The following is a 72,089-nucleotide window of genomic DNA, read 5'->3' as shown; positions in this document are numbered from 1 at the left end:
GAGATTTGTAAAACGTTTTTATTTGGGCTGTTTTATGTGTAAAACGTTTAACAATTTGGAGATTTTTAAAAAATTATTCTTTAACCATGATTGCTAGAACCTGAAATTATTTGCCGACGATGCAGTGGTTTACCGTGATATCCGTGATGCTGAGGACACAGCAGCTTACTCAGACGACCTTAATGCTATACAACGCCGTTGTGCGACTTGGTAATCAGAATTACACTTAAAAAAAGTGCGTAGAAATACATTTTTGGAAAAAAAGGAATTCCCTCCCGAACGTCTACTGCATCGGAACAGCGAAATGAAATATGTGGACTCAATTAAATACATAGGCGTTACCCTCACTCACTATCTCTCCAGGTTGAAACATACGGGGCATATGTGGAAAAGCTAACAAAAAATTAGGATTTATCAGAAGAGTATTGGGTAAATGTGAGGAAAAGGTCAAAGAGAAATGTTATCTTTCACTGGTTAGGCCTCATTTAGAATATTCAGCCACACACCCTAGTGGTGGCTTGCAGGGCACTAAAATAACAAACTAACTAAAATATGCTGCCAATCTAAATGCTATACTACCTTGATCAAAAAGTTCCCGGAATAACCACCGTGTGGCGCTCCCATCGTTCCGATTTGAGTTCTGTTTTTTTTTGTTAAATTGGTACATCTGTTGTTGATATTCCCTTTAAATCTTAGTGTCATAACTTGACATTTGCAAAAGTTACGTAGCCAAGAGTACATCTATCTCTGTGTGTGTTGGCGATTTTTTACAATTTCAGAAATGGATTTAAATTTGCAACAACGAACTTGTATTAAATTTTGCGTAAAAAACGGATTTAGTGGCGCACGGACGTTGGAAATGTTGGAAAAGTGTTTCGGCAACGATTCTCTAAAAAAAAACGGTCGTTTACCAGTGGCACGAGCGGTTCAGAAGTGGTCGTGAGTCAATCGAAGATGATGAACGCAGTGGCAGACCATCGACATCGAAAGTCGGTGAAAAAATTGATAAAGTAAAAGAAATGTTGGTCAATAACCGCAAATTAACCATCAGAGAAATAGCGGAGGACTTGAACATTGCCTATGGATCCGCCCAAGACATTGTGGTTAATGATTTGGGTTTCCGTCGTGTAGCATGCCAAAAGACCTCAATTTCATGCAAAAAAGAGACCGTGTTGACGTCGCAAAAGACATGATTTGCGAGGCTGAATCCGATCCCACATTCATCAAAAGGATCATTACTGGAGACGAGACGTGGGTTTATGAGTACGACACGCAATCCAGACATCAGGCAATTGAATGGCGTTCACCAAATGAGCCGAGACCAAAAAAACCACGTCGTTTTCAGTCAAAAAAGAAGGCAATGCTGACGGTTTTCATGGATTACAACGGTGTAGTGCATCATGAATTTTTGCCAGAAGGCCAGACAGTAAACAAAGAGTATTATTTGGGCGTTATGAGACGTTTGCGTGAAGCAATTCGCCGAAAGAGACCAGAAATGTGGGCAGAAAACTCGCGGATTTTGCACCATGATAACGCACCGTCGCACAGTGCTATCATTATTCGTAATGTTTTGACGAAAAATGCAACAAATACCATCCAACAGCCACCGAATTCACCTGATTTGGCCCCCTGTGACTTCTTTCTGTTCAATCGAGTTAAAAAACCATTACGGGGAACGCGTTTTAGCAGCCGAGAGGAAGTAATGGAAAAATCGCAGGAAGCACTGATGGACATACCGAAAACCGAATATAAAAAATGTTTCGAGGATTTGATCAAGCGCTGGCATAAGTGTGTTGCAGTCGATGGGGATTACTTTGAAGGGGACAATATAGATTTAGATGAATGAACTTGTATTTTTAATTTTCTGAATAAATTCCGGGAAATTTTTGATCAAGGTAGTAGATCCCATTTCCTTGCCTCCTTTGGATTTCTTCCAACAACCTCATACTTTCTCATTAGTTTTCCTTTCCAATCGTTTTACTTACTCCTATTGTTCAGGGTGTCGATAAGAACTTGGAGTTTTTCTCAGAAGCGTGCAGGGATAGAATGAGGAAATAGGAGCGGCTCTATTACACTTATTTTATTTGTATAGTAACCTTAAATCCACCGCTAGGGTGCGTGTAGCTCCTATTTTTTCTATTCAAACCTGGTATGAAGGCCTACATAAACCCTACTTTGTCCGGGTAGGTTACCGTTGGAGTAAGGGAGTTCGCTTCTACATCTCTTTCCGATTTCGTTGGTTACCTTCAGAGGACAACCATGCGTATATGTGAAATGTTAAATGAATATTTTACTGTCAGAATTCTGTTGAATGATTTTTAATAATGCCTTCGCATTTCTATTTATTTTCCCACGAGATATGGATTACATAATTGTCAGAGAGGAGCGGACTTCGCGTCTCCAGACCTACGCCCTTCTCTTTCTGGGTTACCTACAGATGGCGCTTGGGTTTAACGGCGTTTGTGGGGAGATCTAAGTATGGTATGGTGGTGCCAAATTCGTTACCCGTAGACGGAATCTTACTGAGCGAGTCGTTGTAATCGGCCAGGAAAAAGTTGTCGGGAATATATATGGATAGAATTTTATGCTAGTGTGTTAGAGTAAGTAGGGCAGAGCTAAATAATTATAACTGACCAAAAAAGAAAATGCATGAGAGTTTTTGGTGCATTAATTAATGAGAAATTTACGTGACTTGTGCTTTAACTACGAAATATTTGCAGAGAATTCCACACCGAAATCCTAGCCTGGTTCCGAAAGTTTGCCTATTATTAGGAAAAGTAGACACTTGCGGTATATCTTCAGCGTCCCATAGATATTCGGCCCCACTGGAATTAAATTAATTAAATTGAAAGTCATGCAAAGTTCTGTTTCTCCAACGGAAACATCGATTTCCCTGCCTTTGGAATTTCCTTATTCAAATCGCGAATGAGAAAAAACTATCTATTTTTAAAACTTTTCTACTATTCCACGACTTTATAAATGATCTGATTTTGAATATTTTACATTACATTTGGGAAACTTGTAATCTAGTGGGTTGAGCGTCCGGCAACTGACACCTTAGGATGTCAGATCCCAATACACACAATATGATGTCCTTGAGAAACCTCAAACAAACGCATAAAGTATGATTTCGTGGGCACTATGACTTCTGGAAAACAATAGGGCAATCGATCTTATATACATGGCACCCTACAAGTCACCGCTAGGATGTGGGCCAGGGGGTGATTATGCACCAGACTACTCTTGACCCAAAATCCCCCCTAGCGCGCTCGGATAACATTATTCTGATCCTTTATTGCCCACGGGGAAAATTACATCTTAAATCTATCTGCTCTACATCTAATCTCTCAAATTTTATTGATATGATCTGGCACACTGTAGTACGATGGGGTGATAATAAATTTTCAACATCATTACTAAGGAGAATTCTACCAATTTATGCAAGAGATATAATCTGTAGCTTAGCCTTTGCTTAGCGAATGATTCCCAACCAAGGTTCTCTAATAATTTTGATTCGCTAAGAAGTTTATCATAACAAATTTTACAAATATAGCTCCTCTACGCTGCACTCGATCCAATTTGGCAATCAATCCAACTTCATGAGGATCCTATACACTAGCAGCTTATTCTAAATGAGGCCTAATTTTCGAAAGATAAAATTGCTCTTTAACCCTCTGCTAACTCCTAAATTTTTGTCTTGTCCATAGCTTGTCCATTTATTCCTCGTATATGCCTCACCCAGGAGAGGCCGTGAGTGAGGGTAGCACCTAAGTCTTTTGATCGAGTCTACACTTTCTACTTCGTTACTCCTGATGCAGTGGGTATTCGGGAGGGAACTGCTCCTATTCCAAAAATTCATTCGACCCATGTCGAGTTGTGCACGTCTTAAGATATAGTTCAGAATGAACTCTACGGTTATCTATGAAACTGATTTTTTTATTGAGACACCCGCTATTATTGTATGTCTTGTAATTTGATTTGCCCTTTCTGGGTTACTCGAAGAAATATGGCATCAGTAATAATATGTGTTTTTCAAGTCAAATCTTATGTCAATGTCATTAATGTTTACTCGTTTCCTGAAACTATCACTTATTAGAACGAAACACATGCAAACGTTTGTCGGGAAGAACAAAATTTTAGTAATCTTCAATTCAGCGGAAATAGGTTCCTTAGACAGTGTAATTTAGACCAGACAGTTGAAATAGCTGTTTCCTGTTCACATTATATTTAATGCGTTTTTCACGACCTTGGATCGAAATAAGTGATAGTGCAAAAAGACCTCCTTATAATGCGTAGCTCCCAAATGGTAGAGAGAATCCAATTTATTTGCTTCCGCCGGATGTTTCAGCAAATGATTTTTCTCTATCTTTTCACCTGAATACCTTCTCAGAAAATCCTTAGAATTGTATTTGTATAAGAAATGAAAATATTTTCAGATCTAATTATGAAATTGGCATTTGCTACTCAGCAAAAATTATTAAATCGAAACTTCTTGATTTACACCTTATCATTTTTGGTGCTTGTTGTTTAAATAGTTGGGTGGACATTAAGCCTTCGAGGCTCATTAGGAACTATCATCAGGATTGCACTCAAGTCGAAGTAAGATTATCCTTCATCCCCTTTAATAATCAGATATTTTCATCCCTTTAGTAACAATCACCATTGCGTTAATAAGATTGATAGTCAATATGTGTTAGCTTACTTTATGAATGTGCATTGTAACTTCTATTAATGAATTTGGCATGTGCAAATAAATATATCAATTTATATGTTGCATTTTATTTTTCTTAATTTTCAATTTTTTCTTACTTTATTTCATTAATAATAAGTTTGATTAATTTTTAGCTCTTGTTTTTAGCGATATTTATTTACATTTTAATCACAATGATAATCTCAATCTTTTCTTCCTAATTTTATTTTCTTTTATTTTTATATTTATATGTTTTATCATTTCTAACTATTTATAATTATTTTTTATTAATTTATTTTCTTTAAGTGTGATACGTTTTCTATGCGTGTACTCAGCGATTTATTTGAAATGCAATGTATAATTTTTCGTAGTGTTCTCATTATGTGTATCACCCTTTCACTGCTATGGAGTATCCGCACATTATTTGTATCTCAGTAGGTTTCGCAGATTTTACACACCCCCTTGCCTGCTTGGTTGTTTTCCTGCTGTAATTTTTTTTCGTTCAGAATATAAGTCTGCAATTCTTACGCTCTAATCACAAATTTTTTCGTTCTTTACCTAATTCTTGTCCATGTTTTTAATTTTATTTCTTTATTTTACTTTGCATTTTTGTTATAATCACTGTCAACATTTCCACCCTCTTTATTGCAATGACTGTTGACTTATGAACGACGAAGGGTTCGGTGAAAGAAGGGACTATCTAATCTCAATCTCGTCCCAATAGAGACGTTTTATTTTTATTATTATTTATATTTTTTCCTAGTTATCCTCAAATTTTCACCTATTTTAGACAAGAATGATTAGTCAGAAGTCTCAAACCAATAGCTTTTTCCAATCAATTGCTCTTGCTCATTTTTATCAAAAATATTTAAATCCTGAATTTTTTGGAATAGTAGACAAAAAGTAAAACAATTGAGGAAGTGCTAGGTATGGTGGTGAGGAGAGAGAGGAATCCTAAGGAGACCGGAAAATGGATGTAAATCATATTGATTGGCAATGGGATGTTGAAGAATGTGATTGAGGAGAGAAGGTTAGGTAAACGAGGAAGGGGCTGAAATAGGATATAGATGTTGGTCGGAATGAAGAGAGGAAGGAAGTACACGAAGATGAAGAGGGGTTTAATGTAGAGCAGGATGTTGGGTTGTGTTTTGTTTAGAGAGACAAGATATATGGTAGTTGTGTCCATCCAAAACCTGCCTTAAACGGTGGATTACCTATACACATTTTTGTTTTCGAAATGGTGGGTATGCTTCGAGCAGGCACCGCTGGATTTCAGAGGAATGTTCTGCGTATGCAACTTTCTTGTATGGTCCATATTCCTCGCATGGTCCTTTATTCTCATTGGATAACTACGCTCTAAGTAGTAATCTTCTAACTATTCTTGATGGATGTTGCTCGGAATCTTAGCAAACAATAGGCTAACACTCGTCACATCTACGGGAATGTCTAGCAATTAACGCACTTGAGTGTATCACACTAGTTGATGAGTAAAATATCTTATTTAATATTAACCCGTTAAATAAATGAACTAAAACCAATAATCATTCCATTTCATTAAGTACATATGAAGGTAAAATTAAAATCATCAACATTACAGGTGATCCATCTATTAAAGGTTGTTTTTGGACGGTTACTAATAACTACTACGCACGTTTCACAACTAACATTCTTTAAAACTTGAGCAGTTTCCTCTTCACCCAAATGAATGAACGCGGAGAGAGATCAGAGACTTTTGTCATGGTGTCATATTTGATTAGTTAGATAACCGATTAGGAGTACATTTTGGGAGACCATTGAAAGCTATTTGAAGCAATTTGGCAACTACATTAAAACGCCTTTCACCCTGTCCTATTTGATACTCAAGCATCCTGTGATTTCAGCCCTTCTTCATATCATCCAAAAATTATAAATTTCCTCTCTCTTCTCCATGCTCACCTCCGTCTTAAAAGCCTCGACCGTACCTATTCTGATCTTATTTCCTTGAACACCGGGTTCCAGACGCGAATAACACTAACATAAAATAGCTTAGGTTCCTTTAGTGATTTTTCCAATCTCCGGTCGTCGATGCACTTCTACTTGTAATTATTTATTTGGTGATAAAGCTCTTCAAATCTCGTCATAATAATTACAACTTTGGCCTTCGTTAATTCCTAAAATATGAATTGATAGATCAAATTTCCTTTTTGAGTTAGTATGGCAATCATAATTATTTCAGGGTCAACTCTTAAATCAATCAAGATATTTTAACCAGAAGGTTTTTCAGACCATTAAATTCGAAGTGAAAAAGGGTCAAAGCCCTTCGTGAGCAGCGAGTTGTTACAGCTCGCTGATTGAGATAACTTGCTCAAGGGATGAGACCTAATTTTTAGGAAATAATAATATTAAGAAATCTATCCAGAATTCGATGGCAATAATCTCCAATCACGAAAATATTGACGTTTTTATGCAATTTCTGCGAAAGCGTTCTCTACGGTTCATTCAAGACTGGCCGCAGCGCATGAAGCCGGCCGTCCTCCCCTCCCGTAGTTGGCGGCGTTTCTCTTTCCACTCACGTATGCTTCTGCTCCGCTGTCCTTCTGTGAGGGCGGCGAGTGCGAAGAGGCAGAGGAGCGGCAGCAGCAAACGCCACACCTTCGTCATCTTGCCGGCGATTTGACCACCACTGTAGGAGGGACGAGGGGAGTCCGGTGAAGCTCCTGGCACTTGGCTCTGTAACAAAAGAGAGAGGGATGCGTCAGGGAGATTAAGCATTTTTTGACGGCGAATTCTCGCACGACGCACTTTCACAAAGTTCAGACTTCTCCAAATATTATCTCTCACTAAAAGTTTTACCTTCAAATAATTTATTAATTTGAAAGCAACATTAGAAACTTTAAACCTTGACTATCTATATAACATTTGCCAAACCCAGAAGTCTTATGATTTCACTGATTATTTTTGCGATCATGGTGGAAAATTAGGGTTTTTTTCCGTGTGAAGTCGGACTTATTGTAACTCTACCCATCATCGCCATCTTTGGCTGATCTCCAGTTTAACTTGGGAAAATTTGTGTAATTTTACGTATATAATCTGTTAACAGATTCAAAATCATAGCAGTCGAAATTTCTAAGATATGTTCGTCTAGGAATACTTGGCAATTATTCCATTCTTCCTCTATTGTCCATGTATGAGAAGCACTTAAAAAATAGATCGAAGTGATTAAAGCATATCTATGCGAATTTTTGAAATAAATTGATAAAATATTTTACTGTCGAAGAGCATCAAATAAGTTATAGTTACAAGTGAGTGATTAACAGAGGTTAGCGCGAAGTGCTACCCAAACACCCAAACGAACAAACAAACGCTTGCATTAACTTTTCGTAAATATAAAAACCAAACGGTTTCCAAGTGGGAATCATTCAAAATTTCCGGTCCATATGAAATACCGCCAATTTGGACCAACTATTTCAATTAAATTTCCTAAATCATTGTAACCACTCCGAAATCATTGCAAAGTAAGGTCCACACAAAATTGGAATAGATTGACGTGTTCATGCAACATTTTTTCGAGAAGGGCATTTTCAAATCTCGGTAATTGCGAAAAATATTAATTATTTATAATTAATATGCCATAGAAACTATTGTAAATCTCCAATTACTAATTTCAAATGGTTAAGTCAAAAAAATATGATTTACTTAACTTTATTGTTCTGTTACAAATAGATTTCCCAAAATTCAAATATGCAAGAAGTCATCGTTGAAAAAATACGTGTAGTTCTCGAGGTGTTTAACAGGGCTTACTAAAATCTAGAGTTTAGGTATCCTTTGGACAAATTTAGAAAACTTATCTTCTCCTAGTCCTGGCTGTTCATTTTTTAAATAGACTTCCCTGGTTATTATGCGTGACCATAGAAAGAAAACTTTAGCTACTTAATTTAAATCGAATATGTAGTGTGCTATTGCCGCTCCAGTTAAGATGCAGCAAGTTCGTGGGGAAAGCATCACTCTATATCACGTGAAGAACTGTATTTACTACTTCCTTTCAAGCAAATAGCTGAGAATAAGTATGAAATTGGAGGAGAAACACTTTTAATATATGTATTTTACTTTCTGCTTTCAATGGATCGGAATCTGTGTGTTCTTGGAAATCCATTAAAACATCTCGCACTTTTGAAACGATATTAAGAATGGGTTATTTGTCTGGGAGACACTTGTTGATTGTTTTCAGCTGATTTCATTACTTTATCTCAATTATTCATTCGTTACTCATTTTCAGAATGACATTTTTCTTAAATTTCTCGTGATAACATCAAATATACATTTATAAGCCTTTACCATCAACATTCATGAAAAAAATTAAAAAAGGGTTTTTCAATTGACTTTCAGAAGACTTCTAAGTTTATAAATTAGACGCCTTTATGAAGCCTTCATCCTTTGCTTGCACCAATGCCAACAAGGAAAAGGAACGTTCCGATACATGAGATAATCAAAAGGCTGAGCACGTAATATCATGTCATAAGAGTCCTCGACAACTTTTACGGTGGAATAAAAACTGTTCGCGTTAGAATTCGTAGAATAAATTAATAGGTGCAGTGGATGTCTCCATATAAAAAAAAGCTGTCATTTGCATTTTCGATTGCTCATCATTTAATTATTTAATGCGTGTATTTAAGTGATGTCAAATTACCTTCGTTATTACGCTGAATGTAAAAATACGTGTTAAATGTACAGCTTAATTATTTCGACTGTTTTCCCTGATATAATTAAATGATAAGCACACATACTATCAATTTTCCCTCGGTTACGGTCGATGTCTTGCATCTTAAATGGAATGAGAATTTTTCTCGCCGTCAAAATCTATTGATAGCCGTTTATTGGATGTTAATTTGTTCTCAGGGTGAACTTTTTAAATATCTATATTTAAATGTTTTCACTGTGAATATTTTGTGAAATCAGTGTTCATGAGGATGAAAGATGGCCTTGTGTATCCTATCGTGTATAGATGCAAGGGCATTTTCCTATCGCCTATTTAGCGGTTACTGAACGCATTTGGCTTATACGGCCTAAATTATAATTCATCTTAATTAAGGTTGCCTAACCTCCAGAAATGGCATTTACCGTTCTAATTCGCGAGAATATTCATGTCGTCAGGAAATTATAAAAAGGGAGACCACGAAGGAAAAGGTCCTCAATCAGAGAGATACTTTTCTCAAATTGATAAATTTTAAGGTTTTTTTTCCAAATAGCAAAACAGATTTAACTTTTTTTTAGAAGTGCATGTAATAAATGAATGTGCCAATGAATGAACACTATTTTCTATGGATAAATTTTGTAAATTTAATGATATTTTAATAAAATAAATATTTAATAAAATTTACTTAAATTATTAATAGAATAAAATTAATATTTATATTACTTTGAAGCATAATAAATAATTTAACTTTCGTGAAGAATTGTTTTTCTTGAAAAGATACCAATGTAACAAACATAATCAAATTTAACGTGAATATCGTGCATTTGAATTAAATAAAATAACCTTAGCGAATTTCCTTTTGGATAGAATTGGTAAAAACTCGTCCCAGAAAAAGTATATTTTGTTTGTTCCTGGTAAATGAAACTTCTATTCAGCAGTATATGATAGGACTATTTTATCTCTATACTTTCCAGTTGTTTTTATCTGAAAAATATTTGAAATTCTAAGACGATTGATATTTTTAGACTAATCCTGTACAGTTTATCATGCTGTATTGTGTATGATGATGTATTCAAGGTGTTTCTATCATGCAAAATGAACAAGTACATTTGGTATCGCCGAAAATACATACTTTTCATCAATATATCATAATTAGTATTTCAATTTTAGGATTGGTTTACTGCAGCCCTCCATTATACTATATTTAATGGCCATTCCCTCAATCCCTGATACCTTCTCTGCTTTACGTCCTTTTTAATTTGTCCTATGCACATGGATATATGAGGATTATATTGAAGTCAAATATTTTTAAAACGAAAGAAACCGGTGATATATAACACTAAGTGCGAAACACACGCCACAGTTGACCCCTCAATCCATGAATAAATATATTTCATGGTAGAAAGAAGAATAATATTTAATGCTTTCACCAAAAATGTCAATTTACTTTTGTTTATGCAAGATTTGGCGATAAGAAACATTGCCGACAAATGCGATAATTCAGAAGAGAGTCCCCATAGTGGCGAGTGACTGAAGATATTATGAGGAAATTTCGCAAAAGGCAGCTCTCCGATGAAGGCATTCAGCATGGTGAAAGGCATTGCATACCACAAAACCCACACTAATCACCACCAAAGTTTGCTGTGACACATGTGGATACATCTCACCCCGAAATAAGTTCTTAGTCATTTGAAATCCGCATGCTTAGGAGCGAAGGATGGTTCCTTTCTCTTTAAAACCTTTGGCTTCTCACAAAGTTCTAGTTGGAGAAATTCGCACCACTAATATTTTCAAAAAGGGTTTCACACCCAGGAAAGCCTATTCTCTCTAGTCCAAGTTCTCTTTATCGGCAGGGCCATTATGACCTTATTGGCAACCAATATACCTTGAATAAGAATCGACCCATGCTCAGCCGAGGAACAAATTGCGAGAAAATCCTTTGTTTTTATGGGTTAGGTAGTCGAAGTTGTGCGTGGTGGTGTGATAAATCGGTAGGGGATTTTTACTCTCCGTTCCGCTAAATGAAGTCAACTCTTGCTCACCAAAAATTTCTTAATTTGATGTTATTTTGATAGAGCCAGGACGGATTCGGTTTACAAACGGAAGTTCTCATACTCGCGACGTTTCTGATACCAAAATATATCTTTCCTCAAACTATGCCTCCAGTTTTCTGATACCAGATACTCCCATTATAAAAGGACTGTTCCCTGCCATGGCATAAACTTTCCCCCACCATTGGACCAAGTACTAGTTGTGATCTACCCTTACATATCAAATAAATCTTGGGATTATTCATTGCAACTTGCCTTCAATGAGAATGAGCGATGGTCCTATTGGATCCTAACGTTTGGCAGGAGGGATGCTTGGTAAGATCGCCGATGGATTTAGAGTGTTAAGCCTGATATGTGAGCAGGAATGCCACCTCTTATCTGATCTGATTGGTCCTCACCTTGATCGGTGGAGGCAGGAAGGGCGGCCGGCAGCAGCGGATCGTCTCTTCCTCCGCGCCGAAACTCCCACGGGCCACACGCGGCTCTCTCGAAATCGCTCTCCTCCTCTGGCCCGCGACGTCCTTCCAGTCGGATTCCCTTCGCTGCAGTGCCGTTTCTCCCACGAGGGATGCGAAGTGCCTTATAGGACTCATCGGAAGCCCCCGAGAGCGCTCCCCCCCTTCCTCCCTCTCCGCCCGCCCCCGCCTTCACCCCTCCTCCTACCCCACCATTGTCTCGTCGCCAATGTCTCCCGTCTCATCTTCTTCCATCCGGCCTTACCCTTCACCTCTTTCTCCTCCCCTCCCCGCCCCTTCCTTACTCCTCTAAGGACTTGCCAAGCACATGGAGGGTGGGGTCCTGAAAAATTTATTTTTCTCCGCTCCTGATCTATCCTGGAGGAATGGTTAATGATATACGTCTATGGAGACCTTGCTGTTAGTTTTAACCGAGGGGAAAAATCGACATTACGCTTTCGGTGCGGTGGAGCGGTATTGGCAGTGAAAAGAGAGGATTATGCAAAGCACTGTTGGGGAGAGACTAACTAATGGGACACTTTATGAAACGAGAATCTATTAGAAATCAGGGCTGGAAGGACTACGGTGCTACCCTTACCAGGGAACATAACCACGAGCCATATAAAATCATTTTCCAACTTTCGCTTAATGAAAACTACCGTTGATATTGAAATTGTAACGCAATTCGTTTTTTATAGAAGATGGGAATAAAATTTAAATTCAACGTCGTTGCCTGTTTAAGCCGTACCGTAGCACATTTAAAAGTGTCGATATAATGTGAGGAAGCCGACTTTAAATGATTATTTATAATTCTAATTTATTTCACAACCAGCCGTCATGAGTTTATAAATAGTAAACTCAGGAACTCTACGTTGGTACGTGTGCGCGTCACGTTCCTGATTCCTAAGTCTTATCCCAGGGAGGAAGGCAACTTGCTTCGCGACATGGCAGTAATTCTATCTGCGGATTGATAGTAAAGTGATAGATTCAAGTCCTCGTTGCACCCAAAAAACTAGGCTAAGGATTAGTAAGTTTTATAAGTTTAAATAAAAAAAATGTGAAATTTTCTTTGGAAAAATGCCCATACATAAGTAAATATCTAATATAATTTTATGGTTTTATTTCTTCCAGCTTATAGTTGTCTCATTTTCAATCGCGCACATTTTCAGCACTAAAAACAGAGGAAATAACTACTAGGCAATACATAGCTCTAACACATAGTACGTATCATGTTTTTATTTTTATTATATTTAGTGTGGGGATATGAACTATACATTTATTTTCAACCAAAACGTCATAATTTTACATTTGATTCATAGTCTTCTTCAGTAATGTAATCATGATTCCATTTGGGCAAAATCTATATTTTTCCAAAGTTAATTTTTATTCATCTATTTCCCTTATCAGCTGCATTTTAAAAGTAACAATAATTATTGTTATTTAGAATTAAAAACTTAAACTAAATTAGTTTGAGGATTGCCGACGGCAACATCTTCTACTGTTATTTGTATTTTTTTTGTTTTTTTTTAAAGGATTAAATCTGCGAGTATCACAATGAAAATTTACGCTTCAAGTTCAAGGTTATTTTTTCATATATTGTTTTAGCATTATCAATTTTAACATTTAAAAACTTTTTTCAAAATATTATGGAGCATACAATGCCTTAGGGGAGTGAACCTTCTTATAAATGAGTGCCTCAAATTAAGATATCTGCGTTTTTCTCCGCTCTAATTTAAAATATCAGCCCGTTTAAGAATTTTGTAAAGAATCTATTATTGAATTTCCTAGCCATTGAAAATACACGTGAGGTGTGACGTCTTATTTCGAATCACGTGCTGTATTTAAATTACTTCTAACATAACTGCCTTGTGCATGTCGCATTAAAGCATATCAAAGGATCCGACTGTCAACGTTCCCTCTCTGTGTGCTATTCGACTTTGTTTTTGACTCAGAAGGAGAAAATCCGTTGTTTGAAGATGATGTGATCAGTCAAATATATTCAGAAATTTGTCCTCACTGTGATCGTAAACTGCGTCCTTTACCTCGAGCTGCAAAAATGATATTGAATATTTCGAAATACCTCACTCAGCTTTAGTTACGATTTAGTCTGCAGTTTTGGTTACTGTGTTGTCCTTGTGTGAAAAGTCGTGCCCACCCGGTGGCCTTGTGCGTCCTTCGAGGAGGGCAAGTCCAGCGTTCATTGGAATCGATCACTGAGTCCACCCCCAAACTTTCCTGCAAAGGGACCAAGGAATTTACATTCATAATCATCTTTAATTTTTCCTTGAATGAGAAATGTAAATATATCAATGTTTCAGGGATTTGGCGATGCACAATTAATTACCGCTGGTTAATAGTTTAATGCATCTAAAAACTTAAGTTTTACCTCATTACTACTTGGAAGTTACCATTTTTCAACGGCTATATTGAGCTTGTTCAGGTTTCCTGGAAAACAGCACGTGTAAAGAATAAGAATACATAACTAGATAAACTTGAAGAGATAGCAACGATGATTGTTAAATATCAAATATTTATTAAAACACGACTTTATCTCTCGTATTTGGCCTAAACACGTGGCAGTGAATAGTTATTCTAAACAGTTTTTATTACCAGCACGAAATTAGTATTGATTGTCGCAATTACTTACCGAATGACTATTGTAAAAAATAATCAGTGGACTTGAATACAAAATAAATAGGCGATCTATCTGTTAGAAACGATTTCACGATTAATTCTATTTTAATCAATTAATAACAAGTTGATCTAGAGGACCAAAATACCTTGCTCGTTTTTCAAATTACTTTTAAAAATGAAAGGCCGATTTTGCCAGGAATTTAAGCAAATTTTAGTTGCCTTTTATTTCGCAAAGCGTGAATCGGTCTCGTCAATATACGGAAAAGATATACATATTTTATGTGATTAGGACAAGGACTGCTGGCCAAGCCGTTTCCAGTGGTTTGCACCTCTACGGGAATCTCTGATGATTTATTTTCAGCGTCTGACATATTTGTGGGATTTCCGGGTATCCCAGGAATAAGGATATAATAATATGAATAGATATATGTGGCAATAAATAATGTAATTGTAGCACCTACAGTGCCTCTCCGGGATGCTGAAATCTCCAGATATTTAAAACAGCACAGCTTCCTCGATTCTGTTCAATTATTTAAGAGTTTGAAATATAAATTACAAAATCAGGTGTGATGTTGTGGAACTGTTTCATAAAAACAGAGACGAAGACTGTTATAATTTTCCACTAAAATCTATTTAGTGGGAAATTGTGATAGTATTCGTCTGTATTATAATTTCAAATAGTTTGATTTCCAAGTTCGGTCTAATGATTAAGAGATCGATAAAAGTCTAAGGAATTAAAAAATGGATTAAGAGACTCAAGAATAGAAACCTTTGAGTCTTTATACTGCAGACAGGTATTACACTTAGTACACACTCATAACAAGTGAATTGAGGAAGTATTGCACCAAGAAATAGAGAAAAGGTCCATACAAAGGACATAATACGTATGTTTGTGTTGCCTTGAAAATTTCCTATAGAGACATATAGGAATGAGGAACGTGAGTATATGCAATACTTTGCTGAAAAGGAAATCTAGATGAATAAGATAAGGGAAGTCCTACAAGGAAGGAATACCACGGGGCTAAAATGTGAGCCAAGGGATGTGAGGAAGTAGAGTTATCAGGTCATGAGAAAATATTGGTTGGAGAAGAGTTGAAGGCAGAAATAAAAAAAATATTCGGAATGATTATCGAACGGATTGATGTAAAATGAATAAAAATGGTATCGTTGCATACCTAATCTTTATATTAGTGGTAAACGGGAAATATTTATTTAGTTCAGGACTTACGATATGTATACGTATGATATGTTTTAAACTGACGTTATTTCTATAACTCAGCCAAATAATTTAACTCTGATTCCCACGAAAAATGCATTCAGACTAAGTGCATTAGAAGATCAGAGAATATTTAAATGCGGGTAAATTTTTTGCAGATAAGAGTCAAACCAAAGTTCTCACTGGAAAGACCAATGAAAAGTATTTAGGACCCTGCACAAAAACTTGCCACTCTACAGACAGCAGTGAGTTTAAATGCGTCGGTCAAATTCTAACCAGTAATATTACAGAACAAATATTGTATTCAGGGCATCAAAGACTATCAAATGGGCAGTGACGCCAACCGACTATCTAACTGAAAAAAGATAGACACAAAAAATCCGTAAGAGAAGGCAGATTAATATGCTTGATGCAAGGAATGAAGGATTCGTGCGAAAATGTGAATATTCAACCTCTTGGCTCATCGAAAGAATGATTGCGTGCGGTAAAACAGCAAGAGTAGTAAGAGTGATTGGTTATGGTACTAGTAGTAATTTGATAAAATGACCCTCAGCTAGGAATATGATACAACTAGAATTATACTGAACGTTATTTATGATTGGAAAAGTAGATGAGAGAATCGACGCTGTCAATTTTGTACGGTTGCACCAAAGATTCAAAGGGAAAACCAATGTTTTCGATGATAATCGAATTTGCATTTACACTGGTTCACTGTACTCGTCCCCGAGTAAGGAAATGTATTCCCCAGATAAATTCTCCCTAGCACGAATTTGAACCTGGATTGGGAAGCAAGGTCACTACTCCAGACTAGTCAGGTTGTTGGGCATCTCTTGATTTCCGGGTATGTCCTTTCGCCATATGTAAACGTATAGCCCTACTAAGGCATGAGTTTTTTTTGTAATAAATGTTTTGGATATAAGACCTATAATTACTTCCAATACAAGTGTTGATGCTATGTTTCGCTTTAAAAAACATTTTGTTTGATAAATTAAGACTGCTGCCAGGCGCTTCCTGCCACCAACGGAGAGTTTGGAAGGCCGACCTAGAGTTACGAGGACCTACGGGTGGAATTTTCGGTTCGGAACGGAAAATGTGGCAATGCTACCACCCACTGCAAGGCAATGCGGGCGACGACTCCGTCCTCTCCCTCGGCTGTCCGGCGTGTCGTCGCAAGAGGACTCCTGTCCTGTCCTCCCGCTGGGCACCGAGCACTAGGGGAGAAGAATTTCGCAATCTTCGGGCGCGTGGCCTTCCTGTATGTACAATGGTACAATGGGAAAGACCGACCTTTCTTGTGTATATCTTCCCCCCTCCCCTTCCGTGCGTTACCAAAGCTGTGCGACGTGCCTTCCATGCGAGGATGGACAGTGGTGCACGGAGTCACGCATTCGCCGAGGGACGCGGAGACGCGACAGTCACGGAGTGGGGGGAGACTTCTGCGCCAGAAAAATAATGAACCAGCTAGGACTGGTGCTATTTTGTTTTCTATCCTAAGGGACGATTTATAAAACAACGCAAAAACAGTTACACAGTCGAAATGTTGGTTTTATAAATTGTTGTGCGAGACATTTTAATTGTGAATGAATCGATTGTCGAGGTATCGAGTAGAGCTGGAGTCAGTGCTGGTGGTTGCAGTGCCGGTGTGTCAATGTGTGAGGACGGGATAAGCGAGCCTGTGTCTCTTTTTACGGACGGTACGCAACGCCATACGTAAAATTAATTATGCTAAATTTGGAGGAAGAGGGAAAATAAAAATGATATCATGCTTCAATTACCATTGATCCATAATAAAATTTTTAATAGGATTGATTTTTGGTAGGCGGTGCATGTGTGAGATAGCCATTTTATTATGCTTACCCCTTATTTCCAAATAATAGAATAAGCACGGACAATCGGTTTTCGGTTTCGAACCTCTTTGAAGTGTAGGTGGGTCCTGGAATTACTCGTATTTGCAGATGCACCCTCGATTTTCTTTCGAAGTTTGGCCCTGCGTCACATTTCAAAATAAAAAAAATCAACCCACATTTCATTTAGTGCTCCTTAGCCTATATATACCTATCGTAATCCTGATTAAGGGGTTAAAAACGATAAAGTAACCTAATAGCCAAGATATATGGGGCTAAAGTATTCAGCCAGGTAAAATATCTATGAGGTATAATCGAAAAGTAAGGGTCGCTTGGTCATTCTATAGAAAAAGCTTTTATTGACGGTCTTAGTTCCCTTACAGCCTAACTCACTTTCCTACATAATCACTGTTCACTTCTAAGCATTTTTGATAACGCTGTGATAGCTTCTTTAATCCATCAGCATAGAAGTTCGCGTTCTGAGAATTGAACCATTTGACAGACCTTGAGTTCCAGGACCATTGAACCAGGTCTTGAGTTCCTCGTCGTCCTCAGATCTTTGCGTTGTCCGCCAAGCCACTGCTTCATTAACAAAAAGAGGAAATAGTTCCTAGGTACAAGGCTAGGGCTCTACGTCCACATTTTTGATATTTTTGTTGATCGGTAAGCATTTTCGGCACCTACCTCGTACACAATTTATTATATCCGAACTTTTTCTTAAAAATTGCATAAATATTGGCACGTTTAACAAGAGGACATTTGTCAGCCAGAGTAGTAGTTGTGAATAGTCGACCAGATCGTAGTTCTTAGTTTAATTGCTAAAGGATTTCATCGGTGTGGATACCGGGCCTGCCACTCGTCACGCACATTCGTGCGGCCATTTATGAAGTCTCGACGTCATTGCCTAACATTTCCTCCGCCCATTACTGTAGGCCCGTAAACTAGGTACAACTCTCGATGAAATTAAGTAACTAGTGATTCTTTTGCACCCAAAAATCAAATCTCAGCGTACACTTTACACCAGGCTTAAGTAACGATTTTTGCGGACATTTTGAAATATCTGCATTCACCGATAGGTAAGCGACTACCAAATCAGCACAACAACTTCATTGACTTCGGAAAAAATTAATAGATGGCCCATCTACAATTTTATTCTTACCTATATTTAAATCTGAGAAAACGACCCTTCCTTTTCAAATGTGTCTCGTAATGATTGGATGACTCTCATAGAAGCTTGCAGATTTTTAATGGCATTCGATTTTATTTGTTGAATGAATGAAATTAGGATATGCGTAGTAAATGAGCACAGCATTTCACGGTAGACCTCTAACAAGGATAAAGTTATTTAAAAAGGCTGTAAACTCATAACGGAATTTTGATTATCAAGTATAATTTGAAGGATTAGAATTAGAATGAAGGAAATTAAAGAGGCATTGGGAGAAAATAACTGGAAGTGGGAATGGCAGTAGGAGCAGGAACCGTCAAGTTAATTAGATTTTTTGGTGATTACCTTTAGGTTGCCAGTCAGCCAAAGAATTATGATCATTGCTGTATGCATTAAAAATCAGCGTGATGTTACGAAATGAAAATATATAAAAGCAAATGTAAAGCAAGTTCTCAATAAATAGGACGGCAAAGTTAAACATTGAAATAAGAGTTCGTTAACTTAAGCTTGGAGAGCAGTTCACGAGCGGCCAAAAAATCAGAAGTGTTTTGGATAAAGATGTTCAAAGTGATAAAGGCAATTAGAAGGTGACTTGCGTCAGGAAAAAAGGTTTTTACGAAAAGATGGGAGTTGTTTATAATATAGATAATAATAGACAAGCAGCTAAAGAAAGTATTTTAGGGCTCGGAAGCATTTTTGAAGTAAAATAATTGCGTAGTTTTAGAGATGTGGCGGCGGAAAAAATTAGCAAAAAAAGAAAAAAGTTCCTTTTGCAAAATGAAAGCAAACGAAGAAGAACTATGCATAGTAGAAAATAAGTGAGAGCTGCAGAGAGAAATTTCAAAGAAGGCAAGAAAAATAAGTGAACGCAGGGCTTATCGAATGGCGATGAGAAACATAGTGGAGAATTCTTGGCAAACGAGGGACCAAGGGGGAGGGGAAGATTATGCGAGATTGGTGAAATAAATGGAGACAGAAAATATGTTGGTCTGTAGATAGATTTACAATATTGTAGTCCGTCACGTTTTGTCCTATTAGGTGAGGCTTACATGTTTAGTTGTGATCAATCTATATTTCTATCCAATAAATATCTTATGCGGTAGTATACAATCAATAAAGAACGGAGTGCTCTTGCCGAAATAAGAAAGACTGCGTTTACGAGCAAGGCATTAGACAATAGAAGACATAAGAGGATATTATGTGAAATAGCGCACACCAAGTCCACTTTCTAGCAGAATTAACATCTGTTTATGTCAAGCTAGTTAGATTAGATTAGTTTAAGCTAGCTTAGATGTCAGAAAGTGGTTTTTATAAATAGTGTGCAGTTACGAGCGTGAGATATTGTCAATAACGAAAAAGAGTAAAAAATCTCATCTAATGGAATTGAGCGGCTACAGAAGAGTGATGATGAATAGTGAATTGGATGGATATTATTGCAAATGAAGGGGAGAGGGAAAATTGTATAAAATATTTGACGGCGGTAAAGAAAAATTATCTGCCACACTATTAACCACGGCAGACCGTGGCACTGCTGACTGTTGAGAAAGAGACGGAAGAAAAGAAGGACTACAGAGGAAGACCAAAGGATAGTTAAGCGATGGATGAAATGCTGAATAAGAGAGAGGAAAAAAGCTTCATTTCACTTCACCCCGGAAGATGCTCACTGCAATGCGAGAAGAAACGTTGAGTCCAAAAATCCTCCTCACGCAGCGATTTCCGAGAGCCACCCCTGCGCATTTCAATTTAAGCGAATCGATTCATAAGATATTTGAAAACGAGTGTAAATTGACTGAATTAAAGTGTGTGTGTGTGTGTGTATATATATATATATATATATTTAGTTGAGAGTTAAAAATATATATTCTTCATCGCTTCATTATTCATTTCAGACGTAAGTTTTACAGTGATAGAACTCGTATTACGTTCCACATGCAAATGTTTTTGGGAATGAAGTGAATGAGGATATTTTTAATGACTGATGCAAAAGTTATTTGTTGTTGCTACATCAGCAAAACAATTATCTTTAGCCTTTCGAGAGAAGCATTTTTCGAATTGAATTGATTCATACTTCAGCGTTATATACAAGATATTTTTAATTTCTTTCTGTGATAGAGATAGAAAGACTCTTCACGCAAATAGCTTATTGAAATGAAGTCATTTATTGAGTACTCACTCATAAACTATTAGACTTGTTCTAGGTATATTGAGAATATATATTTTTATTTTAGATTTAGTTTCAAGAAAAAATACCAAGCATTTCTCAAAGCAAGAGTAAACAAGACAATCACTCGCACTAGTGATGCAAAAAATCTTTTGAAGCTGAAAGAATTGGAATTCTGTTCTGTAAGAAGCGATCGCCGGCATCAGAATCAGGAAATATAACTCGAGGAAAATCAAAGTACCAAGAATAAATAATGGACAAAAATATGCCAAGGAAGAATCATGTTGGTAACTGAATATCTCGGGAATGTTACTTTTCACGATTTAACTCTCATATCATTTCTGCTATTTGAAGGATAAATATCCACTTTACCATGAGTTAAAGAAATATTTCCAATGAACTCCATTCCTGTAGACTAGAGGAAAACTACTTTCAGATTTCCATGCTCTTTCCGAGAATACGGACAAATTCTTTATAAAGAGATAATTAATTTTAAAATGTGCACGTCAACATTTTGCAAATACATCCCATAGGTATGCTTAAAAAAATAAGCGGATTAATATTAGTAGAACATTAAAACTATTTTGGTGAGCTTCACTTCGGGACTAATGCAATACAAATCATATTTATAAACAACAGAATGCAAAGAAATGAACATTTAAGTGGTAAAAAAAGTTTTAAAGTCATGACAATAAAGCATATTATAGTTGTGTATTTTTTAACTTATTCTTTTTCAGCATTTTCCTCGCCTATGTTAATCGCCATCTCTTTTCCGTATAATATTAATGTCTTTCTTAGGACGTACTAGTATATATGACTCTTCTGTTTTTGGGATGAATAACTGAGGTTGTTTTATATTATATATATATATATATATATATATATATATATATATATATATATAATCATTGGCATTCTACTATTTAAGGTAGTTTTGGATGGGCACAACTTATAAACCGTTGAAAAGATACATTCCCTTGCAAATCCAGACAAAACGCAACCTGATATCCGACAGTGAGTGACAAGTGACAAGCCCCTCTTTATTTCCACATAATTCCATCCACCCTTCATTCTATTCAACATGTCTATACAACTCCTGTCCCTCCCTTTGCCACAGTTTTCAACACCCTATAGCCAATCAAAATGATCTGCATCCATCTTTCCTGCCTCCTTTGGATTTTTCCCAATAATTCTTCCCAAAACGTGCCTAATGCTTCGACGTTTGTTTTCTTTTCTTTCCCATCCCACTTCTCTATCCTTATCCACGCCCACATTTCAAAAACCTCCATTCAACACCTATCATTCTGCTTCAATTACCATGTTCTCGCAACCTACAAAACCACACACATATCGCAGTTTCAACGAACTGTTTCTTAACATCCTTACTCAACGCTCCTGTCATCGATTCCCTCCTCCTTGTGAAGCTTCTTTGCCCAGTACAATTCTTCTTCTTAGTTCCTACTACTCCGCATTTTGGTTCAAAATACTACCTAGACAGGCAAACTGTTCCACATGCCCCAGTTTATAATCTTTTATTTTAATATTTAACTTGGGTTTTCTTTCTCGGAAACCGCATAATATATGATTTGTTTATATCTAATCTCATCCCGTACCTACTATCGCACTGATCTATCAATACATTCAGCATTGGTTGCAACTCCTTCACTGACTGGCAAACTATAGCTTGATCATCTGCTGATATCACTAATTTTATGAATATCCATAGACTTCCATGCATCTATCCAGTTCTCTCCATACACATTTTACAATTTTCTCCGTATTTATGTTGTACAACCCAGGTGATAATGTACACCCCTGTCTTACCCCTTCTTTCGATTCTGCCCTTATTCTCCGTTCACCACTCGCACCTACACAGTCAGTGAATTGTATACATTGATTGTGGAAAAGTCTCCTATCCCAACAAAATTCTCCTATTTTCTGCTATAAATTAATTAATTCGACCAAATCCAGCCAATCAAAGGAATTGACGAAAAATACCACTCATTTTCCTCTCTGTTAGTGACCTCATTACTGCTATCGTATCATGCGTAACTCTAGTTTAACGCCAAAATTCTTAAGTATTGAAAAGTTTCTTCTGTACATACAGGGCTTGTACCAAAACGTAAGTAAAACGATTTTTCCTCGCGAAGCGGACGACTGGAGTGGGACAATTTGTGGCGGGAACAATGGGGACAGGTCTTGGAAAAGCAATACCACCCGCACTAATTATCTGCGGGCCGTTACAGTCTGAGTAACGCTGCTAGACTGTTATTAAATCTTAGACTATACATATAGATAACTTTGTATAATTTCAGTACAATCTGTGAAAAAAATTAATTTTTAGGTACTTTAACTTTTCACCTTTTTGCGTCCTATAACATTTTTGTTACACGCATTGTTAGAGGATTAGTCATCTCAAATCCGACCAATGGAATGACAGTGAACTCACTTTTTGAATCAGGAAGATTGCGTTCAGAGGACGATCTCTGAGGCCGCGCTAAAGCTTATCCCACTTTCAACGTACGTGCCCAGGCGATGCGCAAATAGAGAATACAAATTAAACAAAGTACATAATATGAAGCTGTTAAGAAGTCCGACTTCAGCCGCCATCGCTCTGAGGTACTCACAGATTTTATGCGGAAAGTTTTAGAAAATTTACTTTAAACTAATTCAACATGCGAGTTATTAACCACGGTCCTAGACCCATAAATTTCATATTTCTGGAGTACTAATCAATTTGCTTAAAATCTAAACATGGATCGTCATGGTTAATTTACTCTAACGCAATGCATCTAGTTTTTATTTAGCAAGAGTTAGGGGAAAGAAAATGAGAATACATGAGCATTTATTTACAATGAATTATTTTTCTATACAAAATATTCTTCTTGAGCTATTCATGAATTTATTTTTCCTTTTTTGATGTTTTCTCACATAAATGTTTACTTCGAACGCATTTTCATTTTTATTTGTTATGCAGAAAGGAACTGCACATGATTGAAATAAAATATTTAGCCATGTTTGGATTTAATTCAATATGTATACTATGTATTTTTCACAAAGTTTTAACGATGATCATGATTTTTTATAAAGTAGGGCCTGAAACCATCAAATTCATGTTTAGCGTTAATAGGTTTACCAATAAGGGTGGCTTCAATTGTTTCCGGCTCAACTTTGTGGAAATTCATGTTAATTAAATGAAGAATACAATGTATCTTTCCACTGTCCTTTATTCACGCACAACCAGTTTCAACGCTCAAGCGTCATCGTCAGGTACATAAAATACAGTGGAAAGATACATTGTATTTTTCATTTAATTAAGGGTGGCTTGTTTGTACTGAGAAAAATCCACAAAGACGAGGAAGGCAGAATTTAGTACAATTTTTTAGATGCTTTCGTTGATTTTAAGCTATTATGCACTATCAACTTGAAAAATATCGCATGCCCCAGAATATATTTAAATTAAAACTCATAGAAAAACCATTTTCAATGCATAAAAATATTTATATGAACGGGTAAACGATTAAAATAAAAAAGATTTGTAATACCCAAATAAGTAACGATATCCGCACTTATACGAGGGTCATCCGGAAAGTAGTACCCGTTCGTGAAATAAAGACACAAAAGTAAATATTAACAAACATAAAAAATTTTATTTGAAAGAGGATCTTGTCTGCCTTCTCTGAGCCAAGTTGCGTGACGCTAGCATTGCCTGTGTTGTTTCTGTGATTGTTTACAATGTTTAAAAAAATTGAGAACGCCGCCAGTTGTGAAGTGAGGGCAGTGATTAAATTCCTCAATGCAAGAAACGTTCGCCCATGTGATATTCATCGCCAATTAAAGGAGGTGTATGGAGACAATGTAATGGACGAGTCGTCTGTTCGGCGGTGGTGTCGCAACTTCAACATGGGGAGGGGGAACACACACGACGATGAGCGTTCGGAGAGACCGTCTGTCATTACAGACCAACTGGTGAGCTCAGTTGACGAATTCGTGAGGAACGATCGGCGCGTCACAATTGATGACATCTGTGAGCATTTTCCCAATGTTTCTCGAACAATTGTTCATGAAATTGTTAAACACCATCTGCATTATGCAAAAATTTGTGCAAGATGGGTCCCTCGCGTATCTCAATGAGCTGGCGGCGAAGGACTATGCAGCAGGAATACAGAAACTTGTCACACGTTATGACAAATGACTTAATTTGCTTGGAGATTATGTTGAGAAGTAGTTTAAAGTATCCTCTTTCAAATAAAATTTTTTATGTTTGTTAATATTTACTTTTGTGTCTTTATTTCACGAACGGGTACTACTTTCCGGATGACCCTCGTATAATGGAACTGATATTAAAATTTCATTTTGGCTATCAAAAAAGCTGAGTTTATAACTTGTAATTGTGAGAATGTATTTGTTCATGTCTAATATCCTAATCACGATGAGATATTAATGAATTGAAAACCTGTAAGCGGTCATTACCCTCTTACTTTACCTTAATGAGGTAAAATATATTGCCTTTATTTTTAATTCTATCCTCTATTTATTAGCGATCGTTCCTTTAAATTTATTTGGTCACAATGTATAAACTCCTGAAAAAGAACAGGGGCAAAGAGGGATACCAATGATTAATTTGCTTACATAGAATTAAATTTACGACTGATTTCTAAGCCCAGAAGAACAGGTTATAGACTGAAGATATACAATCATGTGAAGGTGTGGTAAATTGAAATTTATAATTTCCCAGCAGAAATGGGCAAGTCCATCTCAGGAACTCGGCATAAGTCAATAACTCACTGAAAAAAACCGGTGTAGCTTAAGAAAAATTCTATGCAAGAGTGGAGAGTGATCTACGGGCCATGTGTTGCTAGGTATTTCTGAGATTTATAATCCATTTTTTTGCATATTTGGTGTTATAGAAATGATTATGGAATGAAAAATTACGTTTGGTTGTGACTTCAGGAATAGAAATAACCGAAAAATGTAATTCTAGCCGAAAAAGATCCACCTTCTAGCAATTTAAACTAGTTTAATAACGGAGGGCTCTTGTAAATAAACGTTTTCTGTCCCTAATTACCAGTTTATTCTCAGCAACACGTCGCCGCGTCGCCCGGGGGCTCGTTTTGAAAAGTGAGGCCTGAGAAAGCTCCCCCCCCCCCCTATTAGCCCAAGCAACAAAAAATGCTTCTTTCACCACCACTCACTAGTCTCATGGATATATTTTTAAACTAAATAACCCCTTGCTCATGATTGAGCATAATAATGCTGACTTTTTCGAACTTATTAACGATCGCAAATCCGCAATTGGAAACTTATGACCACTAATGTTCAACACTTGTCTCATATGTATTAATGTGCTCCAATTTTGACGTGGTAAAGGTAAAATTTTCGTGTAATTCGATTGGCGATGTTCTGACGAACAAAGTGGATCGGTACCGTATCAAACTGTTCCGTCGATTTTTAAATACGTTTACGACACGCATGAAGGGGTTCACCTAAAAGTGCTTCTGAGTTGACCATTTGCTTTCTGAAAGCAGAACTAAATGGTTCAAATATTGTCCAAGTAATGTCGAGGCAATATGAATAACCGCTCTGCCTTCCAGAGTGGTTGCTCTTCGTCTTTTGTAATCGACTTACCCGAAATAAACGTTTAAGCGTGTAATATTTATATCTCTTATGAGTTATTTTCGATATCTTCGGTTATCATTATTCCGAATTCTGAGAGTTTCCACTCCATGACCTCTTTGATTCAACACCTTGATCATAAAAAAAACTCTTTCTCTTACTTTTATCAAGGATTCGCACCAAATATATCTTGGCATATTAAATATATAGCTTTATTTAGCATTTCCTCAGAGTTGCAAGTGACACAAAGCGATACACATGTTAGGGCATCTTCATCAGATGAAGAGTTCACGAACGTATATGCACATGAAGTAAAGAGCTGAGGGACAGTTAGTTTCAAAATGGATACACAAGACTGGATTCGGTTGTGAATAGCGTTCATATACAAATGAGCGAAAAGTCATTCAAAACTAATATCCCATCCAAACCCTTCTATGCGATATGAATGCACAGTCATTATAATTTTGTCGAAGTTACCTAAATGCAACAAATATAAGTTGAAAGTTATTATTCATTGGAAAATCATTTTGTGATATCTATAAATAATGTTTCCTCACGTGAAATCTGTAGCAGTTTATTCTCTACTCATTAATCCATCATTTAATTCAATGTAGAAATTGAAATGAGCAATATATATATATATATATATATATACTAACATTTAGACACAATTGCAAACAACCAAGGAGGCCGAAAATCCACCAAGGTGGGACCCTGCGACCTCTGGGTTGGCAGGCGGGAACGCTACCCCGCCTGCCACCGGGGCCGGCGTGGACTTGGTGGACTCCACACAATTGTATGCCACACCAAGGTTTCGAGCATACAGTAAGTGTCAAGAACTAGCATAAAAGTGAGTTAAGGACTAGCAAAATGTGTCGAAAAAAACTATTATGTTTCTACGGACTAAACCGATCATGTTTCATTATTCTGAATATGTTAGGAAATACGTGGAAAATGTAAGGAGGCTGAGATGGTCCTTGATACTCCAGCCCCATCTCATCAATCTAGTAAACCATCCCATTATAAGTTTTCCCGGCCCCCGGATATAACAATTCCTGAGGAGCGCGCTGCTCTCTCGTTTCCTTTTCGTGTTTTCCGCCTGCGATTTTTCAAGGGAACCGAGGTCAATTTTCAACTGCTCTTTTTCTGGGAAGCAAACGAACACGGATTCATCCGGTGTCCTTCTCGTGACCTTGTAGAAGGTGACCTTTATCTGCCCTCCATCTCCCTCCTAAGGGTGCTTCGGCGAACACGAAAAAAAAATTGCCGAGGCACTGCATGGAAGCGGAAATGGAATAGGTTTTATTTTTTTTCTAAACGCCGGGCTCAAAGTGTTCGACCCTCGAAACCCATTAACGATCGCTGTACGAATTACCTCTCAACGTTTCAGCACGTATCGCACTCACCTTCCGTAGCCAGCTGGGCTTTCTATCGGTCGCCTGAAAGGGCATGACTTCGGAGCACACCTTGGGTGACGCATGGATCTTACCTCCCAAAGGCACTTGACCAAAGACTTAGTTTCCGAATGAAAACACCGACTGCATATTGTGACGTTTTGAAAGACACGTGACCAAAACATAGTAGGAATATCACGTTCGTCATAAGCGACATGAAAACATTAGTTTAGTGTCCGCCTGAATGTACGTACCGTGATGGGGGCCAGTAATAGGAGCTTTCGGGAATGGACCATGGTCTCGAGCTACTGTTCCACCTCGTAATAAATCTTTTAAAAACCTAAACTGTATCATTTATTAGGAACCAAAATACTTTTAGATATCCCAGGAGCTGCTCTCTCTCTCTCTCCTTGAACTGGATATGGGTCCCAATTCCATGAAGTGCAGGACTGTACATATTAGTGGTGTTCTAGAGTCATGAACCAAACCTACTCTCAGGGTTGAGTGACGGTTCCAGGACTTTGCTCTACGTTTGGTTATGATGTAGCGATAGCTTATGCGAGAGATGCGATCACATAAAAAACCTACGTTTTGACCAAGCGCACTTTTATATTAAAATGCGGAATTTACGTAATTCTACGAGTTTAATGTGTAATTATGGAATCTGTCAGTTCAATCCATCTCAGGTGTATATACGTGTACATGACTGTCTCATTTCTACGGTAAACACTGATCAATAGCCTTCGAACTTGAGGCCGAGAGGTGTGAAATTTGCCCGCCGTATGAAAAGAATAAGGCTGGTGAGTTTGTTTTGGTGTCCTACTCGTACAAAAAGCACGGACAAAAGAGCAGCTTCGTCGTCCAAGTGGCTTCGATTTGTTTCAAACCTTAAAAAGTTATGCATGAGAGTTTTCAAAATAAAAAAGTAATATTTTGCATTAAAATTAATTAAATAAAATAATATATGTCAATAACGTTCATTTTTTGCCTGACTATTTTAAAGTTGGTGCTAAATATTCCTGTATTCATAATTTAGATGAACAATTCTGAAAAACTAATCTCAGGAATTGATTTTCTAATGTCTCAATGATGGTACAAATTTTTCAGAAATATTTGGTGGATTAACCAGAATTTAGGCAAGTAATGACTAGGTTAAAATCAAATAATCGAAATGCCGAGAAAAAATAAAACCCGCGTAAATTGTAGCAACGTTTAGTTGACATTTCAGCGTTTCCACTCTGAAATTTCGCATTAAAAGCAGGTTATTTTACATTGGTTTCTACAACTTGTAATAATAAATATGATTATATCTAAACCATAAAAATTAATATTTAGTGACTATCATGGGAAATTTTTTCTCTCAGTCCTTTAGCCTTGACACAAATTTTTACCTCATTCTTTATAGTCAAGTTAGGACGTAAATATCCTCAACTATCTCATCAAAATTCTAATCTCCGAAGGCAACTGAACAAAAGCTCCGATGGCAGATAAAACCGCTGATAGAGAATGAAGTACAGTTTATTTAACTTTTCATTAGTGTGTCTAATGTGACTTCTCATGGAATGAATTAAATTGAAATTTTATGATAATATTTTACGCTTGTTTTGCAAAATTAATCGAGATCGTATAGTAGCCATGCAACTTCAAATAATTGCAATACAATTTTAAATAACATAATGCAAATAAAATAATTCAAATGTAATCATTTGGCCACTTCCTAAACACTTTTATGTTTGCTAAATTTATATTTAGTAATTATTCGCTCTAAAAGGCTATTGTTGGCTGTTAGCAAATATTTGAGGAATAAATATTACTAAATATTGTTTTATACTATCCCATGCATAAAATATTTTTGTAAAAGTGGTATCGACCGCGTTTAAGTACATTTTTAATACTCTAAACTCTCGATTGAAGTGATTATTCATGAAGATTATATTATTTCTAATACATGGCAATGTGAGTTCCAATGAATGTATTCAATCGAAACAGTCAGCAATTCACTTTGCAACCCCCCGTGAAGAATACATTTAAGATGCATGTTCAAATCCCATGTGTATATAACCATGAGGGCATTATTAGGCATGATAAAAGAATTAGTATTGGTACCTAGTGTAATACTCGTAGTACCTGCCTTTCCTCTGTGCGTCGAAATTGTTATTAGCACAAGTACCAAGTAATACTAATAAACCCTGATTGCCTATGAATATTATACTTGATGACCGGCGGCGTTATCACGGAAGAGGACTTAAATGAGAGTGATATTGATTCGCGTAACTTGGCGTCCGACTACTACGTAGTAGTACTCGGTGATCAGAGTGGTGACCAGTTCATTGACAATGCAATGTACTTTAGATATATCATGCATGGAACTTCATTCACATTTATGTAAATGCATTCCACATTCAGATATGGATAAACATATAAATATTTACCGAAATATTTTTACTGACGCTCTGGAATTATCTCGTTGAATTTAAATTTTCAAACTAAAAACATTATATTTATTAGTTTTAATTATTATTTCATCACGGTAATCAACCTGGAGGTTAACTTTCATAGAAGAGAGGATGTCTTATTTAAAGTTATGACAAAACTACCCTGACCGTGGGAATTTCACATGGCGTGTACGACATTTGAGATTCGCGTGCTCAAGGTTGACAACCAGTTTCTTTGACCCTCCCCGTGGTTTCTCAGGAGGTTCCTCATTCATAAAATCGCCCCACTTGCATATTTTATTCGGACTTCCTTAGGTCATCAATGGCTGGAATCACGCCGAAGGTTGGTTTCATAGATGAGGGGGTTTGCTTTCCTAGAAAGATCAATTAACCGGAAATTCACAAAGCTTGATTGACTCTGGGGGTAGTGAGGTTAATCATCTGGAATTAAACCGGTACCCTACGGTCGGTAGTTCTGGTAATTAACCCCCGAAATACATCGCCCCCTGCCAACACATAATTTGGAGTTTGACCCCGAGATCCACGGAAATTTGGCGACGGTCGGTCACCCACTTAACTAAGTATTAAGTTACTCTTATATTTCTGAAATATTTTCAAAATTAATTAGGAAGTATTTTGAAAGTTACATTTTGATACCCATAACAAGTATTTTTTAAAACTTGTATGTTAAAAAAGTTAAAACTGTTTCAATGACTTCATTCGCTGCCACAATGCAGAGATGAGATAAATGAAGCTGCGTGCCAAATTCTTCGATCAACCTCGGTGGCCATCCTCTAGCTAGAGGGCTTTATCTGCTCGTGAACGATTTGAGTTTTGCCGGCGATTATCGCAAGTCGAAAATAATATTTCTGTCCCCTGGTGACTGAAAACAGCTGCTGAATGACATGGTCACCAGGATGCTGTTTGACGTAGATGTATCGCAAGGATGTCCACGAATGGCTGGCAACTCGGTCATCCTTCCGGGTTCGCACACCTGCGTCCTCTGACGCCATTAATGTTTGCACTACAGAGAACTCTCCACCGGATTTCCACAATTCACCCTATACCCACTGCCGCATCCACTCCCTCCACACTCACGCTCTCCCGCGCTGGCATCCTTGAGACATGCCTCAATCTGCTCTTCCTTTGAATACGGAGACACATTGAACACTGAGGCACTAAAGTGTCGGACACAGGAAGTGTGTTTTTGAATGCAAAATTTCGGGTGTTACAAGGTTCCAGGTCACACCGAGGGAAACGTTAGCAGCTCCACAAGAGAAGATTTTGAAGCTTTCATCTCCCAGTAATTATTCATTGAACATCTCTTTTAGGGCTCTATTTTAATCCGTTATGATATGCATTCAACTTCACACCCCGTGGTTAGAGTTTGAAAACCATGCTTGAGTCAGCAGGCGACAGGACCTAGGGGTGGGAGGCTGAATTTCACAGCTATTGGAAGTGTTTTGATTTGGAGTACAGCGCGTTGGATTAAAAGGATAGCATGCTATAAATGTGAAAAAACATTCGCATAAGTAGCGAGGGCCGACTTAAGAGTGTAATAACTCTCTAGGGCAGACTTTAAGAGGTCTAACTCTAAAGGGCAGACTTTAAGAGGTTTCACCGAAATTCTTTTTGCATTATTCTACAGTTATCCAAATAAATATGCTAAGGGACTCTCCATCCGAAATATCCCTCGGTTCCATTCGAAATTCCTTTTTTTCAGGATGGTAACGATATATTCGCTTGATTAATTGGTAGATTTAATGCCGATTTTTCATAGCTTATGCAAAACATTTCCGATGCTAATCTATAGTCATAGAGTGTAAACTTGAACCATTATAATAAATGTAGCGGTTTTAAGAAGAAACTTTTACTATCTATACGTTAATTAATTAATAAAATATAAATAAATGAAGTACATTAGAACTCCAAATAGAACTCATACTTGGAATTTTAATATAGTTCGTGCATGAATGTTTTGAGTTAGGCTGAAAAGGTTTTTAAGCAATTATTTTGATAACTAGCTTACTAAACCATATGGAATAAATAATTATCTACCTATGGTTTCAACGTTTTAAGTATACACTGCTATTTGAGGAATTCATTATATAATTGAAGCACATGTCCTACGCATTGAATATGCAAAAAATTCATAATTAATTCATACAATCGAGAAGACACCATAAACACCGGATATACCAACTAGGTGGGCATGGATCATTTTACAAAAGTATTTTTCGGTAATTGATGGATACAATGCCATTTGATGGTATATTAATCGTTCAATCCCATAACGCATCCAATTTTGCAAATGTAAGAAAACATATAGTGCTACATGTTGATACATATATAGCTCTAATCGATAAATGGATTTCAATATATCATATGCTTGCCGTTTTATGCTTTTTTCCACCCTCTAATCTTATTTTTCTTTATTATAACCCTTCTTTTATTTCCATTTTCTTGGTCTACAATATTTCTCCTTCATTAAATATTTACTTTTAATTTCTTGCTTTCAAAAGTAGTTTATTTTTGTTTAGCGCTTATTTAACCATCGTCGAATCATCGAACAATGTTTCGTCGTTTGATCAATGTTGACATTTCGTCGAGAGAGCCTGAGTAATGGTTCAATATAGGAACAGTTCATGATCAAAATTAGATTGTTATAAATGCAGCCAAAATCTAATCAAATGTTTCTACCAACTTTCTTTAATTTATACGTTTCGTAGTAACCTCAGACCCTGTCATCCGTTAGAATCCACCAGAGTATTCAAGAGATCCACACGGAATGTGACGAAGAGTATGCATCATAACGCGAGAAAAGAGATCCAGAAAATTGTCGGTAACCAAGTAAGAGGCCCCGTTGCCGATTTAGGGTGATTGTAGGTACTGAAAATATACCCTAAAGACACTGAAATATTTTTGGCATTGAATATGTATGACCGTGACCAGCAGTTGGCCATATTTTCGTGTATGCTGGGCATTGTAGTTCTCTACGAATGGGAGCTACGCTATATTCTTCCTGGTCGGGAAACTTAAACAAATCCCTAGCGAGTGTACCCTGATAAGTAGGTATCTAAAGGAATCTGTCGTCAGAAAGGATATGCCACTTGAAGTGAGCCTCGGTTGGTGACCCTGACTCTGAGAGCTCTACGGGCAATAGTGGACGGAAAAATAATTGAAAGCACCTGACCTTTCTGCCCCGCGAGCCCAGGTGTCTATACAGAAACATTCCAAATTTTGATTGAAGGTTATGTTTTCGCCACGCGATGATTCCCGAGACAGGAATTCCTACGCGACCTTTTACCTTTAACTAAACTTCCTTTTCTCTTTAAATTATCTCTTTCTCTCAAGGTTTTCTCCTCATATTATTTCGCTGGATTTTTGAATATTTTGAAAACCTCTTCTTCATTTTTTAAGTGGCCTAGACAACGATATGCCAAGCCAGTCCTACGAGTCCTCGTATTTTAAGTTTGCATGGATGCTTTTAGCTGTATTTCGCATAGAGAAAACTGATACATGACTGATGATGCATAAGGAATACCATTGGGTTCAATATTCATGAAGCGTACTGATTACAATGAAATTTTCCAGTAAAGCATGTGCTATATGTAATTCAACTGAAGTTGAATTACACGCAGATTACACCCCTACATTTTCAGACTACCTATAACAGTATATTTCAAGTATGGTTATGGGTTCAAGTCCACCAAAACCCCTTGGTCTACTTCTATTACTGTTTCCTTGGAGGTGGAGGTGAATTGTTAATGAACACCCTGGTACTCTGTTAACAGTCTCTCCACCTCCCACTGACAACGCCGTTTACAGCAAGTTTGCGACGCCATCCTCTTTATCATGGACTAAGGCAGGGAATATCACCTTGCATTGGAATCAAGAAATGTGATTTTTACAAGGTAATGTGTACTTCTAGAGACTTTACTGGTCAAAAATATAGTGATATCAACGAATTATGGGTCATTATTCATCATAAGACAAGGATTTCAGCTCTTAAATTTCATTAAGCATTTATCTACAAGCAATTTAGATTTGGTTAGAGTGCTAGAAATGAATTATTCTACATTTATTAGTACATTTGAAATTATAAATTTTTTGTCATACTACGAAACCAGCCAAGAAGTGATTGCAAAACAATAGGTATTGAGAGCAAATCTTTTAATCTTAATATCTTTTTTGGAAATTAATCTACAATGCTGTTTTGGTCATGTCGAGAAGTTGAGCAATAGTCGAATTACCTAATATAAAAGTAATCGTATTTAAATGCGGCTGGTGAAAACAGTTTGAGAAAAATGGGCAGGCAAAGAAAGTCTCGGGTGCATGTGGCCGAACAGATTCTTCAAAGAAGTCATATTGAAGACTCGGGCACGGAAGAGGATGCATGAAATCTTAAAAGGGGTTGGCAGATGGGAAAGAAATATACGAAGGCAGAACAGTGTTGGTGAATTTAACAAAAGGGAGTATGTCCCTTAAATATATTAAAATCAATTTGATTTGGCTTTGCCAACCTCTAAAGGAAACTTGGTGAAGGCGTCTGTGAAAATTCTATGACCAACCCATGGAAATCCATTCCTAATTTCAGACCTGGACGAATGCCTCTTTTCGCTTTCCTTCGAGCTGACTAGACACTCTTAACTATTCCTAACCCTACTGCCGCGGTCAAAATTACAGACCGAGCACTAGATGACCTTGAAACGTATTTGGAGGTCAAATAACAATGATTTTGCCGCCTTCTATCTTACCTTACCCACCATCCTCAAGGTGCCCTGGGACCAGGCTCTTATTTCTCCTTCCGACCAATTCGCATCGGTCTGCTGAGACGCCTGCGGGAGTGAGCGGAATCAAGAAGATCCCCCGCTGAGGTCATCTTTTGCACCGCGTCACTGCCGGCCACGGCGTGATTCATAGGATGATCGATAAAGGGATGGCAGCTAAAACCCATTGAGTTCGAGTCCTCTACCCCTAGATACGACGATGTTAAATCTGGTGGTTTGACTTTGGGGAAGCTAAAGTTCGTTTATGTATATGTCTATATATATATAAAATATCTTCGAAATGGAACGCTCTTCGGCGGCACACAAATATATAAAAACACAGATGTAGATTTTTAGAATATAGAGACACAAAGAAAGGACACTCACAATTTGTTATTTTACGTTTCGACAGCACGGCTGTCGTCTTCTGAAGACGACAGCCGTGCTGTCTTTGTGTCTCTATATTCTAAAAATCTACATCTGTGTTTATATATATATATATATATATATATATATATATATATATATATATATATATATATATATATATATATATATATATATATATATATACATATACAGGATCGCACCCAAAAGTGGTAGGACTGATTTTTTTACAAGAATTTTATTGACGATATACTTACATCGACTTAATAATCTTCAAAGTATGCTCCTTGAGCTGCTACACACTTAGTATAACGTTGCTCCCATTCCTCGTACGCCCGCTGGAAATTTTCTTTGGGGATGCCGTTGATGACCCTCGTCGAAGCCTCTTGAACGGCTTTTATCGAGTCAAAACGCCGTCCCTTGAGCTGTCTTTTCATCAGGGGGAAGAAGAAGAAGTCCGGTGGTGCCAGATCGGGAGAATAGGGCGGGTGCGGCAACGTGGCAACGCCGTATTTGGCCAGGAGCTGTCTGACGACGGGCGCACCATGGCAGAATTTTCGGCACCATCTTGGCGCACACCTTGCGCATAGCCAAATCCTGTGAAATAATGCGTTGGACGTTGGATGCAGACAGACCAAACTGGTCTGCAATTTCTTCACTGGTTAAGCGTCGGTCTGTGTTCAGCAGTGTCCTCACTCTGTCCACATTCCTGTCGGTTCTTGCCGTCGACGGCCGTCCGGAGCGATGGTCGTCTTCAACGAGCTCCCTACCCTCTTTAAACAACTTGTGCCACTCAAATACTATGGAACGGCTTAAGGCAGTGTCCCCATAAGCCTGTTTGATCATATCGAGGGTCTCAGTTGCCGTCTTCCCGAGTTTCGTACAAAACTTCACGGAATAACGTTGCTCTGAATTCAGATTCATTTTGTTTTTCGACGCGGAAAAAAACTTGCTTCAATAAAAACGGTGTCCTCACTCAACGACAGCCCGTAGGTGACTGAGGTTGGTGTTGATCTTTTGCTAAGAGCCCCCTCCACCTTACCCTGCCAGGCAGACTCCCCTCCGCCGCTCCGTTCGCGCCAGAGAAAATCAGTCCTACCACTTTTGGGTGCGATTCTGTATACATATATATAAATATATAAACACAGTAATCAACCCGAAGGCCGGTTTAGAAGGTGAAGATACCCAGTACACCCGGTACTAAGCCCTACACGGCGTGTGAAATTCACACAACAGAGTAGGGGGGCCAGTTCCTTTTCTTGTGCCGGTTATGGTTTCCCAGGAACATCTGGTACCCGAAAAATCACACAGCTTTGGTGGAGCTGCAGAGGTGCCCATAGTGCCTTGCCCGGGAATCGCACCCAGGACCCCCCTATATATATATATATATATATATATATATATATATATATATATATATATATGTATATATATATGTATATATATGAATATATATATAATTATTATTATTATGTAATTTACCGGTTAAGGTAGGTTTTTGGATGGACACAACCACCAAATAAATATTTTGTCACTCCTAACAAAACACAAAATCCAGCAACCTATTCTACACTATGCATATATATATAAACACAGATGTAGATTTGAGACCATAGAGACACAAAGAAAAGACACTCACAATATGTTATTTGACATTTCGACGGCTCGGCCGAATTCTTTTAACTCGGCCGATGTGTTTTTATATATTTTTGCATCGCCGAAGAGCGTTCCATTTCGAAGATATTTTTAATATATATATATATATATATATATATATATATATATATATATATATCCCCTGCCACACACCGCTAGGGTGTGTGGCAGGGGGTGAATAAATACCAGATACCAGACTAACTTTAACCCAATATGATCCTACCGCGGTCGGACAGTATTACTATGATCCCTTATCTTTCGAGGGGAAAATTACATCTTAAATCTATCTCTTCTACAGTTAATCTCTCTAATTTTACCGACATAATCTCTCCTGCCGTAGTACGATGGGGGTAATAATACTTTTTCAACAGCACTGCTAAAAAAACATATTCCCAATTTATACAAGAGTTTTGATAACCTTTCCTCCGTGAGTGATTTCCAGCCTTGCTGCTTTAATATTTTAGATGCGCTACTAAGTATGCCATGACAATGTTTTACAAATGTAGTTCTTCTACGCCTCACGCGATCAAATTCCGCAATCAATCCAACTTCGTGAGGATCCTATATAATTGCAACATATTCTAACTGAGGCCTTTATTTATGAGGCGAATTTATTTTCTCTCGAAAAGTTGCCGCACACCAAAGGAAACGTTTTCCAATTATTCTAAGAAATTAATTGTTCAGATGTTTCACCAAGGAGGTGGCTCTTGCTTTTTACTTATATATTGGGGTGGCGTGATTATCCAGTTTAGAGCGCTCGGCTGCTGATTAAAGGTCCATGCTCAATCCCAGTCTGAGGTCTTTTTGAAAGAACACTCGTATAACTTTGTAATTCCTGCACATATGACATTAATGTCCAGATGATTGCTCCTTAAGTGATTTCATTCGATCAAATTCATAGTGAAAGATTTTTTCTATCAGATCTAATTGCAGTATTTCCATTATGAAGAAATTTATCCAGAGACTTAGAGAGCATCAGATTAAATCTCTGGCAATTTTATAGTGACCAACAAAATAATGCATGCCAAATTCATTTGTTCAAACATTCTTGTTATTGAGATATGCGTGAATGATAAATTAATGGCTCGATGACGTTTTTTCGGATGGTATTTTTATTCGGAATAATTTCCTTTATAGATCAATAGAATCGTCAAACCTTGACAATTAATAACAGTTGGTAATTTATGACTGAATAAGTAGGATTGATTTTTTCCGAGGAGGAAATTACGTAGTTAGATACCAAGAAGTGGTTTACACTTCTTGGTATCTAACTACGTGGGTTAGTAATGGGTGATATCTTGATGTGTGCACAAAAAAAGGAATACTTCCCTCAAACATTTTGAAATGAGTCATGTATTTGCATTATAAATTAAAATACTGGATGATAAAAAGATGGAGAGGAGAGGAAAGGCGGATAAAGTATAAATCTGAAAATAATATTTGAACACTCAAAGATGCTAATTAGTAGATATGTACATTGTAAAGTAGTAAGCAAAATTTCCCACTTTTGGGTATTTGAATTTAGCTTGAATGATTCAAGTTTCGGAGTATTCTTAAAGCGACTACCATAATGCGTACAGATGTGACAATATTTAGATATTATTTTGCGTTAAGATTTTGTAGCATAGCTATTTTTACAGTTATCTTGAAGTTAAAACAGGGTATAGAAAAATATTTAGAGAAAAATCTATAAAGATAACAAATCCAGAATCACTTCAATATTAGCATACTTTTTATCAGTATATTGATCTCTTTTTAAATATAAATTATGTACGTCGACACTAAAATAATGTTTGTAAAGAAAACAAATGAAATGTAAACGTAAATAATTAATCAAATAGAAGATATTCAAACACTGTTCAACTAAAATCGATATTTTCGTTACCTTAGCAATAATACAAACTATATGGCGCCATTTAGAAGGAATATTTAGGTAAAGGATTGAATTCCTCAAACTCACTCCAAGTATATTTCAAAACATGAAATAATCTAAAGTAAATGAGAGTCATTTTATGTGTTTATCCGATGAAATGTAATTAATCATAAGTACGCATTAGCAGGGAAACCACTTTTCCCAACATTTTTGCCGGACAATAGCATTTGGCTAAAGGTTTATCTCGGTATATTTCGTGGTCACCATCATAAGTATTTAACATATTAAAAATTGGAAAATTTCCTTTTTAAACCTACAAACTAAACATCTCCATGCAAACTAAGGACAGAAATTTTCTTCCATACCGTATTGACGAGTTCAGAATTAAATAATGGCTCCTATCTTCATTCATGCTTACTAAAAACTTACAGTTTCCGCGTTTTCTTATCCTAATTTGCCAACCATTTTCCTTTCGTAATCTTGAAAAGTTTTTATACATTCTCCACACAATTTACCATGACTTTTTCATAGTTTTCGCTCCCTCTCCGACTCACTGCGCATTCTGGTAGTAGAATATTTGCACAATCATCCTGTTCAATTCACTCCGTTCTAATAGTACCTGACTTGATATAATCTTTTTATATTCCCGGTATATTTATTGTTTTCTCATTCATATTTAGTCAACTATTCTCTTGTCATTGGGCTCATCTAGAGCTATCCATGGACTACAGGAATTCTTTTTCATCTACTCCATTAAAATTTTCGCTTTTTTACCTTCCAATTTCCCAGGCCCATACTCATTTCAAAGCCAATGAGTTTTTAGTGGAACAAATTAGTCAATTAAGTCGCGCTCCGATGCTGCTTCCACACCTACGTGTGAATGGAATACAAACATCCCAGCTGATGAATGACCTGGAACTTTCCTGACGCACGAGATGGGTGACATCTGCATGGGATTTCCACTGAGTGAGGAACTCAATTTTTTCCAACATTTCGATGTCCCACTCGTCTATCATCACCAGAAATATAGAATGACTCGTTTTAGATTATCCGGCCGTCGAAATGTCGGTAGAAATTGAATTACATAATCAGAAAAACCTCGTGAAGATTTTATTCATGTAATACGATCATATCTCGCTTCTGGTACATTAATGACATGAGTGTCATTAATGTACCAGAAGCCAGATATTTGTATCATAAACGGCATGTTTTACCTCATGATAACTTTACATGGTACACCTTTCATTTGGAGCACATATCAGGAGAATGTGTGGACCCGCCATAAATATACCCGGCTACATTAAACGGGTGGTGGGGAAATGCAATACGATAGTTAAAGAGAGGTGTGATTTCGCTTTAGTTAGACAACATTTGGAATCAACCGAAGTATTTGGGATCCTTGGGAGAAAACGTTTATATAAGAATTAGTTGAAGGGAAAATCCGCCAGATTCATCTAAAATTGTTGAGCTAAGAAGACGAATGAGGCAGGACTTTTAGCGGCATTAGACTGGTAGCCGCTGGAGATATGAAGAGCACAAGCGACGCTGAGCCAATTATAAGGTTCAGAACATACGAGTTTAAGTATGACCAAAGGAAATTACTATGGCCTTACACTACGTATTTAGGTAGTTTAGACCACATTAATACTTGATAAGCAAGATAAACTCCTGTATAGATAGATACAAAAATATTTGCTCTTTCCTCGGACTATCAGGAATCATAATTGTAAGAACTCAAAGTGATAATAGACATGCGTAGGAAAAACATTCGAATCACAATCGAGGGCTGAATTAAATGCTGCGTAGGCATCTACAGGTAGTACATTCGTAGGTGCATATGCATGTGTATTTTAGTTGCTAGCATACGTATTTTCATGTTTGTAAGTTAAAATGGGTTTTTCATACATAAACGAGATATGTCCGGAATCTATCCGACCGGCGTTCATATCTCCACATTGGTGCTAACCTTCGTCGTTATCCGCGCCGTGGCACCCTTCGAAGTAGTCCCCATTTGATTGAACCACACGCCCCCAGTGGTATTTCCACATATCGTTTACGTCTGTGTGGGTGTGATATTGTATTGTTTGGTTTTTTTGTATTTGGTTGCATTCTGTTTTAGGAGTAGTGTCATTAACCGCCATAACACGGGTGTAGTCCCTAGCCCTTAGGACGGCTTGCGGGATGTTGTGTGGATGTAGATATGGAAGTTTAGAAAGAAAATGCGTCCATAAAACTTCATGTCCAAATGGCAAACTATGTTAAACATACTGAAGATACGCAAAACCATGAAAATTCAGGCTAGTTTCATCTCAAAAACGTGAGAATGCTCAGAAGAGAAGCTTTAGAGGTAGAGTTTACTAGTAGTATTCACATAAACCAGTAGAGATCCTATTAGTTTACGTAGTAGAAGAAGGCGACAGTAATGAAATTTAATTTAGCTTGAGAAGCTGCTTTTCCATATAGATTTCCTCTTCCGCTATGGAAAAATTACGAAAATAATTTCGAAAAGAATATTTTTAGATATATTAATATTTGAGATTAATTAAGACACCGTTGATCTCTACGCTAGTAGAAAATTGATTTTATTTAGCATGAATGAAATTTCAAAAAAAGTAATTTCAATTACTGTTTTCATTCGAATATTACTACAATTTCGCCCATTAAGTGTCATCGTATCAGAAAAAATCTTCATAAATTAAACTGTAAATGTTTGTTCGCGATGAATAATTTTGAAAATTTATTTAAAAAATAATGGATAAAACTTTAATCATAAAAAGATAGACGGTCAGATTTCAAGTTATCTTCAATTGATTTTTTTTAGCTCGTTACCTTAGGATTGCATGTTAATTTTTGCAATGTTTTAAAATTGTTTGCAACGAAAGTTACATTCATATGATGAGTTCTTCGTGGTCACAATTTCTATCATCAACTTTTTCAATTTTTCTAATTAAGCATTTTCAAAATTATGTTAGTTTGGCATTAAACAATTTGCTGAAAAGAACTTGGAACTCGTTGATTTGTAAATTTTTTAACCTTTTCAAATGACACAGTTCATGTTTTGGCCTTGCTTTTTAAATTTGAATTTGAAGTGCTCACCCACCTGGATTCTCTGAAATTAAATCAATTCCAGGTGCGTAAAAAGGATAGCTTTTATGTATGGCAGTTGAATTATTAACGGTAGTGTTGCAATTTGTTTCCTGGAGGCTAAGAGATCGTCAAGACAACCTTCAAGGACTAAATGAAATGGACCTTGGGAAGTTCTTGGTACTTGGGATGCTAATTATATTTTGATTAATTCTCGAGAGGAGTTCCTTCATTTGTGACGTTTTGGAGGGAGAGAGAGAAAGAGAGTCTCTCGAGTCGTGGATGGCCACTGATGGATGGATGGTCTTCTTTAATCAGTAGAGGAACAGGAAAGAAATAATGATTACGCCTTTTATTTTCATTGTTTCAACTTTAATTTGCTTTCAACAAGATATTCAGCTCACAAAGTCCTTATTTCTTCCGTTAATCACACACGGGCACGCTAGCAAGAAGCTACTATAGATTCAAGTCATTCACACAGCATTAGATATACTATTTGGCTTCACGATAATCACAATAATGTGCCTTTAAAAGGCACATATCCTTTCGAAGAAAGCGAACAGGTTTTTAAAAAAATTAAAAAATAGGATTGTTCCCCGAGAATAAATTTCTCTGAAGTATTAAGCAGCGTTTCACTTCGCTCGTGGTGGATCACATATTTTCATTTCACATCCACTCAGTTAACCATTCGGAACCCACCCACCATTCGAAAATTTTAGGCATTAAAATCATTCGGATATCCCTCATTCTCATATGTCATTTCCAAAACTATTAACCTGTCAATATAACCGAAATTAAGTCGGTTTACTTAAAAGTTTCATCGGATGAAATTTGCATTTGGTGACTAAGGCTTTTAGAACAATTAACATGTTTTTTAGAGGCACGAGGGCCTTTTTCAGCATTCAATTTTCAATACTAATTTTGGCATTCATTTAAACTTTCAAAATCCTGCGGTAAATAGAACAATCGCCCAAATTAAATAATGTAAATTTGTTCTCTCTCTACACGCAATCTGCAAGACATCACTCCATTGAATAATGGAATTAAATGGGTATTATATTTTTAATGTTAATAATGGAACTCGGTTTGGCATCGCAACTAAATTGAGTATTGAATGTATTCTTAGGTTATTTTATTTCATTTTTTTCATGTTAGGGGAAGTTGTCATTGTCATGGATCTAAATCCTATAAAACTAAAGGTAATTTTTGTACTTTTTTATGAAAACCATTTTAAGCGCAGTATTCGCTTAGCAGAGCTTAAACTATTTGCTATTTTTCATGTATTGGAGTTGCTATCTAGAAACTAAGGACCAATTAGTCTGTAAAAAACACTTCAAGGGGGATCTTTGAAAGGACTTTGCTCTCGAGGAAGTTGGTCAGAATAGCTTCAAATTTCTTCTTGAGTGTTGGCTTCATCTCCATCATCAGTTCTTGGGCGTTGGTGTTGATGAAAAGGTTCATGGCGGCCTCTGTAAAAGAGGAATAATTTCCTTTATTAGTTTTTCCATTCATTAAAACAAGTAAGTAAGAATGATTTAGAATTAAGATGAAGACTGAACAAAAATAATACATTGGCCACGAATATTGCAAGTCACCCAAGGTGCGGTGCACGTTTTTGGTTTTGGACACTTCAAACTAAATCACAAATCAAACACGTCTTCGATTATTTCTTTTTCATAGCATTTTTTTCGTCTTGGAAGCTTTGAAGAAACCAGAACATTTTCCTTGAGTTCTAATATGTAAGAGTTGATGCTCTCAATTACATCTAAGGAAGGAATAAAGAGCTCACAGCAGGAATATTGAAAGGATACATAAATAGTGAAAATTCTTGATGATCGATATTTTCTCAAATGTGAACCGATCTTTTAAACGGAGAAAATTTCACCAAGTAAAATTCCGCATTTTCTGAGGTACCTTTATAGTGGATCGCGTAATTATGGCAGGGGTAGACACAATATATACATGTAAATATGTAAATTAAGACGAGCGTCTTATATTCCGGTGGTCCTAAAGTCCGAAGCGCAGATGATGAGAAGTAGAAATCCATTCGTATAGTTCAAGCCATCTATTTCCATTTTATACTAAGGGGAGAATAAGAAATGCTCTACGCTGCACTTTCTCGTATGCTGATATATATTAATCCTCTTGCGAGATGAAACATTAATATCTGCGTTTCTTGCCTTTATTTTTATAAGTTACAAGAAATTAAACATGTGGAAGTTATAACGATGTAACAAGCAATGTTTGATTCTTCTGACTAAAAATCAGGTAAAACCAAACGATACCTGCATAAAATCACCAATACTATAGCTTCCTGTTATAGAAAACTGGAAAGCCAACTCATATTCTTGAAAAAATATTTGAAATCCGTTTCGACCACCCTATTATTTTATTTTGCTAATTATTTTGACCAATAGAATCGGTTATATATGATCCGATAATATCCTAGGTTAAGCCAATGGGTTTAGTTCAAACGCACGCTATTCAATTTAAGAATTAACCCATTGGTAAAATTATATGGACGCATTATTTATGGAAAATATTTTGTACCAAGAAATAATTTCAGTTCCGAATATCTAATTTTAAAGATATTAAAGTTTTAATTTGCCATCATTGAAAACGAGCAAGATGTTGGAAAAATTAGCTACAGAAGTTGAGTCCTGAGTCCTGTGACCTTGTTAATGTTACTAATCATGTCTTACTGAACACAAGCATGCTGAAATCATTTTTGTAAGTTCTTCATTCAGATTCCTGCCACACTAAACTACATTTTTTTACTCTTTAGAAAGAATTAGCAAATCTATTTCACCGCTGATGAGAATTTCAAAGTAAGCAGGGTAGCCTCGTAGAAATTTGCCATTTGCTCTATCTCCATGTCGGACGTGAAACTGCTGTGTTGACTGACACCTCTTTGACGATCCCTCTGGGTGAGACTCGCGCTTCAATGGCTGGCATCGGGTGGCAATGAAACTCTTCGTGTTGTCATTAACCCAATAGCAATCTGAATGGAAAATCACCTTGAACCTCATTCGGAGTCCGCGCTACGCTCTTTATAGGTGCAGTTTTTGGACGTGCTGTCACGTATTAATTGTGCGTGCGTGCGGGCGTTAAAGTACGATTACAAGTTTGCTTGATTTCTTTCTCCCCTCTTGAATATCGTTATTTTTATCATAGGCTGTAAATGCCCTTGTGCTGACATTATTTGCCATCGTTTAAACTGAACTGGGAGGAATCAATACATTTCTAAACTCAAAGATCCCCATCGGGTCCTTCTGCTTCAGAGGAAGCTAGAAATATAATCATGATACGAAAATTGTGCATAAGTTTAAGCTCCTCATTTCCTCTTCACGAAAGAGCCCTATCATAACAACAATGCAATTGCATCAGGCGTATGCTGTGGGATTTCTTATTTTCAATTCCAATAAAAAATGCAGATTAATAACGTAAAATGTATTTATTCTATGCTCATATTCATCATAATATTACTCCTATTATTGTCTAGGGTTCCAGTAGAGAATATTGAGGTTTGCACCGAAGATCTTTAACTTCTCGTCATAAACTATTCTTACAACTTGAAGCAGAGTTGTTTCATTAATTATTCCCCCGGCTTCTCATTAACTACCAGCGTGAGACTCATACATTTTGTGCTTAAAACGTATGGGCGGATAAATTTTGTTTTTTTTAGTCGACCAAACTTTGGTTTACATCAGGCATATACCGAATTTTTGCATTCATTATGATTTTTAACCAATATTGAGCATATTACATTTTTTGTTTAGTTAGAAAAATATAGTGTAGCGCAGGGACTCAAATAATCGAGAATTATCCAGGGTGAAGGGATTATAATAAATGCGAAAACAATGCCTCTTTTGGACTTTTGAATCAAAATATTTAACAACTATTCATCTTACAAGAAGTTTAATGAAATCAGCCCTAATTCCTTTATTTCTCACGCATCGTCTCAATAGAAGGCTCCAATTAAACGACAGTGTGATGCTCTAAAGTATTAATCTTTAGCAATACTATATATAAAGCATTTACACCTGGATGTTTTTTGTTTCTTTGGGAAGCATCACGGCAAGACTCATCGTGATAATAAATTCTATTTTGAGTATGAATAAAGCATAAAAACAACAACAACAAAATAAAATAGGTTATATCTGATTGGGATATACTTTTCAACATATTCGATGCGATAAGAAATGTTAGAATAGAATCAATTTGAAATGTCCAGATCGACTAATTTTTAAAACGCACCCTGACCTGGGACACGTGTATATTACTACTTTCTCTAGGACAATGGTTCAGAAATATATGTATGATCCCTCGTAAATCCACTGAATTATGATACACCTATGGATTCTCAAGCCAGAAAGTTCCCGTACAGTATTATTTTACAAAATTTGTTATGATCATAGATAAGGGATGCACATTGTCGAAAAACTAAACTACTCAAGTTCAATCCAAACAAAAATCTATTGCATGTCTTCCAAATCATGTTAGATAGGGGTGATCAATATAAGTATAGTAGTTCGGTTGAGGGAAAAGTTTTTCATTCCATTTTTGATTAGGTTTGATCTCTCAAGTGCGCTTATAATGACAAAATAGTACACGTAATTATATAAGTATACGACTGATATCGTTATTCTGATTCAAAAGTTCCAGCCAAATAGCTGATCTACTTCAATGTAAAAAATTATTATTTAAAAGATTTTAGGACTGCTGTTCGTTAATAGAACAGGCGTACTTATTCGCTCAGCCTTAATTCGGCTGTGCGTACCATTATGCATACTTGAGCAAAGAGCACTTACCTATGACTTGGTTGCCATTGTGTAGTTTCTCGATTCCCATTCGAATCTTGTCGACCGTGAAGTCCAGCTTCACGGATTTCACCTTGGCATAAGTCTTTCCGTCCGCTCCGACGTATCTGCTGCCAACGAAATCAACCACCACTCGAACGCCATCTGTGGGAGGAAGACAACATTTAAATGTATCCTCGTACTAGTTTTGAGTGATCACTTAAACATTTAACTTGCCTGACTGGGGGCATCTCCCAGAAAAATATATCAATAATTCTTTTCAGTTTGCACTAGAAAACGAACTTCAGCCGGGAAATTTTTGTCTTGAAGCCAAAATATTATGCGACTGAAGCAATAGAATAAAAAATGATACCACCCATGCCACGGATTTTTCAATAATGTGAAATTTACTATTGATTCCAAGACGAGGGCGTATGGAAGCGATGGATTGGTGGCTAACCGGTAAAGATTTTTCCGGTTACTACGTGTTTTCGCCATCGTTAAAATTGGTTCTTCTTTGATCTTTAGAAGTTCTCCTTTACTTAATACTAGACATTTTCATTAGTAACTTCCAAACTAGATCGCACTCTTTTATTCATAACAGTGAACGTGACATTATAAAATAGGTAAAAATATACAATAATATTAAATATTTCAAAAGAATTGAGGGGCAGTATAGAAAAATTCCTCTGACTCTGCGGAACAAAACGATTTGTTCAATTATTTTCATCTTTCAAAATTATTTAATTAGCCGCTGACCACTATGTTTTTTATTACGTACATATCAGTTTTCAATTTACAGATCACATGAATTAAATTATTTTCATCTTTCAAAATTCTTTAATTAGCCGCTGACCACTATGTTTTTATTACGTCCATGTCAGTTTTCAATTTACAGATCACATGAATGTGACGGTTTGTGAGAATTGTTAAATTATCCTGGCCGATATTTTATTGTTACATTCATAGCAACTTAAAAAATGCGTAGTGATGAATTTTTCGAAAAATAGAAATTAACTCCTGAGCGTCTACTGCATCGAAAGAATACCGAAATGGAAAGCGTAGGCTTGATTAAATATTTAGGCGCTACCCTCACTCAAGGCCTCTCCTGGGTGAAACATACATATCCTGTATACAGGGGATATGTGGATAAGCTAACAAAAAATTACGCTTTGTTAAAAGAGTACTTGGTAAATGTGATAAATAGGTCAAATAGAAATGTTATCTGTCGCTTGTTAGGCCTTATTTAGAATATGTTGCAAGTATATGGGATCCTCACGAAATTGGATAAATTTCCGAATTGGATCACGTGCGGCGTAGAGGAGCTAGATTTGTAAAACGTTGTTAAGATAAACTTAGTAGCGTATCCAAGATATTAGAGCAGCTAGGCTGGGAATCACTTACGGAGCGAAGGTTAAATTACAGATTAAGCCTCTTGCATTAATTGAAAGGGGCTCTATTTAGCGATAGTGTTGAAAGTATATTATTAACCACATCGTTCTACGCTAGGAGAGATCATGCTAGTAAAATTAGAGAGGCCATGAGTAGAACAGATAGATTTAAAATGTCACTTATCCTACAAATGATGTAGAATCAGAATAAAGTTGTCGGACTGCACTAGGAGGGAAAGATATTTTTGGTCAAAAGTAGTCGGATTCATTAGCACACCCAATCGGTGGCCTGCAGGGTCGTATTTCCAAGGGCTTTTACTAATCCCGGATCCTCTATTTTTATTCATTTTAAATATGGCGTTTTCCCACGGTGGACGTAGGCTGTGATCAATAAATAGCTACGAAAAGCTACTTTCTTCATTTTAATTTTAAAACTTTCCACTATGCCTTTAGAAACATATAGAAACTACGGCTGAACAAGGTTAGTTAGAATGTCCAAACTTTCACAAGGAGTGGGATTGGTTCAAATTTGATTCAAATAATGTATCTCACCGTAAATGCCCCAGTAATCTCCGCCGCCGGAAGCCTTGACGACCAGGAGAACGCCTGAACTGCGATAATTGGCCTTCGCTCGGATCTTGGGGATCTTCAAAGCCATTTGCATTTCCAGCTTGTCAACATCAGCACTGTATGAAATGATGTAAGGATATAATGAATATACCATTGCGGCAAAAAGCACAATCATATTTTATTGCAGACTTTCTTCTCATTCTAAATAACTCTGGTATCCAGATAATACTTTTATTTGTTCATCGTCATATTTACATTGATTAAACCATTTAAGCGGTGAAAACTGTAATAAGACCAATAATTCAAAGCTTTAAAGGACAATATAGTGTAGATATTTTTACTGGAATACTGGGATGACAGCTGGCTATTATTTGAAAACAAGTGATAAGTTTAAGTAGAGCCAAAATTTCACTCATAATAGAAATTTAATCTTTAAATAATATATTTTCACTTGCTTTTTCTTCAAAAACTTCCAGCTGCTCGTGTTTACACTATCATATGAAAATTACGATATGACGTTTGGAATTGATTAGCGTCGGGACACATATTAATTTCATTCAAATATCTAAAATCTTGAACGGCTTTCCGTCACTGCATCAATCTTTTACATAAAATGAACTACATTTACGGTTACATTTACAAACCATGGTAAGTCAGTGTATGAGAGTAATGTATCAGAAGAATGAAAGTTAGAATGGCTCAATATCTTCCATTGAAGAAAGAACTTATTTCTCTCAGGAGCGGTCAAATAATGATCAAAATATTTCATAATGTAATAACTTGCATAATTTATGTTTTCTTTATGCATAACTCGTACATTCAATTACGGGATTTAATGATTCATTTGTTCTCGTTACTGGAATCAATTCAGTTCAATGTACGTCCATTATGTAGGGTCCGTCCATTTATGAGAATGACAAATTTCAGTATGCATTAGAGGGTTAAAACTTAATAAATTATTGTAATAACACAACATCGCAAGTAAATGTATGTTTTCAAAAAATGTGTAATATAATCATACGAAACATATCAATATATAACATATATTTATATGTTTCGCATAAAAACCATAAACACTGTAATCAACCCGAAGGTCGGTTTAGTAGGTGATGGTAGAGTTCACCCAGTACTAAGCCCTATACGTGGTGTGAAATATATACATATATATATATATATATATATATAATTAATTCTTTCTCTTGTTATCACTACAAATAAGCTGAGAAATTATTGGTTGAGAGGTTATACATAGATATGATTGCTCAAAACAATTCGTAATTATCTTGAAATCCAAGTTATGTATTCTATGTTATGCAACATGGGACGAAAATTAGAAAAAAACATTAAAAATCACTAATGAACCTCGTTAATGGAAAAATTATGTATCCGTCAGCTGAAAAAAAGGTGCATAAAATATGAAACGCAGGAAATTTTTAAGGATTGATTTAATCAACACAGACTGTTAGGGTGGAAGAAATAAAATTTCCTGAAGTGGCATCTTGTATAAATAATACCCTTGTAATAATTAGATTCAAATCACTCTCTCTCTTTCTGATGTTTTTAAATTTACATTAACTACAAAACTGATTTTTTAGTTGTTGATTCACAATGTGTAATCGTTTTGAATGTATTTTGATCCTAAAAAAAGGCTATTTCATGATAAGAGTTCCTTTGGGCCGCTGCACATTCTTAAATCTAACTTCAGTGAAAATATTACGTTAAACTAATTCCTAGACACTGCGGGAAACGCTGGGCCAGTAATTTGTAACAGAGTCATCCGGTAAATAAGCATTACAATCAAACAATTTCAGGATGTAAAAATCATTCGCATTTATCGGGTTTGAATCTCAGTCAAGGCGGATGATGTGTACTCTCTCATATGGTTACATATTAGGTTAGCTTTCCTCATACGCATTTCATTTACAAATACGAAGTGGATAACCCATTAGCTCTGTGACCCAAAGCTCTTTTCATAGAATCGAATTGGATCCAATGGGCATTAGCTACAATACCTCGTGGACCGTCTAGTGTACATGCTCACATCATTTTCACAAGCGTCATGTTGCTCACTCCTCGAGCTTCGATGTCCCTGAAAGACGCCTTGTATCCATCAGGACCCGACCCCAGGGCGATGGACACCTCATCTATTAGCACCGGCTCCACCTCTGTGATTCCGAGTTCGGGGATGCCTGCGTGATTGGAAATGAATTTCACTTTTATTAGCCGTTTTGAATTTTAAGTAAACATCTTAAAACTTACAAGAACATTTTTTGAAACGTGTAATTTTTCATGGGATTAAGTTGCTGGGCGGTCCAGGATTTCCTATTTGCCATCCCGGATCAGGAACCAGTGTCAACTGGATTCTCCAATACATTATCCATCTTAGATAATTGCATTTTTTCACCCCCTTCGAGGAAAGTAACTTAATGTGATTAATGTTAATGTGAAATAGTACGCATTTCATGTGAAATTAAAATATTTTTGTATCTAATGTATTTTTATTATGTAGTTTATCACGCCGGTCATAGCGCTAAGGCATGAAAATTGAGAATTTATTTAATCATCTGAGTGCAAGAGATATTCCTAGAGAGCCCCTTTATACACAGTAAACATTAATTACCACGAGCTCCATTACGATTAAATAATATCATTAAAGGGGTATACATGATAATAATCTCGTTATCAATGAGAAAAAATACAAAAATCATGTTTGTGAAACACAAAACCTCTGACATCATACACATACTATTACAGATTCATTCACATTACTGCCTACATTACCCCACCAACAACTGTAATTTCCCCATGCTGGAACAAGTAAATAAATATAATTCCTTGAGGTTAATCATTGACCAAAATATTAACTTTGGTGAATATATTTTTAATATAAATAACAAATTAAAATTACATCCTTCGTCAAGTTAACTACATCACTAGTATTGTAAGTTTGAATATCATCAAAATAATGTATTTTGCACTGGTTGAGAGTATCTTAAGATATGGCGTAACCGCCTTGGATCCACCTGTTCGGCAAAAATTAATATACTAAAAAATAAAAGCAAAAAATACTAGAGAAAATATCTGAGGCTAGATCAAATAATACAAATATTCTAGATGGAAGAAATATCTTTCAAAAAGTAGAAATTCTGCCACTAGACACACTGTATAGATATGCCATCATAATAGGAAACTATTTTTATGACAAATATAAAATACATGATTTAAGTAAAAAGGAATTGCCCTTAAGGGACAATATTTAGTATATGAAAAAAAATTCGTACGAATAAAGGTAGAAGTAAATTGGAGGTTACTGTACTACTTATATTTAATGTATCACCTAAAGATTTAAGAATATTTCAGTCAGTAAATGCTGTGAAAGGGAGAATAAAAAACTGGCTATTATACAGAATGGATTAGGGTTTGGAGCCAAACGTGACACAATATATGTAGCATTATAATTGCAACACCTTAAGCTATAATTTTTGTTTATGTGGCACTTGCTGTCAAGCTAGAACTGACTGGCTTAGCAGGACCAGGGAGAGGAAACAAAGATACAAAAAAATGATAACAAATTTTAACAGTTGAATAAGGAAGTGCCTGAAATGAAATTGCAAATTGATGCAGATGTGTGAGTTTTCTTATATTGAACTATAATGAACAATGTTGCTAGTAAGAACTTGTTCTCAAGAAAATTTAAAAGAATGTTAGAGCTTTCAAAGTTAAAGATAATTTCACTTTCACTTACTCTATATTTGCTCATTCCTGAGTCGTTTCTGGTAGTGAAATTCATTCAAAACATGTAAAATTTATCTACTCGTGTTCAAACTCTCACATTACTCAAGTAAGTGTACAGACAATTTAATATGATTCCAAAATACATTCTTTAATTTCCTTACCTCCCCTGAAGTGTTCAGCCAAGTGGTTACCGGATCGCGTGAGGCACTCATTTAGTTTTGGGTCACTTTTACTGCACTGAAGAACGTAGTATGCTGCGAAAATTGAAATACTATTAGTTCAATGGATTGGTATTTTTGCTGACACCTAAAAACTTAGCAACACCCTTGGATTACAGTGCATTAGGAACCGTTGTTGGTTCTCGTTCTTGAACACCAAAGATGCACTTTAATCACGTAAGGCATTATCTATTACAATGAGGACATTTTTTATCAATCATCTGTTAAACAATTCAGCATAAAATTAGATACTTTCATTTTTATCAAATGAAATTTTCACTTTCATTGCACAGAGATTTAGAAACCGAGCCTAAACATGCCATCACTAAAATTTTGGATTCATTACTCTTAAAGTATCGAAGAAACTATTTAGCTTAATAATAATCTCCAAAGTTCCTGTCTATTAATAAACAATTTCTTCTTTGAATATTGTAAATCTATTGCAAAATATTTATCCAAATTTCTACCAATTTCATAAAGTGACAGGTCGAAATTCTTCTCAGGTCTGAATGCTGTGTTTCCGTGTATTACCCTAGGCTTGAGTTAACACTATAATATTAATGAGGTAATTAGTAATGATCCACTTCGAGCATCTGCTATGCATAACGTCAAGTTTAATCAAAACTGCAATAGAGAACATTTTTACTTCGCCGTTCGGCAAGTGAATGATTTTGAATGAGTGAGAAAATTATCTACTTCAAGTCATTTAGCAAGATCATGTATCGTGGTAGCAATTATTGCAATGGAATGGTGGCATATACATATAAATATAAATAAATAAATAAGCTTGTGCCAGAAAGTGATTTTTTTACAGAGAAGGTGTATGACTGCCAAAATCAGTGCATTATTCATAATACAGGGAATCCAGTTACACCTTTCACTGAGAAAGATCTGATCTGTATCAACGCGGTGAAGGACGAACTGGTTTGGGTGAACGGATACCTATGACATCAAATTATTATTGACATGAAATTTCGGTGAAGGCCAGTGCTCTGAATCTTTATAATCATTTGGGTCAACATTTGGAAACGCGAGAAAAAACTCGCGCTCAAAACTGCATGCGCCTCTCTCTTCCACTGGGCCCGTGGCCGGCGTAGCTTGAGAACTGGGAATGACATCGCGAGCCTTAGTAATGAGCCCGGTGACCACAAGGGTCCAAGGGAAATTTCTTCTGCGGGTATCTTACGTGAGAAAATTTTCTAACTGAAATTCTATGAGGTAGCCCGTTGGGGCGTTGTCGAAATACAAACCTAAGGATAAGAAATATCGATTAGTGTGATTATTATGAACCAGCAGAAAGTTAAATCTCGTCAGTAATTTGTATCGAAAAATTTAATTTAAAATTGTGTATTTCTTACTTGCTAAAATAACTATTACAAATAACAGATATATTTATATATATATTTACTGATATCCTCAACGCCTCCGTGGCGCAATCGGCTAGCGCGTTCGACTGTTAACCGAAAGGTTGGTGGTTCGAGCCCACCCGGGGGCGTAGACTTTTTTACTGCCGGCCGCAGTGGCGACGGGGTAACGTCCTCGTCTGCCATCCCGGACGAAGGGTCTATGGTCAATGGATCAGTTGGTCGTGGGTTCCATTTCCACCTCAATAGGTTTTCCTCCAAAGAGGGTTTGGGTGTTTGTGAATGTGTCCATTGTCATTGTTAATATTTCAATGTGAAAGGTGACAGCCAAAAAGTTGTATTCTCGGATTAATACTACATAAATAAAAAATAATGGAATAAAGTGACCAAAAATCGTTGGAGATATTTAAACAGATTAATATTTACATATGCATATATATATATATATATATATATATATATATATATATATATATATATATTACATTCTTGTTTCAGAGGTTCAGTATCCAACAGACTATGGTTAAATAAATTGATACTGCAGTAATTAAAATGTATACCCCCCCCATTTTATGAATTTAAAAAAATCGAAACCCTTAGTGAAAGTGGAAAAAATATAGTTTTCTTGGGGCTCAACAAAGCCATCCTTCTATTTTTACTTGTGTGTTCACGAGAAAGTTATATATTTTATGGATCGGAATACTTCTTATTTCGTTTAAAGCAGGCTATCATAATCATCAAATAAGGTGGGATTTTCGGATTTGAAATACTTTTTTGAACTCTTAGAATGATTGTAAAAAATGTGTATACGTACTATTAGTTTGAGGTCAATTATCTTCTGGTATTAGATATGATATCCAAACATTTTATGCTTGGGAAAATAACATTTCTCTAGCCGAATTGGGTCGTGAACGCTAGGCTGACTTCATCTTAGTGACTCACAACCGGGATGGGAAGACCTAAATCTAATTTACTCGTTTATTTGATTCTGGAAAATGTTAATTTTATCATTTACCAGAGTTACATGATTTATGCATTACATTCGTATTGGATTAGCTTACGGTCAAAAGAAATTTATGCGATCGAATAGGTTACCTTTTTCTATCAACAATTTGTTTGTCATATGGACGCAAAGGCGTGATAAGGTTGCTAGGACATAATGACTTCCTGTAACTTCTCATTGAGTCATCCCACATTCATCCGTCAGCCGACCGAATGCCATGCTTGGGGTTTAAAGCCAGAGGAAGCGCCCGATGGAGCGGAGCCATTGTGTGGAGGTACAGTTAAGTTAGCTGTACGCCCGCTCGCCGTGACTGCAGGTGAATTTCCCCAATGCCCCGTTGGTCGAAGTGGACGCCCCCGATATTCTTCCTAGAATTTGTTAGGGAGTTGCTGCCCTCCAATTCAACCTGAATTCCTTAAAGCGTGTTTGAACTTGGGGCTGGGGAACATTCTTTAAATATCCCTAATTGATATCTAAGTAAGAAAACAAAACGGAGCAATGATATCAGAGGGCTTGCCTGACTATTTACAATCCTTTTATTATGATACAATTTAATTTGTCGCTGGCTCTGTGAATGTAGTGGTAAACTACATTATATTCTGGAATGTTGTGCATTACTATCTGCACATAAATATTATTCCCATGAGGCTTACCTGTTCACACTTCCGTTAAATAATAGCTTTACTTAAAATACATGAACACTAGCCACTGTTACCAACCCAAAGGCCAATTTGCTTTTTTAGGGTAGAGCTCACTTAGCAGTTAGCCCAAAGGTGTGTAAAATTCACACATCAGGAAAGGGGGGAAGTTCCTTTCTCTGTTCCGCCTATGGTTTCGCAGGAAGTTATGTTACCCGAAAAATCACACAGGTCAGATAAATTTTAGGGTGACCAGAGTCCAATATCCGGAATTGAACCTGAGCTCTCCGGACATTTTTACATTTTGACATACGTTTAGCGCTCAACCAACTGGGTTATCTCTCCAGTCTCTTTTAAAAATATATTTATATATTTGAATACATGAAATTGACTAAAAAAGACAAACATTTCACCTTTTATTTCAATAATTAGTTTTTCCTTATTCGTAATTGATTTATAAATTTTTTGAACGTAAGTCTTTCGTATAATTAACAGGCGTATTTCTAACCAAAATTTAGTGCATTAAATGATTCTAAGCCGTAGATCGTTTGCATAGATTTTACTTACCATTCACAATGTGTTCACAGTCATTTTCGTTTAATACATTGTTAAATGTCAAATTAAAGCATTAAGAGGTCACCTAGAATAAAATTATACCTAACATACATTTGGAGTTGAATCAATGGAAAATGAAAATTAAATAAAAAGCACGATAATCGGTTTACATTGCGATTGGAATCAGTAGATATTTTTACATAAGAATAACTAGGTGCATAATTTTTGGGTGAAACGTGATCACATTAAAAGGCGTCTTAGGATGTTATTATATCACAAATTATTTTATTAATGAGCTTATGGTTTGAAAGTAGCTTAATGTTCATTTAAAATAATGCTATCATAATATACAGTGGCGGAATAAAAAATACATTTGGTTCAATCACTTCATTAATTATTACCAAATTTCCAGTAGTAGACGTATATAGATGAGATCGATCGCAAAACAATGTAACGTAAAAAACACATTTTTCTCTCCTCGCATGTATTTTGTATTCGGCTAAGAAAATGTAATAATGAAACGGTTTTCAAGTTCACTAAAAGGTCTTTTGTAAGATATGAGGTTAAGTAAGGTTAGTGCCTCAGAGTCTCTTAGGGGAAGGTTAGTTGATTCAAAAGTCATTGAGTTTTTTTATATTTATTGAAACTAAAAATAACTCTAAGTATAAATTAGGCATTCAGCCATTATAGTATATTGACGTTTAATTGATGCAAGAGGTAGCCTATTCACTTTGTGAAGCATCGTTTTATAGGGTGCTTGTAAACAGTTAAATTTTAGCTACACTGAAACAAAATAGTTATTTCCTAAATATGTAACCACCTTATTAATATTAACCGCCTTATCAATATTAACCACCTTAGTAGAAAATATATTAAATAAAATATATCAACCACCTTAGTTAATCATATAAAGCATAACGGGGTTAAAAATTCGATATATCTTAGCGTAACAGCTCCTTTGCCCTTCACTCAAGGTCAAGTCTTTGGCCGCGCTACGGTATCCGTAAATCAAAACCAGATGGTGTTAACCTTACGAATCCAAGTGAAAGTCATCTCAGTAGGATTCAAGACGATGGCATGAGTCTAGAAGACATGGTGATAATATTTTCCATTTTTTTCTGTTTTTTTTTGACAAATAGTCACCGCCAACTCTAATTGGTGCACATTGATGAAGGTAAAACGCATTAAGTTGATCATACCCAATCATTAAAGATGCGTATTAAATAAACTATGAAATTTAGCAAAAGGCTCACCACTTGAGTATTTGAGCGCACTAAGTTTTAGGTTAACGCACTAAGGTTAGGAAAAATTCTTGAATAGGCAAATGGGATTATTACAATATTACATTGCTTACCAGTCTTAGATTATATTTAACTACCCTATATGAAACACTTAATTGATAAAATATAGGTACGCTATTTAGGGAATGTAAATTGAAATAAAACTTAACAAAATATATTTTCCTGCCAACAACAACATATATTGAATCAATATTTTTGGCGTTAGTTACTCAACATTTCCTAAATTTTATGTAACCCAAAGGAAGAGACATAATCCAATTTGGAACTAGCAACAGGATACGTATTGCCCAAAGTTTATTTCTGCCGCTACAGAACTAAATTATTATTTTAAAACTATACCAAACAATTTTACCCCGCCCTTTCTTTCCCCAATTTATTGTCTTTCTATGGAATTTCGAAATCCCTACAAAATTTGGTTTATAACTAGGTATAAGCCCAAAATAATGGAGATAATCGTATAGAATTAATTACTGAATATATATGTGAACTAAACATATGTTAAACAACAGGGATTAATTTTTGGCAGATATCTATAGTTCTTAATTTCTCTAAGATCGTAAATATTGCTTACCTGAATTTTTAACTTCAACGAAGAGTAAAATATTCAACCATTAAAGTCTCCATGATCAAATAATTATAATTGAAGCGTTGAGGTCTCCATAAAAAATGTAATTCGGCACGGGAACTTACCTACAGGTATCACGTATGGTAGACCAAAAGAACGCCTTTTTCTCCCCCCCTCAAATTGTTCTGCTTTCTTACAACAGTTTTAAACTACGCTAAACTTTTTGTGTAAATTTGGAGCAGCGTATTGACCGCTTGGTTAACTTACGTGGCGTGTCACTCTGCACTAGGCACGTTCCAATGATTGCGACCAAAAGGGCGATGATGGTCAGACGGTTACACTCGCACATCTTCGCGGCTCCACCTCTCAGTCTTCAGCGGGAATGTCCAATTAAGAGCGTCGGATTCCTTTGACTACCTTTTCCCCTCGCACTGGGTACGTCTTCCTCCTTTAACAGTCCGTCTTCAAGTCGGGCAGACGAGGAGGTACGCCGGGGACATAGTTATGAAGGAGTCCTCTCACCCCCTCCCACTTTTCTTCCCCTTCCTCCTTCTCCTTCCTGCCTCATTCCGCCGTATCCCGTGTCAAACCTAACCCCAACCAATCCTACCACAGTCTCTACCCCCCTCCTCCTCTCAACACCCCGCCGACCCAAACGGCGCCCCCTTTCCCACGTCCCTCCCTCGATTGCCCTTCCCACGACTGCCGGCTCCTTCCGTGGAAGGGTGGTGGAGGAGTGGAAGGAACAAAACGAGTGAAGATGGGAAAAGTACGCCACGCCCCTCAATGCCATTCTTGCTTTATTTCTTTTCCCAAGAATTACTACGCCAGGTTATTTCCTCTTGAAATAAGGAAGCATAAGATGTTGACCTTGAAATCTGTGAGTTCTTTGGGTGCTTTAAAACAGCATGAATTTACGTGTACTATTGCAACTTTTACAACACGGTGGCAACCTTAAAATGGTCTCATATCGTGCCCGTGACATCGAAGATTAAATACTGTTAAGACCGACACGCAGAGTATCGTATTATAAAATACAACCGTATATACAATTTCATACAGTAAAACTCATTCTCCTTTACCGGGGCTCGAACCTGGATTCCTTCATTCCGAGTACTTAAGCCAGTTAATAGAAATTCTCTTTGTGTATATAGGTCATCTCGGTAGCTTATTTGGCTAATGAACCTGGTCGGACCTGGCGAAAGATTTTTGCACTTTTATATATTTGCAATGTTTAGATATTTTAAAATATTCATCAAACAAAGAGACGATATGAATTTTCTTTTAAACCGGAAAAAAATATTTTATTCTTATTTAATGGTGATATCACATTACTTATGATTCCTTTTAAAACAATTAATAAGCAATGACAACAAGATAGCTTTAAAAAGAAATAAAAGATAAACTTCAGCCCAAATTTCGAATAGGTAATCTGCGTAGTGTTATTTACTGTGTTAAACTGGAATGTAAAGTTCATGCATTCAGGATATGGTGGTAGTTTATTTTCCCTTTCCACGTATCTGCTCTTCCTTTCACGGAGATTTCTCGAGTCCAGGTACGGGTTTAGCATTCAGAGGACTATTTAAAATTTTAATCCAGGATTAGGAAGCCTCCGTTTGATATCGAGCCTTTTCTAGAATCGGCTTCCACGCCACTCAAATATGTTTTAATGGTGAAAAAATATTTGCCTGCTACGCCTGCATTACCTACTATCAAATTACGTGTATATATCCAATTAAGTGCGGAAGGCAACGGGAAACCACCGCATTAAACTCCCGAGAAGATGCAGCCCTGCACCATGGAGGGCTGCAGTACACCAATTCTAGGATTGTAATACTAAAAAAAATCCAATTAAGAGGTTATTTTCAAATCAATATGCAGTAATTTTTATTCACAGAATAGGTAAAATAGCTGTTTTTATTAAATATTAAAGGGATTTAAGTCAAGTTATATATTAATTTCCCATCAAGTAGATGAATGTGGAATTTGAACTATACTATACCTCTTGAATTACATAATTGTTTCTTATTGATAAAAATACACAGATTAAAATGTATAGGTTACAACTATACTTGAAAAGTTATTGAATTTTTAATCTTTAAAACTTTATCTCTGTTATTACTTGCATTTTTTCCTAAATATTTTTGAAAATAATACATCTGCGCTTAAGTGAGTGAACTTCTAGATTGGCACCTGCGTGATAAATACAATTCACTGGGCTAATATGTTATTATTTCAAAATATTAAAAAAATGACAATAGAATAGGTCAGCTAAGTATTATCCCTTAATCATTTCTTTTGAACAATTTTCTAATTATCTATAACAATTGCGATTGAAGTAAGATTGTATATTTCCTTTCCGAAAAATGACTTTCGGAAATGAGATGAGAGATTTTTTCAAGGGAAAGTCGCAATTTAGACGCTCTTTTGTGGCAAAAATCCTTGCTGTTTATTCGGCACATGGCCATCCACTTCTTCCCATGACTGATTATGTGGCACCAGGGTGCGCTGGTCCCTTTAATCTTTTCTCTTTACTCGGAGTAGGGGTTGGGCAGAATTTACCGAAAGTTTTTGCTTCAGAGTACTCTTCCTCAATGTGATAAGGACTTTTCACACCAAAGTTAACATTAATGCGGTGTGTTGATCGTTGTTTTAATTGATTTTAGCAGTAGTTACTGACATTTTTTATCCCAAAACTTAGTAAAAACCGTTTACTCAAGCTGATCTCTTCATCTTATAATTCCACACACCATTTGTCTTATCTAAAAAGCTAATTAATTTTAATATAATTTCGGTTTTTTAATTGGGAGGTTAAGAAAATCTTGGTTTTGAGCATATCAAAAACTTGATAAGAAATAGTGAATTCCTAATTTAGTAATTTATTTTTATTTATTTCATTCCTCAAGTATTTTCAGAGAATGCCTTAGAATCTTATAGCTACGTTCTATTATACATTTTCACGAGAAATATTTAACCAATTTATCACCAATCAAGTATGTTCTAACATTAGATTGTCAATTAAAGTAGGTACATAAAAAATAGATAGATACAAATAATGGCTTTTTTGCTGGTTATGCGTTTCCTTTAATTTGGAGATCGATTGAAATCAAATAGTAATAACTTGTTTTACATCTGTAAAAATCACCCTCCATGTTTCCGGAAAATTTGATTGTTATGTTTGGGCCATAATGACCGCGTGCTTTTGTCTAAAGTTAAGCTATGAAAGCCACGCCCTCTCTTACCTCCCGGATATATGGATATCTGCAGCGCTCTCGGCTCATACGCATGCGGAGGGCAGCAATTGAGACGAGGAACGGCCTTCAGAATTCTTACTGCAACTGCATTCGGATCCATTCTTGTAGGTTGGGATGAAGTTGATGTTTTCTATCAGTGAGCCTTCCACGTCATGCGAGCACGACTACGGCGATAATAATTTGTTTGACTAAGTAGTCCGAATAGGACTGCTCTATTTCTCACAGAAAATGTGCGAATTATGTCCTGTTTTACATATCCATTGTATCCAAGCTTATTTCAGTCAAAACTGTAACTCAATTACGGACATAAAATGCGCGAGATGGTTGAGGAGAACGATTCCAGCTCTGTCAAAAACAACTACCCCGTTGTGGAGATGGGATCCCACCAGATGGTACACTTATTATTCTCCCCGACAAACATGAAATTTTCAATTGCATGTCGGAGAACTGATGCCACATTGATGAGTCGAAGATGATACGTATTATAACATAGGAGGAGCTGCGTTATACCTGCGGAATTACGATGACCTAGCGGAAAGGTAAGGTCCAACAAGAGATGACAAAGGTCTTCGGGTGGCCTTGACACGCTCTGCTTTTGTGCCCACCACGTTCGCCCCAAATATAAGGTGACGGTACACAAGTATGTTTATGACACCATTCTGGGTCGTGAGGACAAAACTCTTCATTTCAGAGTTGAGGCTTGTAAAAAGTTGGAAGGCGAATGTCAGCCCCTTCATTCTTTTCGATATTTTGACAACTATTTGAGATTCATGCATGAATTTGTTGGAGTGCTTCTTGGGTCACTATTTCTGTTCAGCACTCTTCATTTAAAACTTGAAGACTATCGATGTTCAGCGACAGTTTAGAAATATTTCTTACGTGGAGAAAAAATAGCTACTTAGTCCATACGGAATCCGTCCGCCATTCTTTTTGCCTCCTGGATTAGAAATACCCTCGTTTGCTCTCATTTTGTCATTTTAAAGACACAGCAGAGGATATGTGCTATAGAAGACTCAATTAACCATTGAGTCTTCTATAGCAACCTGTACCATTAACTCCTGAACTACCCAATTGTTGAGAAATTGGAATTCACCAGGCCTCTAATTATTTCTAGAGCAGGTATACATGTACACTGGCGATTGCATTTCTGAAAGTCGACGATGAATGCCATTATTATTCAACCGCACCAGTTGAAATTTTTTTATTTGCGTCAGTTTCATTTAATGCCCCTGAGAATTTTTAAAAGTGTCGAAACCATGGTAGTTTTCACATTTAGGTGACTATTTCCACTAAGAGCCTTTTCTTCAGTAGCAAGAACGAGATATCTTGGTGGAGCTTCAACGTGGTGATGTGTACATTATGTGGAGTGGTATCAAATACCTATCTATGGACTACGACTACCATTCCGTTTATAGATATCTTTCATACCACCTATATTGCGGCGGTGTGAAGGCAGATACGTAAATCCTTCAATGAGCATAGTGCCTCTGCATCCTGCAGTGCATCTCCTGTTCGTATATCTCACGCACGTTTTAGAGCAAGTATGAGAATAACTGCGTTTACGTGGATGTAAACGCTTTGCATTCGGTTTTGGGGTCGTGTCCGTTGAATGGCTTTGACTTTGATAGACTTTCAGAAACGTTGGTTTCCTACCGTGGGTTCGACAACAGACACAGTGGAGGAAGACGGTGGAATTTTTTCTCACGGCCCTAGCCCTCATGAATAGCTTCTATTTGAACAAGTTCATTGTCCAAAAGTCTATCTCCATCGTGCTGCTTGAAGGTGAAATACACCTATTTAATTACTGTGTGATGCTGCAATCTGATGAGCTATGAGTTTTTCTCGGGCATAACAAACACTCGGGCATCATGTACCTAGTTTATCACACATCCAATTCTCGTAGCCTATTTGCCCGGCAAGACTTTGGCCTAATGTTTTTAAACGACATACGAAAGTTTATTCTACCAAGATGTGCCATCATGGGTTTATACTTTTTCCGCCGTAAACACTACAAAATTCACCACATAGAGTTAGGAAAAATCTCTCTCGGGGTCTAATCTATGAAGAAACTTACAGAGGAATGTTGTGAAGTGAATTCATTTGTTTGTTTGTGCCTCATCTTTGACAATTGCAAGTGTAAGCGCAAGTCCATCAAATACTTTACACTCGACCTCATCCAAAATTTCTGAGTGTAAGAACACGCCTTGATAGCTTAACTTGCTAAAGAACTCGGCCGGATATCGAGGGATCTGGGTTCGAATCCCGAGTCAAGACGAATGATTTTTCACATTCGATAATTGTTGAACTGAAATATAATTGACCATCTCAACTTCATTTCCCCCTGATTGTTTTTTTTCAATAGGCGGTTAACTCTTTAGAAGAACAAATTATTGATACTCCCGGTGGAGGAGGTTTGGCCGATAATGTGCCGACTCCTCTATTTGGTCAAATGAGAATTTTATTTTTTGTATCTGATTTAGTATATTAGGTATAGTATATTATTGTACAGAAACTGTTTATTACGGAAGCCTGTAACACCAAAAAGAGAACATCCTTTCCATGTAATTCTGTATTCAGGGTCGATGACATCATTAAAAATTGAATGAGTAAAACCCGGAATGCAGTCCTCCATCGTCAGTCGGCCAAAATCGCTACCAACCACGCCAGAAAGCTGATGCAGTGCAGTTTCGTGCCTTAAATATTATTAGACAATTACTAATAACCCTAAATGACGCGATAGTTGTTATTAATTCGTACAAATAAATCCATGAGAATATCTATTCTAAATCCTGAAACAAGTAAAGTATATTATTCACCTCGTCTGTGTTTTATCTCTGTATCACGTATTACATGAATTAAAATCACATTATTATTATATTGCTAAGGACATTTGATGAATTTTTTCTCTTAGTAGTAACCAGAAATGTTATTCTATGACTCTAGTGCTACAGTTGAAACGGTAAAAAGGTACATTTCTTTGTTTCCAGATTTTTTTGATTCCATAGCTACTTACAGGAAAAGGTTTCTCTAAAATTATCTCCGACTTTTAATCAGTGAAAACGTAAGAGTATAATTCGGGTAATTACTCTTTCATTAACTCCTTATGACCTCCAGATTGCTCATTGTCTCTCATTCAAGATCTCACGAATCATGAGTAATTAATTCAAAGAATGAACTCATATCCTTCACCCCTGCCTTTGACCCGTAACTAAGATTTCATTTATACGTTGGTTTATTTCAAATGAATTTAGTTCTTTTTAAACCATTCTCCTAAAGTAGCTAAATTCGTCTTTCTGTTATTATTGACGAATTAAAAATGAAATGAGGATATGTTAAGAATCGAATCTTCTCTTTTTGGCACAATCGTTTTGGTAAGTAGTTACTTCTTGTGTTTCGTGAGTATTGAAGGGTACGGAAGATTGAACAACGGTGAAACTATGGAATTATAATGTGAAATGATATAGATGAAAATAAACAGTTCAGACGATTACAAGTATTTTAGATTTGAATATTATAAAATTATAAAATAAGTTTAAGGTCTCTTCAAGATCGCAGAAATGAAATGAAATTACAATGCAACGATTTCAGAGGGTAAAAATCATTCGCTTTGGCCGGGATTCGAACCCGGATCCCTTCTTTCGATCTTTCGAAATGAAATTACCCTAGAACGTCTAAATGGGTACCACATAATAAAAATTGTCGTGTATGTATACATATTTTATCTCGGCAATATTGATTTCCGTCAACTGTTGTTAGTTGGGGATTGAAATAGTGTTGTGGGTAATGTATTGGCTTCACAACTCGGGCGGAAGTGTTCGAACCCCAGAGGTATCCCGATCCCTATCTGGGGGACTCCGTGGAGAATAGTTTAAGAGAGGAAGGGACTCTCTATAACTCGACCCCTTGGCGCCTATCGAGTCCCTCCGCGGTGTCTTTGACGCCGGGTTTCCCTTCACCCTTCCTCCTTTCCTTCAACTACCTATCCATATCAAATTATCCAACTATCCCTAATGTTGCAAATGAACTTAACTATCAGTCACCTCCCCTAATAAATAATACTAATTTTTGTTTTAATAATCATATTGGCTCATTTTTTTCAAATATAATTTTCGCCATTACGTTTGTCATTGGAGGTGTTATTGAGTGTTCTACTACGCGTATGTATTCACTCCATAGGCCGTGGTGGAATGGGTGCTCCCGCGTCAATTTATGTCGTTTGGGGGCAATTTTGCTGGTACCCCCGTCGGTACCCTAAGGTTCAAAATAGGGAAACGGATGGGTAATTGGGAACAACCTTCGGAGGAAATGGTTCAACGCAGAAACCACCCGACAATCTCGGAATCCTCTCGCTTCTCTGCAACATGATTGGATAAGTTTCAGTGGGGAGAGTAGATATTTCTACGAACTAAAAAACTATGCACGATGGAGTTTACGCAAATTTTCTGCAGCTTCAGAAGAGTTGAATAAAATAACTCCTTTGGCATTTTTATGATTGGGATTGTGTGCGTTATGATGTATTCATGCAATGTTTAGAGATCATGCGCTCCGTCATAAAGAGTCGATCGCAATGCTTTGCAATTCCACGGTACTGAACTTCGACGCTGAGCTATTGAACTTTTGAGAATTATTAGGGAATATTTCGAACATATTTTATTCCGTTATCGGTATCGTTCGTGGAGCTAAGAACATTAGACGAGTAAACTAGAATGCATATCATACCGAACTATGATAATATAAAAAGTGTTGATCTTTCATCTGGCATTCATGGTGAGTGCTATGGCCGGGGCAGAATGCCTGCTCATTTATCTTTGTAAGGATAGTGAACCAACCCATTCACCACTGTACTCGCGGCGTTGAGGCTCAGGGGAGATAATTCTTAAAGCTAGGGGTAGGAATTTCATATGCAGGAATCTCAATAATTCAACCGAAATAATGATACAGCTGAAAATGTTTGGGGAAACTTTTCACCTGTTAGTGAATAATTCTAATGGAAATATTAATTTATTATTTGGTCGTTAGGAACACAGGAATTGATACTAGTTCTATTGGGCTTCAATTTATTGAACCAATTTTATCATAATGATGATGTCTTGATTGTGTTTTGTTCGAATCCTAAAATAAATTTTGACAAACATATATAATTGCGTAAAATTTAAGATTATATCAATGGATATAGCTATGAGGAAAACTTCAACGCACACGAAAGTGGTGGATAAGATTTGTTAGTAACTTTTCTCCACAACTTTACGCTATTATCCGAGATATTAAGTAGTCCTATTCAACATCAAATCAAGTAAGACTCGAATTTCCCTGTAGTTTCCCTTCACCATGGGACGTAAATCAAATTAAAAGTTTAGTACTAATTGTGAATTCTTGGGGTGCTTGTCACCCAAGGACCCATGATTTAGTCAAGGATTCTACGAGCAAATTATGAAAAACATGGCCTCAAGGCTGGAAAGAAACCAACGGTCTGAGAATAAGTGTCAGTATGCATGCAGACACGTTATCTGTCAAGGCATCCGGTTTTCAATCTTAATCACCTGTCATGACAGTCAGGAGGCAGTGAACTAGAAGAGTTGTATTTGTCCATTCCTTAGTGGCAAAATGGGCATTTCAGGAGGAGAATTACCTTGGCAAAGAAAGCATTTTACGAGACGGAAGTTGATGACAGGTAGGCTATGCAAAGACGCAAAGAAAAGATTGATAAAAGGTTAAATATGGGCCATAGCACTTTATAGATCTGATATCAGGTAATTAAGTGAAGAGATTGAGCGCAGATTGGAGGTATGAGAAGGTCTTTGAGGTGCATTAGCGGCGATGAATGCAGAAAATAAGTAGGACAGAGCCGAAAACAAAAGATGTTCCTTAAATAGGGTGGGCGAGGAGAGGAAGTTGGTTGAGGAAATCTGATTAAGGCAGTTGAAGTGGGCGAAGGAAACAATTAGGGGTAGTGTTGCATTGAAAGCCAGTACAAGATTGAGAATTTTAGGGATTCGGAGTAAAAGAGGGAAGATATTAGATTTCCTAGACAGCCAGGTAGAAAGAAATAGGAATAATACCGGGCCAATAAAAGGCAGATATAGCATGAAGTAGGAGGTTATTGTCGTTCAGAACCGTCTAAAACCTACCTTTATTTTAGTTTAGTATACCCTGAAAAAAGTACAAACTGCCAGTTACAAATTGAAAAAATGTTAAGGGGCTTAATTAAAACGCCCGCTAAGACACCAAAAAAGTTAACGGATAATTATTTTCTTCTGGGAAATAACCTTGAGTGCCGATTAGTTCCTCCTCGTGAATTTGCTGAAAGGTTTTTGTATTCAGCAAATAAATAGGCACTTTCCGTCACTTTCATTTAACATTGTCGGCAAACATTTAAAATGGTGTTAAAAAATGGTAAAATACGTATGGTCCGATCAGTCAGTTCTGCGTGACTTAATGGAAAATCTTCATCTTGAAACTGAAAAATAAACAACTTGGCTTTTCCACATAGAAAATATTTATTAACCATCTAGGTTTCTATAGCGAATTTACTGACTAATTTATTTATGACCTAGGTTATACCTTAATTAAACCTTGATCGTAAATAAAAATTTTCTATGTGGAAAAGCCCAGTTGTCCATTTTTCAATTTCTATACGTATAGTGCATATACTTTGAATGGAAGAAATTCTAAGTTTCATTTTTAGCGATATTCTATGCTATTCTTTTGTCTCCTAAAAAGGTGTCACCTGGAAATAATATGCACAATTTCACTGGCGTATTTTATTAGTTACCGTCGTGCTGAGATTGTCCTCAAAGCCATGAGACGTGGTTAACATTTCTACATCTCTGGGACTGATTGCTAACCTCGACGATACCTGATCATATCCTCGTAGATGGTAGGCTAAGTTTCCGCTGATTGATAAAAGTTTCATTTCAAGTAGATATGTTATTTTTATACAAATCGTTTGGATGCGTTATGGCAATGAATATTTTCAGGCTTAACAAACAGTGGACAAATTCATAATTTTTAAATGTGATGGCATGACATCTAATGAAATCAGTCAATACAGAATTTCAAGCAACCATGGGACGAAGGCTGCACTCTTAGTATTTTGATGAAATACTTCCAAGCATCTCAACCTTTTCTCATTTGAAATTTCCGATTACGTACACATAATATTGTGAATGATTTCAAGCAAAAATTGATTCTTCATATTCCATACTCCATGGATAAAAATGATTAGTTAGTCGCGTATATTTTTGTACAAAGGAAAATAGAATTGGCCTTCTATGCCAATCGTCAGCTGTCCGTAATTGCAATACTTATTCATTGAAGGCCATCAACCGTTCACTCTGTGGCTTTAATTGACATGGAGTAGTAATCATGTGTGCTATGAACGTGGCTATGAGCACGGAATCACCTAGCTATTTCATTCTCTTAGTCACATAGATGAAAGTCTCAAATACTACCATTTCCGGAACATTTCAAGTCAAAGATAAATTATAGAAACTTTTCATCAATAAATGGAGGAAAAAATCCCAGTGAGACCTTGGACCATATGTAATGATTGAATAAGAGGAAAAATACAAGACGCAATAATAGGAAGACGTGTCTGGAGACACGCATACCATAATGTTGCTCGTCAAAAGACGTTTCTCATTCTTGTATGCTTCAGATAAATATCGTCCTTAAAGAGACTGTCCAGTTTTTACTATCTCGTATTCTTTTTCGAAACGGAATTTTTTACAATGAACTTTAACAAAAACCCAATTTTTTATGACTTTTCTATTTATGTCTCAGGAGATGCCAAACAACTTAAACGGAGTCAAACTTGGTAATCCTGTTTTGCGTTTAGTATTCATTAAAACTGAAACAAAATTCTAATTTTTTTGGCTTCTTTTATGAATGTTTTATGAGATATATTTTGTAAACCCTGTAAATGTTTTCTACGTGACACACGATTACTTACTTCAAAAACGAGGACGTGGAATCTCACTCTACTACTTGCTCTTGTTAATAATCATTTCATGATTTCATAGAAACCCATCATTGGCAATTTATGTTAATTATATTTAACATGAAGTTTTTTATTCCAACTAATTTGAAGTGGAATTAACTTCAGTAATAATCATTATCACTAAAATATGATAAAACCAACGAGACATGATATGCAACAAGAAGAAGAGAATATGTTCGCCTCGCTTTTTTACATAGGTTCATATTTCCAGCTTTTAGAAATAAGCCAAAACGAAAAGATTTCCCTATTCTGTTTCCTCATAATCTGATGATAATAGAAAACTCTCTGGGCAGAAATTATTTTCACATTTTAAATGGAGATAATGCTACAGAAGGTGGAGCAACCAGTAAGTATACCTTTAAAAAAGTAACCAGCATATTTAGGGCCGAAATCTGATGATTCCTAAGATATATTTTTTTTCACTTTGAAAATGCACTGCAACAGGTGTGTATTTTTTTGTGAACCAAAATTTCTTGGAAAACCAAAGGCGTTACATGAAAAAGAATATGGCCGGGCAATTGTGTTTTTTTCACTTTAAATTGTCTTATTTGCTAAAAATTTTACTCAAAATAGCACAGCATTTAGATGGTTGCTATTAATATTTTCAGCCTAATCATGAAAAGACTAATTTATTTATGAAAATGGATTTATCGTTTTTCGAAGTATTCGCCATGATACTCAATACACCTTTGCATACACTCGAACCAATTTTCGTAACACTTTTTCCACTTCGATTGAAGTACCTCCAAAATATGGCATTTAATACATGATAGCCACACAATTTTTTCTTGACAAACGGGGAAAAAAGAAGCTATTTGGGCCTAAATCATGGCTGTACGGAGAATGACCCATTAATTTGTCGTTTTTGCCAGCCAAATAGGTGGTTGCGTCAGCCGATCTGTTAGCACTTGCATTGTCATGATGAAGAATGATATCCTTCGTTGCCGCTTCTTTTTCCGTATTTCACCGAATACTTCCAGCAAACAAATGCTCGGGTAGATTCAGAAATTACAGTTCTACGTTGCTTCAACGGTACGATTGTCACATATCCACTTATTCTGAAGAAACAGGCGATCATTTGCTTCGATGTGCTTCGTGCACGAATCACTTGGAAGATCCATGCAGAGGATTGCTGTTTTGTTTCGGGCTTATACGCATAGATCCAAGGTTTTTCCCAGTGTAGATGTTGTACACATCTTTTGATGCACCACGATTGTATTTGTTGAGAATTTCTTTGCACTAATTGACACGAGCGCCTTTTTAAGCTTTTGACAAATTTTGCGGGACCCAACGCGAAAGAATTTTTTCTCAGCTAAATTTTCATGCAATATCTTATTGATGCTCGTTCTACTAATCCCCAAGGATGCCTGAATCCCACGATAAGCCACACGACGATCTACCTTCACTAGATTATTCACAGCATCGATGTTTTCTGGCACACAAAACTGATTTTGGACGACCTTCACGACTTTCGTCGCGAACGGCAACCACAATGGAATTCGTTACACCAGCGTTTCACAGTAGCAAAGAATGAGGCTTCATCGCCAATAGTGGAAGTAAGTTGATCGAAACCCTCCTGTCTTGATAATCCACGTTGAAAGTCGTAAAAAATCATAGGACGAAAGTGTTCACGGTTTAACTCCTTTTTTCTCTCCTTCTTAACTCCCGAGAAAAAATTTTCGAGTCAATGAACACCACACAAGTTTTGATCAAACGACAAAATGTTCTAAAGAAAGTTAGCGTAAAAGGGTCAAACTTTCTGATGGACGCGTCAAATGGCGCTTAAAGCGCTTAATGTTGTCAATACTAAAATATAAATAGCAAACCTCGTAATTGATTTAAGAGAAGCGTGGTTCGTTATGTTATATGTGTGATAGGGAAATAAATAAGTAACTATTGACAGCAGAACGACTATTTCACATATGATTGAAGGCACGGATGATTGATTAATCATTTTTCTACTTATTTGATTTAATATCAATCAGTTAGAAGACCGAAAAAATAAATAGGGTTTAATTTGAACTATTATCCAAATTTAGGGCTTGGTGATATAAACAATTGTGAATGCAATCATTTGATGAAAACAAAGATTTGAAACAAAATTAGCTATTCAAAGATAGCCAATTTAGTCACTACGCTCACAATTATTTTTTAATATACAACAGAAATTTGGAAGAGAATATTGAAAAAAGGAAATTTACTCCTTCTTCATAGTACCCTTGGGGAATTAACGTAGCTGTGTGGTGAGCGCTTTTGGGACAATGTTTTAAAATATTGCTGTTTTTAGAATAAGATATTTAGGAAATAGAAAATAAGTTTACAAGGACACGATCAAGGCTCAATCCATGAATCGTTGCTTTTATCAGTTTTCATAAAAAATCTTGTTAAACTTTGTAATTAGAGTGGTCGCTTTTTGCGAGCTCTCAGATAGAGAATATCAATTACTGTATGATGCCATGTGGAATGATTTTCTCCATATGGCTCTTTTATGGCATTTAATCAATATATATATATATATATATATATACACACATATATAAATATGTATATATGTATACATATATATGTATATATATATATATACGTGTATATATT

At 36.4% G+C, this 72,089-nt stretch overlaps 2 protein-coding genes and 1 non-coding gene across 3 annotated transcripts in view; 1 reads left to right on the top strand and 2 right to left on the bottom strand.

The window, feature by feature from the left end:
• The window catches only part of Jhbp3 (Juvenile hormone binding protein 3), a 17,839-nt gene extending 5,870 nt beyond the window's left edge, over positions 1-11,969 (bottom strand). The window contains exons 1-2 of the mRNA XM_071599345.1: positions 11,812-11,969; positions 7,243-7,399 (exon numbers count right to left, since the gene is read on the bottom strand). Of these exons, the coding sequence (XP_071455446.1) occupies positions 7,243-7,330 (88 nt within the window). The 5' untranslated portion in view covers positions 7,331-7,399; positions 11,812-11,969. The remainder of the gene's footprint in view (positions 1-7,242; positions 7,400-11,811) is intronic.
• A 30,489-nt stretch (positions 11,970-42,458) lies between these two features.
• On the bottom strand, positions 42,459-58,704 carry Jhbp2 (Juvenile hormone binding protein 2). The gene is made up of 6 exons (XM_071599344.1): positions 58,509-58,704; positions 52,759-52,851; positions 50,904-51,051; positions 48,845-48,978; positions 46,914-47,066; positions 42,459-43,571 (listed from the first exon to the last, which is right to left on the bottom strand). The coding sequence occupies exons 1-6, from the start codon at positions 58,588-58,590 to the stop codon at positions 43,417-43,419; spliced, it is 765 nt and encodes a 254-aa protein (XP_071455445.1). The 5' UTR covers positions 58,591-58,704; the 3' UTR covers positions 42,459-43,416.
• TRNAN-GUU (transfer RNA asparagine (anticodon GUU)) lies at positions 54,237-54,310 on the top strand. Its single transcript has one exon. It is a non-coding gene; the product is annotated as a tRNA-Asn (tRNA).
• Positions 58,705-72,089: the final 13,385 nt, after the last annotated feature.

This window comes from Hetaerina americana, unplaced genomic scaffold, assembly GCF_022747635.1.
Source record: "Hetaerina americana unplaced genomic scaffold, ioHetAmer1.1.p SCAF_11, whole genome shotgun sequence".
NCBI classification, from domain to species: domain Eukaryota; kingdom Metazoa; phylum Arthropoda; class Insecta; order Odonata; family Calopterygidae; genus Hetaerina; species Hetaerina americana.
Note: the sequence above shows the minus strand (reverse complement) of the source record. Positions and strands in the feature narration are given on the sequence as shown.

Bases quoted from the DNA above. Each gene is read 5' to 3' on its own strand.
- Jhbp2 (XM_071599344.1), bottom strand. From the start codon at position 58,590: ATGTGCGAGTGTAACCGTCTGACCATCATCGCCCTTTTGGTCGCAATC. The intron at 51,052-52,758 runs GTAAGGAAATTA...CCAATCACGCAG, and splicing joins GGCTGAACACTTCAGGGGAG to GCATCCCCGAACTCGGAATC. The intron at 43,572-46,913 runs GTAAGTGCTCTT...CCTCTTTTACAG, and splicing joins CAATGGCAACCAAGTCATAG to AGGCCGCCATGAACCTTTTC.